This window comes from Narcine bancroftii, unplaced genomic scaffold, assembly GCF_036971445.1.
Source record: "Narcine bancroftii isolate sNarBan1 unplaced genomic scaffold, sNarBan1.hap1 Scaffold_152, whole genome shotgun sequence".
NCBI classification, from domain to species: Eukaryota; Metazoa; Chordata; class Chondrichthyes; order Torpediniformes; family Narcinidae; genus Narcine; species Narcine bancroftii.
This window is the reverse complement of record NW_027211887.1, coordinates 3,943,131-4,014,918: the sequence shown is the minus strand read 5'-3', so window position 1 is coordinate 4,014,918 and position 71,788 is coordinate 3,943,131.

Genomic DNA, 71,788 nt, shown 5'->3' with positions numbered 1-71,788 from the left:
CAACAGTGGGGAACCAAAGGGAGCAGGGGGTACAGGAAGGAAAAGAATGTGGAGAATCGTGGGGAACACTGCAGAATAGAGGGGAACCAAAGGGAGCAGGGGGAACGGATTGGGAAAAGTGGGGAAGCGTCGGGAACACTGCAGAACAGAGGCGAACCAAAGGGAACAGGGGGAACGGATTGGAAAAAGTGGGGAACCATGGGGGACACTGCAGGGCAGAGGGGAACCATAGGGAGCATGGGGTACAGGTTGGAAAAACGTGGAGAACCGTGAGGAAAACTGCAGAACAGTGAGGAACCAAAGGGAGCAGGGGGAACAGTTTTGAAAAAGTGGGGAAACGTGTGCAAAAATGCAGAACAGTGGGGAACCAAAGGGAGCAGGAGGAACAGATTGGAAAAAGTTGAGAACAGTGGGCAACACTGCAGAACAGAGGTGAGTCAAAGGGTGCAGGGGGAACAGATTGGAAAAAGTGGGGAACCGTTTGAAACCCTGCAGAACAGAGGTGAACCAAAGGAAGCAGGGGGAACGGATTGGAAAAAGTGGGGCCCATGGGGAACACTGCAGGACAGAGGGGAATCAAAGAGAGCAGGGGGAACTGATTGGAAAAAGTGGGGAACTGTGGGGAACACTGCAGAACAGAGGGGAAACAAAAGGAGCAGGGGGAATGGATTGCAAAATGTGGGGAACCATGGGGAAAACTGCAGAACAGAGTGGAGCTAAAGGAGCAGGGGTAACGGATTGCAAAAATTGGGGCCCATGGGAAACACTGGAGGACAGAGCGGAATCAAAGGGAGCAGGGGGAACTGATTGGAAAAAGTGGGGAATCGTGCAGAACACTGCAGGACAGAGGGGAAACAAAGGGAACAGTGGGAACGGATTGGAAAAAGTGGGGAACCATGGGGAATACTGTAGGACAGAGGGGAACCATAGGGAGCAGGGGCTACAGGTTGGAAAAAATGTGGAGAACCGTGAGGAACACTGCAGAACAGTGAGGAACCAAAGGGAGCAGGAGGAACAGATTGGAAAAAGTTGAGAACAGTGGGCAACACTGCAGAACAGAGGTGAATCAAAGGGTGCAGGGGGAACAGATTGGAAAAAGTGGGGAACCGTTTGGAACACTGCAGAACAGAGGTGAACCAAAGGGAGCAGGGTGTACTGTTCGGTAAAGTGGGGAACCGTGTGGAAGAATGCAGAAATGAGGGGAACCAAAGGGAGCAGGGGGAACAGATTGGAAAAAGTGGGGCACATGGGGAACACTGGAGGACAGAGCGGAATCAAAGGGAGCAGGGGGAACTGATTGGAAAAAGTGGGGAACCATGGGGAATACTGCAGGGCAGAGGGGAACCATAGGGAGCAGGGGCTACAGGTTGGAAAAAATGTGGAGAACCGTGAGGAACACTGCAGAACAGTGAGGAACCAAAGGGAGCAGGAGGAACTGATTGGAAAATGTTGAGAAAAGTGGGCAACACTGCAGAACAGAGGTGAATCAAAGGGTGCAGGGGGAACAGATTGGAAAAAGTGGGGAACCGTTTGGAACACTGCAGAAAAGAGGTGAACCAAAGGGAGCAGGGGGTACTGTTCGGAAAAGTGGGGAACCATGTGGAACAATGCAGAACAGAGGGGAACCAAAGGGAGCAGGGGGAACAGATTGGAAAAAGTGGGGAATCGTGGGGAGTTCTGCAGAACAGAGGTGAACCAAAGGAAGCAGGGGGATCGGATTGGAAAAAGTGGGGGACAGTGTAGAAAAATGCAGAACAGAGGGGAACCAGAGGTAGCAGGGGAAACAGATTGGAATAAGTGGGGAACCGTGGGGAACACTGCAGAACAGAGGGGCACCAAAGGGAGCAGAGGGAATGCATTGGAAAAAGTGGGGAACCGTGGGGAACACTGCACGACAGAGGGGAACCAAAGGAAGCAGGGGGAACGGATTGTAAAATGTTGCACCGATGGGGAACACTGTAGGACAGAGGGGAATCAAAGGGAGCAGGGGGAACTGATTGGAAAAAGTGGGGAACAGTGGGGGACACTGCAGAACAGAGGGCAAACAAACGGAACAGGGGGAATGGATTGCAAAAAGTTTGGAACCGTGGAGGACAATGCAGAACAGGGGAAACCAAAGAGAGCAGGGCAAACAGTTTGTAAAAAAGTGGGGAACCGTGGGGAACACTGCACGACAGAGGGGAACCAAAGGGATCAGGGGGAACAGATTGGAAAAAATTGGGGAACTTTGAAAACACTGCATGACAGAGGGGAACCAAAGGGAGCAGGAGGTACAGGTTGGAAAAAGTGGGGAACCGTGGAGGACACTGCAGGACAGAGGGGAACCAAAGGGAGCAGGGCGAACAGATTGTAAAAAAGTGGGGAACCGTGGGGAACACTGCAGAACAGTGAGGAACCAAAGGGAGCAGGGGGAACAGATTGGAAAAAGTGGGGTACCGTGTGTAAAAATGCACAACAGTGGGGAAACAAAGGGTGCAGGAGGAACAGATTAGAAGAAGTGGGGTACCGTGTGCAAAAATGCACAACAGTGGGGAACTAAAGGGAGCAGGGGGTACAGGAAGGAAAAGAATGTGGAGAATCGTGGGGAACACTGCAGAATAGAGGGGAACCAAAGGGAGCAGGGGGAACGGATTGGGAAAAGTGGGGAAGCGTCGGGAACACTGCAGAACAGAGGCGAACCAAAGGGAACAGGGGGAACGGATTGGAAAATGTGGGGAACCATGGGGGACACTGCAGGGCAGAGGGGAACCATAGGGAGCATGGGGTACAGGTTGGAAAAACGTGGAGAACCGTGAGGAACACTGCAGAACAGTGAGGAACCAAAGGGAGCAGGGGGAACGGATTGGAAAAAAATGGGGAACCTTGTGGAAAAATGTAGAACAGAGGCGAACCAGAGGGAGAAGGGGGAACAGATTAGAAAAAATTTGGAGAACCGTGGAGAACACTGCAGAACAGTGATGAACCAAAGGTAGCAGGGGGAACGGATTGGAAAAGATAGAGAACTCTGGGGAATACTGCAGAACAGAGGGGAAGCAAAGGGAGCAGGGGGTACAGGTTGGAAAAAATGTGGAGAACCGTGAGGAACACTGCAGAACAGTGAGGAACCAAAGGGAGCAGGGGTAACAGATTGGAAAAAGTGGGGAACCGTGTGGAAAAATGCAGAACAGAGGGACACCAAAGGGAGCAGGGGGTACAGTTTGGAAAAGTGGGGAATCGTGGGGAACAATGCAGAACAGAGGGGAACCAAAGGGAGCAGGGGGAACAAATTGGAAAAAGTGGGGATTCGTGGAGAGATCTGCAGAACAGAGGTGAACCAAAGGAAGCAGGGGGAATGGATTGGAAAAAGTGGGGCCCATGGGGAACACTGCAGGACAGAGGGGAATCAAAGGGAGCAGGGGGAACTGATTGGAAAAAGTGGGGAACTGTGGGGAACACTGCAGAACAGAGGGGAAACAAACGGAGCAGGGGGAATGGATTGCAAAATGTGGGGAACCATGGGGAAAACTGCAGAACAGAGTGGAGCCAAAGGAGCAGGGGGAACGGATTGCAAAAAGTGGGGAAACTTCTGGAAAAATGTAGAACAGAGGCGAACCAGAGGGAGAAGGGGGAACAGATTAGAAAAAATTTGGAGAACCGTGGGGAACACTGCAGAACAGTGAGGAACCAAAGGGAGCAGGGGAGTGGATTGGAAAAGAAAGAGAACTCTGGGGAACACTGCAGAACAGAGGGGAACCAAAGGGAGCAGGGGTAACAGATTGGAAAAAGTGGGGAAGCGTGTGTAAAAATGCAGAACAGTGGGGAACCAAAGGGGGCAGGATGAACAGATTGGAAAAAGTGGGCAACCGTGAGGAACACTGCAGAACAGAGGGACACCAAAGGGAGCAGGGGGTACAGTTTGGAAAAGTGGGGAACCGTGGGGAACAATGCAGAACAGAGGGGAACCAAAGGGAGGAGGGGGAACAGATTGGAAAAAGTGGGGATTCGTGGAGAGATCTGCAGAACAGAGGAGAACCAAAGCAAGCAGGGGGAACGGATTGGAAAAAGTGGGGCCCATGGGGAACACTGCAGGACAGAGGGGAATCAAAGGGAGCAGGGGGAACTGATTGGAAAAAGTGGGGAAGTGTGGGGAACACTACAAAACAGAGGGGAAACAAACGGAGCAGGGGGAATGGATTGCAAAATGTGGGGAACCATGGGGAAAACTGCAGAACAGAGTGGAGCCATAGGAGCAGGGGGAACGGATTGCAAAAAGTGGGGCCCGTGGGGAACACTGGAGGACAGAGCGGAATCAAAGGGAGCAGGGAGAACTGATTGGAAAAAGTGGGGAATCGTGCAGAACACTGCAGGACAGAGGGGAAACAAAGGGAACAGGGGCTACAGGTTGGAAAAAATGTGGAGAACCGTGAGGAACACTGCAGAACAGTGAGGAACCAAAGGGAGCAGGAGGAACAGATTGGAAAAAGTTGAGAACAGTGGGCAACACTGCAGAACAGAGGTGAATCAAAGGGTGCAGGGGGAACAGATTGGAAAAAGTGGGGAACCGTTTGGAACACTGCAGAACAGAGGTGAACCAAAGGGAGCAGGGTGTACTGTTCGGTAAAGTGGGGAACCGTGTGGAAGAATGCAGAAATGAGGGGAACCAAAGGAGCAGGGGGAACAGATTGGAAAAAGTGGGGCCCATGGGGAACACTGGAGGACAGAGCGGAATCAAAGGGAGCAGGGGGAACTGATTGGAAAAAGTGGGGAACCATGGGGAATACTGCAGGGCAGAGGGGAACCATAGGGAGCAGGGGCTACAGGTTGGAAAAAATGTGGAGAACCGTGAGGAACACTGCAGAACAGTGAGGAACCAAAGGGAGCAGGAGGAACTGATTGGAAAATGTTGAGAAAAGTGGGCAACACTGCAGAACAGAGGTGAATCAAAGGGTGCAGGGGGAACAGATTGGAAAAAGTGGGGAACCGTTTGGAACACTGCAGAAAAGAGGTGAACCAAAGGGAGCAGGGGGTACTGTTCGGAAAAGTGGGGAACCATGTGGAACAATGCAGAACAGAGGGGAACCAAAGGGAGCAGGGGGAACAGATTGGAAAAAGTGGGGAATCGTGGGGAGTTCTGCAGAACAGAGGTGAACCAAAGGAAGCAGGGGGATCGGATTGGAAAAAGTGGGGAACAGTGTAGAAAAATGCAGAACAGAGGGGAACCAGAGGTAGCAGGGGAAACAGATTGGAATAAGTGGGGAACCGTGGGGAACACTGCAGAACAGAGGGGCACCAAAGGGAGCAGAGGGAATGCATTGGAAAAAGTGGGGAACCGTGGGGAACACTGCACGACAGAGGGGAACCAAAGGAAGCAGGGGGAACGGATTGTAAAATGTTGCACCGATGGGGAACACTGTAGGACAGAGGGGAATCAAAGGGAGCAGGGGGAACTGATTGGAAAAAGTGGGGAACAGTGGGGGACACTGCAGAACAGAGGGCAAACAAACGGAACAGGGGGAATGGATTGCAAAAAGTTTGGAACCGTGGAGGACAATGCAGAACAGGGGAAACCAAAGAGAGCAGGGCAAACAGTTTGTAAAAAAGTGGGGAACCGTGGGGAACACTGCACGACAGAGGGGAACCAAAGGGATCAGGGGGAACAGATTGGAAAAAATTGGGGAACTTTGAAAACACTGCATGACAGAGGGGAACCAAAGGGAGCAGGAGGTACAGGTTGGAAAAAGTGGGGAACCGTGGAGGACACTGCAGGACAGAGGGGAACCAAAGGGAGCAGGGCGAACAGATTGTAAAAAAGTGGGGAACCGTGGGGAACACTGCAGAACAGTGAGGAACCAAAGTGAGCAGGGGGAACAGATTGGAAAAAGTGGGGTACCGTGTGTAAAAATGCACAACAGTGGGGAAACAAAGGGTGCAGGAGGAACAGATTAGAAGAAGTGGGGTACCGTGTGCAAAAATGCACAACAGTGGGGAACTAAAGGGAGCAGGGGGTACAGGAAGGAAAAGAATGTGGAGAATCGTGGGGAACACTGCAGAATAGAGGGGAACCAAAGGGAGCAGGGGGAACGGATTGGGAAAAGTGGGGAAGCGTCGGGAACACTGCAGAACAGAGGCGAACCAAAGGGAACAGGGGGAACGGATTGGAAAATGTGGGGAACCATGGGGGACACTGCAGGGCAGAGGGGAACCATAGGGAGCATGGGGTACAGGTTGGAAAAACGTGGAGAACCGTGAGGAAAACTGCAGAACAGTGAGGAACCAAAGGGAGCAGGGGGAACAGTTTTGAAAAAGTGGGGAAACGTGTGCAAAAATGCAGAACAGTGGGGAACCAAAGGGAGCAGGAGGAACAGATTGGAAAAAGTTGAGAACAGTGGGCAACACTGCAGAACAGAGGTGAGTCAAAGGGTGCAGGGGGAACAGATTGGAAAAAGTGGGGAACCGTTTGAAACACTGCAGAACAGAGGTGAACCAAAGGAAGCAGGGGGAACGGATTGGAAAAAGTGGGGCCCATGGGGAACACTGCAGGACAGAGGGGAATCAAAGGGAGCAGGGGGAACTGATTGGAAAAAGTGGGGAACTGTGGGGAACACTGCAGAACAGAGGGGAAACAAACGGAGCAGGGCAATGGATTGCAAAATGTGGGGAACCATGGGGAAAACTGCAGAACAGAGTGGAGCTAAAGGAGCAGGGGTAACGGATTGCAAAAAGTGGGGCCCATGGGGAACACTGGAGGACAGAGCGGAATCAAAGGGAGCAGGGGGAACTGATTGGAAAAAGTGGGGAATCGTGCAGAACACTGCAGGACAGAGGGGAAACAAAGGGAACAGTGGGAACGGATTGGAAAAAGTGGGGAACCATGGGGAATACTGTAGGACAGAGGGGAACCTTAGGGAGCAGGGGCTACAGGTTGGAAAAAATGTGGAGAACCGTGAAGAACACTGCAGAACAGTGAGGAACCAAAGCGAGCAGGAGGAACAGATTGGAAAAAGTTGAGAACAGTAGGCAACACTGCAGAACAGAGGTGAATCAAAGGGTGCAGGGGGAACAGATTGGAAAAAGTGGGGAACCGTTTGGAACACTGCAGAACAGAGGTGAACCAAAGGGAGCAGGGGGAACAGATTGGACAAAGTGGGGAATCGTGGGGAGTTCTGCAGAACAGATGTCAACCAAAGGAAGCAGGGGGATTGGATTGGAAAAAGTGGGGAACAGTGTAGAAAAATGCAGAACAGAGGGGAACCAGAGGTAGCAGGGGAAACAGATTGGAAAAATGTGGGGAATCGTGGGGAACATTGCAGAACAGAGGGGCACCAAAGGGAGCAGAGGGAATGCATTGGGAAAAGTGGGGAACCGTGGGGAACACTGCACAACAGAGGGGAACCAAAGGAAGCAAGGGGAACGGATTGTAAAAAGTTGCACCGATGGGAACACTGTAGGACAGAGGGGAATCAAAGGGAGCAGGGGGAACTGATTGGAAAAAGTGGGGAACTGTGGGGAACACTGCAGGACAGAGTGGAGACAAAGGAGCAGGGGGAACAGATTGGAAAAAGTGGGGAACCGTGGGGAACACTGCAGAACAGAGGGGAACCAAACGGAGCAGGGGTAACGGAATGCAAAAAGTTGGGAACCGTGGAGAACACGGAAGGACAGATGGGAACCAAAGGGAACAAGGGGAACGGATTGGTAAAAGTGGGGAACCATGGGGAATACTGCAGGGCAGAGGGGAACCATAGGGAGCAGGGGCTACAGGTTGGAAAAGTGGGTGACCGTGGGGAACAATGCAGAACAGAGAGGAACCAAAGGGAGAATGTGGAACAGATTGGAAAAAGTGGGGAATCGTGGGGAGTTCTGCAGAACAGCGGGGACCCAAAGGGATCAGGGGGAAAGGATTCGAAAAAGTGGACCGTGGGGAACTCTGCAGAAAACAGGTGGACCAAACGAAGCAGGGGGAACGGATTGGTAAAAAATGGGGAACCTTGGGGAAAAATGTAGAACAGATGCGAACCAGAGGGAGAAGTGGGAACAGTATAGAAAAAATTTGGAGAACCGTGGAGAACACTGCAGAACAGTGATGAACCAAAGGGAGCAGGGGGAACGGATTGGAAAAGATAGAGTACTCTGGGGAATACTGCAGAACAGAGGGGAAGCAAAGGGAGCAGTGGGTACAGGTTGGAAAAAATGTGGAGAACCGTGAGGAACACTGCAGAACAGTGAGGAACCAAAGGGAGCAGGGGTAACAGATTGGAAAAAGTGGGGAACTGTGTGGAAACATGCAGAACAGAGGGACACCAAAGGGAGCAGGGGGTACAGTTTGGAAAAGTGGGGAACCGTGGGGAACAATGCAGAACAGAGGGGAACCAAAGGAGCAGGGGAAACAGATTGGAAAAAGTGGGGAATCGTGGGGAGTTCTGCAGAAGAGAGGTGAACCAAAAGAAGCAGGGGGATAGGATTGGAAAAATTGGGGAACAGTGCAGAAAAATGCAGAACAGAGGGGAACCAGAGGTAGCAGGGGTAACAGATTGGAAAAAGTGGGGAACCGTGGACAACACTGCAGAACAGAGGGGCACTAAAGGGAGCAGGAGGTACAGGTTGGAAAAAGTGGGGAACCGTGGGGAACACTGCATGACAGAGGGGAACCAAAGGGAACAGGAGGTACAGGTTGGAAAAAGTGGGGAACCGTGGAGAACACTGCAGCACAGATGGGAACAAAAGTGAGCAGGGGAAACGGATTGCAAAAAGTGGGGCCCATGGCGAACACTGCATGACAGAGGGTAATCAAAGGGAGCAGGGGGAACCGAATTGAAAAAGTTGGGAACTGTGGGGAACACTGCAGAACAGATGGAAACCAAAGGTAGCAGGGGGAACGGATTGGAAAAAGTGGGGAACCATGGGGGACACTGCAGGGCGGACGGGAACCAAAGGGAGCATGGGAACAGATTATAAAAAGTTTGGAGAACCGTGGGGAAAACTGCAGAACAGAGCAGAAACAAAGGGAGCAGGGGGAACAGCTCGGAAAAGTGCGGACCCGAGGGGAACAATGCAGAACAGAGAGGAACCAAAGGGAGCAGAGGGAATGCATTGGAAAAAGTGGGGAATCGTGGGGAACACTGCACGACAGAGGGGAACCAAAGGAAGCAGGGGGAACGGATTGTAAAAAGTTGCACCGATGGGGAACACTGTAGGACAGAGGGGAATCAAAGGGAGCAGGGGGAACTGATTGGAAAAAGTGGGGAACAGTGGGGGACACTGCAGAACAGAGGGCAAACAAACGGAACAGGGGGAATGGATTGCAAAAAGTTTGGAACCGTGGAGGACAATGCAGAACAGGGGAAACCAAAGAGAGCAGGGCAAAAAGTTTGTAAAAAAGTGGGGAACCGTGGGGAACACTGCACGACAGAGGGGAACCAAAGGGATCAGGGGGAACAGATAGGAAAAAAATTGGGGAACTGTGAAAACACTGCATGACAGAGGGGAACCAAAGGGAGCAGGAGGTACAGGTTGGAAAAAGTGGGGAACCGTGGAGGACACTGCAGGACAGAGGGGAACCAAAGGGAGCAGAGGGAACGGATTGGAAAAAGTGGGGAACCGTGGGGAATACTGCACGACAGAGGGGAACCAAAGGGATCAGGGGGAACAGATAGGAAAAAATTGGGGAACTGTGAAAACACTGCATGACAGAGGGGAACCAAAGGGATCAGGAGGTACAGGTTGGAAAAAGTGGGGAACCGTGGAGGACACTGCAGGACAGAGGGGAACCAAAGGGAGCAGGGCGAACAGATTGTAAAAAAGTGGGGAACCGTGGGGAACACTGCAGAACAGTATGAAACCAAAGCAGGCAGGGGGAACAGTTTGGAAAATGTGGGGAACCGTGGGGATCACTGCAGAAAAGAGGGGAACCAAATGGAGCAGGGGAACACATTGGAAAAAGTGGGGAACCGTGGGGAACACTGCAGAACAGTGAGGAACCAAAGGGAGCAGGGGGAACAGATTGGAAAAAGTGGGGTACCGTGTGTAAAAATGCACAACAGTGGGGAAACAAAGGGTGCAGGAGGAACAGATTAGAAGAAGTGGGGTACCGTGTGCAAAAATGCACAACAGTGGGGAACCAAAGGGAGCAGGGGGTACAGGAAGGAAAAGAATGTGGAGAATCGTGGGGAACACTGCAGAATAGAGGGGAACCAAAGGGAGCAGGGGGAACGGATTGGGAAAAGTGGGGAAGCGTCGGGAACACTGCAGAACAGAGGCGAACCAAAGGGAACAGGGGGAACGGATTGGAAAAAGTGGGGAACCATGGGGGACACTGCAGGGCAGAGGGGAACCATAGGGAGCATGGGGTACAGGTTGGAAAAACGTGGAGAACCGTGAGGAAAACTGCAGAACAGTGAGGAACCAAAGGGAGCAGGGGGAACAGTTTTGAAAAAGTGGGGAAACGTGTGCAAAAATGCAGAACAGTGGGGAACCAAAGGGAGCAGGAGGAACAGATTGGAAAAAGTTGAGAACAGTGGGCAACACTGCAGAACAGAGGTGAGTCAAAGGGTGCAGGGGGAACAGATTGGAAAAAGTGGGGAACCGTTTGAAACCCTGCAGAACAGAGGTGAACCAAAGGAAGCAGGGGGAACGGATTGGAAAAAGTGGGGCCCATGGGGAACACTGCAGGACAGAGGGGAATCAAAGAGAGCAGGGGGAACTGATTGGAAAAAGTGGGGAACTGTGGGGAACACTGCAGAACAGAGGGGAAACAAAAGGAGCAGGGGGAATGGATTGCAAAATGTGGGGAACCATGGGGAAAACTGCAGAACAGAGTGGAGCTAAAGGAGCAGGGGTAACGGATTGCAAAAATTGGGGCCCATGGGAAACACTGGAGGACAGAGCGGAATCAAAGGGAGCAGGGGGAACTGATTGGAAAAAGTGGGGAATCGTGCAGAACACTGCAGGACAGAGGGGAAACAAAGGGAACAGTGGGAACGGATTGGAAAAAGTGGGGAACCATGGGGAATACTGTAGGACAGAGGGGAACCATAGGGAGCAGGGGCTACAGGTTGGAAAAAATGTGGAGAACCGTGAGGAACACTGCAGAACAGTGAGGAACCAAAGGGAGCAGGAGGAACAGATTGGAAAAAGTTGAGAACAGTGGGCAACACTGCAGAACAGAGGTGAATCAAAGGGTGCAGGGGGAACAGATTGGAAAAAGTGGGGAACCGTTTGGAACACTGCAGAACAGAGGTGAACCAAAGGGAGCAGGGTGTACTGTTCGGTAAAGTGGGGAACCGTGTGGAAGAATGCAGAAATGAGGGGAACCAAAGGGAGCAGGGGGAACAGATTGGAAAAAGTGGGGCACATGGGGAACACTGGAGGACAGAGCGGAATCAAAGGGAGCAGGGGGAACTGATTGGAAAAAGTGGGGAACCATGGGGAATACTGCAGGGCAGAGGGGAACCATAGGGAGCAGGGGCTACAGGTTGGAAAAAATGTGGAGAACCGTGAGGAACACTGCAGAACAGTGAGGAACCAAAGGGAGCAGGAGGAACTGATTGGAAAATGTTGAGAAAAGTGGGCAACACTGCAGAACAGAGGTGAATCAAAGGGTGCAGGGGGAACAGATTGGAAAAAGTGGGGAACCGTTTGGAACACTGCAGAAAAGAGGTGAACCAAAGGGAGCAGGGGGTACTGTTCGGAAAAGTGGGGAACCATGTGGAACAATGCAGAACAGAGGGGAACCAAAGGGAGCAGGGGGAACAGATTGGAAAAAGTGGGGAATCGTGGGGAGTTCTGCAGAACAGAGGTGAACCAAAGGAAGCAGGGGGATCGGATTGGAAAAAGTGGGGGACAGTGTAGAAAAATGCAGAACAGAGGGGAACCAGAGGTAGCAGGGGAAACAGATTGGAATAAGTGGGGAACCGTGGGGAACACTGCAGAACAGAGGGGCACCAAAGGGAGCAGAGGGAATGCATTGGAAAAAGTGGGGAACCGTGGGGAACACTGCACGACAGAGGGGAACCAAAGGAAGCAGGGGGAACGGATTGTAAAATGTTGCACCGATGGGGAACACTGTAGGACAGAGGGGAATCAAAGGGAGCAGGGGGAACTGATTGGAAAAAGTGGGGAACAGTGGGGGACACTGCAGAACAGAGGGCAAACAAACGGAACAGGGGGAATGGATTGCAAAAAGTTTGGAACCGTGGAGGACAATGCAGAACAGGGGAAACCAAAGAGAGCAGGGCAAACAGTTTGTAAAAAAGTGGGGAACCGTGGGGAACACTGCACGACAGAGGGGAACCAAAGGGATCAGGGGGAACAGATTGGAAAAAATTGGGGAACTTTGAAAACACTGCATGACAGAGGGGAACCAAAGGGAGCAGGAGGTACAGGTTGGAAAAAGTGGGGAACCGTGGAGGACACTGCAGGACAGAGGGGAACCAAAGGGAGCAGGGCGAACAGATTGTAAAAAAGTGGGGAACCGTGGGGAACACTGCAGAACAGTGAGGAACCAAAGGGAGCAGGGGGAACAGATTGGAAAAAGTGGGGTACCGTGTGTAAAAATGCACAACAGTGGGGAAACAAAGGGTGCAGGAGGAACAGATTAGAAGAAGTGGGGTACCGTGTGCAAAAATGCACAACAGTGGGGAACTAAAGGGAGCAGGGGGTACAGGAAGGAAAAGAATGTGGAGAATCGTGGGGAACACTGCAGAATAGAGGGGAACCAAAGGGAGCAGGGGGAACGGATTGGGAAAAGTGGGGAAGCGTCGGGAACACTGCAGAACAGAGGCGAACCAAAGGGAACAGGGGGAACGGATTGGAAAATGTGGGGAACCATGGGGGACACTGCAGGGCAGAGGGGAACCATAGGGAGCATGGGGTACAGGTTGGAAAAACGTGGAGAACCGTGAGGAAAACTGCAGAACAGTGAGGAACCAAAGGGAGCAGGGGGAACAGTTTTGAAAAAGTGGGGAAACGTGTGCAAAAATGCAGAACAGTGGGGAACCAAAGGGAGCAGGAGGAACAGATTGGAAAAAGTTGAGAACAGTGGGCAACACTGCAGAACAGAGGTGAGTCAAAGGGTGCAGGGGGAACAGATTGGAAAAAGTGGGGAACCGTTTGAAACACTGCAGAACAGAGGTGAACCAAAGGAAGCAGGGGGAACGGATTGGAAAAAGTGGGGCCCATGGGGAACACTGCAGGACAGAGGGGAATCAAAGGGAGCAGGGGGAATGGATTGCAAAATGTGGGGAACCATGGGGAAAACTGCAGAACAGAGTGGAGCTAAAGGAGCAGGGGTAACGGATTGCAAAAAGTGGGGCCCATGGGGAACACTGGAGGACAGAGCGGAATCAAAGGGAGCAGGGGGAACTGATTGGAAAAAGTGGGGAATCGTGCAGAACACTGCAGGACAGAGGGGAAACAAAGGGAACAGTGGGAACGGATTGGAAAAAGTGGGGAACCATGGGGAATACTGTAGGACAGAGGGGAACCTTAGGGAGCAGGGGCTACAGGTTGGAAAAAATGTGGAGAACCGTGAAGAACACTGCAGAACAGTGAGGAACCAAAGCGAGCAGGAGGAACAGATTGGAAAAAGTTGAGAACAGTAGGCAACACTGCAGAACAGAGGTGAATCAAAGGGTGCAGGGGGAACAGATTGGAAAAAGTGGGGAACCGTTTGGAACACTGCAGAACAGAGGTGAACCAAAGGGAGCAGGGGGAACAGATTGGACAAAGTGGGGAATCGTGGGGAGTTCTGCAGAACAGATGTCAACCAAAGGAAGCAGGGGGATTGGATTGGAAAAAGTGGGGAACAGTGTAGAAAAATGCAGAACAGAGGGGAACCAGAGGTAGCAGGGGAAACAGATTGGAAAAATGTGGGGAATCGTGGGGAACATTGCAGAACAGAGGGGCACCAAAGGGAGCAGAGGGAATGCATTGGGAAAAGTGGGGAACCGTGGGGAACACTGCACAACAGAGGGGAACCAAAGGAAGCAAGGGGAACGGATTGTAAAAAGTTGCACCGATGGGAACACTGTAGGACAGAGGGGAATCAAAGGGAGCAGGGGGAACTGATTGGAAAAAGTGGGGAACTGTGGGGAACACTGCAGGACAGAGTGGAGACAAAGGAGCAGGGGGAACAGATTGGAAAAAGTGGGGAACCGTGGGGAACACTGCAGAACAGAGGGGAACCAAACGGAGCAGGGGTAACGGAATGCAAAAAGTTGGGAACCGTGGAGAACACGGAAGGACAGATGGGAACCAAAGGGAACAAGGGGAACGGATTGGTAAAAGTGGGGAACCATGGGGAATACTGCAGGGCAGAGGGGAACCATAGGGAGCAGGGGCTACAGGTTGGAAAAGTGGGTGACCGTGGGGAACAATGCAGAACAGAGAGGAACCAAAGGGAGAATGTGGAACAGATTGGAAAAAGTGGGGAATCGTGGGGAGTTCTGCAGAACAGCGGGGACCCAAAGGGATCAGGGGGAAAGGATTCGAAAAAGTGGACCGTGGGGAACTCTGCAGAAAACAGGTGGACCAAACGAAGCAGGGGGAACGGATTGGTAAAAAATGGGGAACCTTGGGGAAAAATGTAGAACAGATGCGAACCAGAGGGAGAAGTGGGAACAGTATAGAAAAAATTTGGAGAACCGTGGAGAACACTGCAGAACAGTGATGAACCAAAGGGAGCAGGGGGAACGGATTGGAAAAGATAGAGTACTCTGGGGAATACTGCAGAACAGAGGGGAAGCAAAGGGAGCAGTGGGTACAGGTTGGAAAAAATGTGGAGAACCGTGAGGAACACTGCAGAACAGTGAGGAACCAAAGGGAGCAGGGGTAACAGATTGGAAAAAGTGGGGAACTGTGTGGAAACATGCAGAACAGAGGGACACCAAAGGGAGCAGGGGGTACAGTTTGGAAAAGTGGGGAACCGTGGGGAACAATGCAGAACAGAGGGGAACCAAAGGAGCAGGGGAAACAGATTGGAAAAAGTGGGGAATCGTGGGGAGTTCTGCAGAAGAGAGGTGAACCAAAAGAAGCAGGGGGATAGGATTGGAAAAATTGGGGAACAGTGCAGAAAAATGCAGAACAGAGGGGAACCAGAGGTAGCAGGGGTAACAGATTGGAAAAAGTGGGGAACCGTGGACAACACTGCAGAACAGAGGGGCACTAAAGGGAGCAGGAGGTACAGGTTGGAAAAAGTGGGGAACCGTGGGGAACACTGCATGACAGAGGGGAACCAAAGTGAGCAGGGGAAACGGATTGCAAAAAGTGGGGCCCATGGCGAACACTGCATGACAGAGGGTAATCAAAGGGAGCAGGGGGAACCGAATTGAAAAAGTTGGGAACTGTGGGGAACACTGCAGAACAGATGGAAACCAAAGGTAGCAGGGGGAACGGATTGGAAAAAGTGGGGAACCATGGGGGACACTGCAGGGCGGACGGGAACCAAAGGGAGCATGGGAAAAGATTATAAAAAGTTTGGAGAACCGTGGGGAAAACTGCAGAACAGAGCAGAAACAAAGGGAGCAGGGGGAACAGCTCGGAAAAGTGCGGACCCGAGGGGAACAATGCAGAACAGAGAGGAACCAAAGGGAGCAGAGGGAATGCATTGGAAAAAGTGGGGAATCGTGGGGAACACTGCACGACAGAGGGGAACCAAAGGAAGCAGGGGGAACGGATTGTAAAAAGTTGCACCGATGGGGAACACTGTAGGACAGAGGGGAATCAAAGGGAGCAGGGGGAACTGATTGGAAAAAGTGGGGAACAGTGGGGGACACTGCAGAACAGAGGGCAAACAAACGGAACAGGGGGAATGGATTGCAAAAAGTTTGGAACCGTGGAGGACAATGCAGAACAGGGGAAACCAAAGGGAGCAGGGCAAAAAGTTTGTAAAAAAGTGGGGAACCGTGGGGAACACTGCACGACAGAGGGGAACCAAAGGGATCAGGGGGAACAGATAGGAAAAAAATTGGGGAACTGTGAAAACACTGCATGACAGAGGGGAACCAAAGGGAGCAGGAGGTACAGGTTGGAAAAAGTGGGGAACCGTGGAGGACACTGCAGGACAGAGGGGAACCAAAGGGAGCAGAGGGAACGGATTGGAAAAAGTGGGGAACCGTGGGGAATACTGCACGACAGAGGGGAACCAAAGGGATCAGGGGGAACAGATAGGAAAAAATTGGGGAACTGTGAAAACACTGCATGACAGAGGGGAACCAAAGGGAGCAGGAGGTACAGGTTGGAAAAAGTGGGGAACCGTGGAGGACACTGCAGGACAGAGGGGAACCAAAGGGAGCAGGGCGAACAGATTGTAAAAAAGTGGGGAACCGTGGGGAACACTGCAGAACAGTATGAAACCAAAGCAGGCAGGGGGAACAGTTTGGAAAATGTGGGGAACCGTGGGGATCACTGCAGAAAAGAGGGGAACCAAATGGAGCAGGGGAACACATTGGAAAAAGTGGGGAACCGTGGGGAACACTGCAGAACAGTGAGGAACCAAAGGGAGCAGGGGGAACAGATTGGAAAAAGTGGGGTACCGTGTGTAAAAATGCACAACAGTGGGGAAACAAAGGGTGCAGGAGGAACAGATTAGAAGAAGTGGGGTACCGTGTGCAAAAATGCACAACAGTGGGGAACCAAAGGGAGCAGGGGGTACAGGAAGGAAAAGAATGTGGAGAATCGTGGGGAACACTGCAGAATAGAGGGGAACCAAAGGGAGCAGGGGGAACGGATTGGGAAAAGTGGGGAAGCGTCGGGATCACTGCAGAACAGAGGCGAACCAAAGGGAACAGGGGGAACGGATTGGAAAAAGTGGGGAACCATGGGGGACACTGCAGGGCAGAGGGGAACCATAGGGAGCATGGGGTACAGGTTGGAAAAACGTGGAGAACCGTGAGGAAAACTGCAGAACAGTGAGGAACCAAAGGGAGCAGGGGGAACAGTTTTGAAAAAGTGGGGAAACGTGTGCAAAAATGCAGAACAGTGGGGAACCAAAGGGAGCAGGAGGAACAGATTGGAAAAAGTTGAGAACAGTGGGCAACACTGCAGAACAGAGGTGAGTCAAAGGGTGCAGGGGGAACAGATTGGAAAAAGTGGGGAACCGTTTGAAACCCTGCAGAACAGAGGTGAACCAAAGGAAGCAGGGGGAACGGATTGGAAAAAGTGGGGCCCATGGGGAACACTGCAGGACAGAGGGGAATCAAAGGGAGCAGGGGGAACTGATTGGAAAAAGTGGGGAACTGTGGGGAACACTGCAGAACAGAGGGGAAACAAAAGGAGCAGGGGGAATGGATTGCAAAATGTGGGGAACCATGGGGAAAACTGCAGAACAGAGTGGAGCTAAAGGAGCAGGGGTAACGGATTGCAAAAATTGGGGCCCATGGGAAACACTGGAGGACAGAGCGGAATCAAAGGGAGCAGGGGGAACTGATTGGAAAAAGTGGGGAATCGTGCAGAACACTGCAGGACAGAGGGGAAACAAAGGGAACAGTGGGAACGGATTGGAAAAAGTGGGGAACCATGGGGAATACTGTAGGACAGAGGGGAACCATAGGGAGCAGGGGCTACAGGTTGGAAAAAATGTGGAGAACCGTGAGGAACACTGCAGAACAGTGAGGAACCAAAGGGAGCAGGAGGAACAGATTGGAAAAAGTTGAGAACAGTGGGCAACACTGCAGAACAGAGGTGAATCAAAGGGTGCAGGGGGAACAGATTGGAAAAAGTGGGGAACCGTTTGGAACACTGCAGAACAGAGGTGAACCAAAGGGAGCAGGGGGAACAGATTGGAAAAAGTGGGGAATCGTGGGGAGTTTTGCAGAACAGATGTCAACCAAAGGAAGCAGGGGGATTGGATTGGAAAAAGTGGGGAACAGTGTAGAAAAATGCAGAACAGAGGGGAACCAGAGGTAGCAGGGGAAACAGATTGGAAAAATGTGGGGAATCGTGGGGAACATTGCAGAACAGAGGGGCACCAAAGGGAGCAGAGGGAATGCATTGGGAAAAGTGGGGAACCGTGGGGAACACTGCACAACAGAGGGGAACCAAAGGAAGCAGGGGGAACGGATTGTAAAAAGTTGCACCGATGGGAACACTGTAGGACAGAGGGGAATCAAAGGGAGCAGGGGGAACTGATTGGAAAAAGTGGGGAACTGTGGGGAACACTGCAGGACAGAGTGGAGACAAAGGAGCAGGGGGAACAGATTGGAAAAAGTGGGGAACCGTGGGGAACACTGCAGAACAGAGGGGAACCAAACGGAGCAGGGGTAACGGAATGCAAAAAGTTGGGAACCGTGGAGAACACGGAAGGACAGAGGGGAACCAAAGGGAACAAGGGGAACGGATTGGTAAAAGTGGGGAACCATGGGGAATACTGCAGGGCAGAGGGGAACCATAGGGAGCAGGGGCAACAGGTTGGAAAAAATGTGGAGAACCTTGAGGAACACTGCAGAACAGTGAGGAACCAAAGGGAGCAGGGGGAACAGATTGGAAAAAGTGGGGAACCGTGTGGAAAAATGCAGAACAGTGGGGAAACAAACAGAGCAGAGGGAATGGATTGCAAAAAGTTGGGAAGCGTGGAGGACACTGCAGAACAGAGGGGAACCAGAGGGAACGGATTGGAAAAAGTGGGGAACCGTGGGGAACACTGCACGACAGAGGGGAACCAAAGGGATCAGGGGGAACAGACACGAAAAAATTGGGGAACTGTGAAAACACTGCATGACAGAGGGGAACCAAAGGGAGCAGGAGGTACAGGTTGGAAAAAGTGGGGAACCGTGGAGGACACTGCAGGACAGAGGGGAACCAAAGGGAGCAGGGCGAACAGATTGTAAAAAAGTGTGGAACCGTGGGGAACACTGCAGAACAGCATGAAACCAAAGCAGGCAGGGGGAACAGTTTGGAAAATGTGGGGAACCGTGGGGATCACTGCAGAACAGAGGGGAACCAAAGAGAGCAGGGGAACGCATTGGAAAAAGTGGGGAACCGTGGGGAACACTGCAGAACAGTGAGGAACCAAAGGGAGCAGGGGGAACAGATTGGAAAAAGTGGGGTACCGTGTGTAAAAATGCACAACAGTGGGGAAACAAAGGGTGCAGGAGGAATAGATTAGAAGAAGTGGGGTACCGTGTGCAAAAATGCACAACAGTGGGGAACCAAATGGAGCAGGGGGACAGGAAGGAAAAGAATGTGGAGAATCGTGGGGAACACTGCAGAATAGAGGGAAACCAAAGGGAGCAGAGGGAACGGATTGGAAAAAGTGGGGAAGCGTCGGGAACACTGCAGAACAGAGGCGAACCAAAGGGAACAGGGGGAACGGATTGGAAAAAGTGGGGAACCATGGGGAATACTGTAGGACAGAGGGGAACCATAGGGAGCAGGGGCTACAGGTTGGAAAAAATGTGGAGAACCGTGAGGAACACTGCAGAACAGTGAGGAACCAAAGGGAGCAGGAGGAACAGATTGGAAAAAGTTGAGAACAGTGGGCAACACTGCAGAACAGAGGTGAATCAAAGGGTGCAGGGGGAACAGATTGGAAAAAGTGGGGAACCGTTTGGAACACTGCAGAACAGAGGTGAACCAAAGGGAGCAGGGGGAACAGATTGGAAAAAGTGGGGAATCGTGGGGAGTTCTGCAGAACAGATGTCAACCAAAGGAAGCAGGGGGATTGGATTGGAAAAAGTGGGGAACAGTGTAGAAAAATGCAGAACAGAGGGGAACCAGAGGTAGCAGGGGAAACAGATTGGAAAAATGTGGGGAATCGTGGGGAACATTGCAGAACAGAGGGGCACCAAAGGGAGCAGAGGGAATGCATTGGGAAAAGTGGGGAACCGTGGCGAACACTGCACAACAGAGGGGAACCAAAGGAAGCAGGGGGAACGGATTGTAAAAAGTTGCACCGATGGGAACACTGTAGGACAGAGGGGAATCAAAGGGAGCAGGGGGAACTGATTGGAAAAAGTGGGGAACTGTGGGGAACACTGCAGGACAGAGTGGAGACAAAGGAGCAAGGGGAACAGATTGGACAAAGTGGGGAACCGTGGGGAACACTGCAGAACAGAGGGGAACCAAACGGAGCAGGGGTAACGGAATGCAAAAAGTTGGGAACCTTGGAGAACATGGAAGGATAGAGGGGAACCAAAGGGAACAAGGGGAACGGATTGGTAAAAGTGGGGAACCATGGGGAATACTGCAGGGCAGAGGGGAACCATAGGGAGCAGGGGCTACAGGTTGGAAAAAATGTGGAGAAACGTGAGGAACACTGCAGAACAGTGAGGAACCAAAGGGAGCAGGGGGAACAGATTGGAAAAGGTGGGGAACCGTGTGGAAAAATGCAGAACAGTGGGGAAACAAACAGAGCAGAGGGAATGGATTGCAAAAAGTTGGGAAGCGTGGAGGACACTGCAGAACAGAGGGGAACCAAAGGGAGCAGGGCGAATAGATTGTAAAATAGTTGGTAATCGTGGGGAACGCTGCAGAACAGTATGAGGGAACAGTAAGCCGAGGGAATGGTTTGGAAAATGTGGGGAACCGTGGGGAAAACTGCAGAACAGAGTGGAGCCAAAGGAGCAGGGGGAACAGATTGGAAAAAGTGGGGAACTGTGGGGAACACTGCAGAACAGAGCAGAACCAAACGGAGCAGGGGGAACAGATTGGAAAAAGTGGGGAAATGATTGGAAAAAGTAGGGAACCGTGTGGAAAAATGCAGAAAGGTGGGGAACCAAAGGGAGCAGGGGGAACGAGTTGGAAAAGGTGGAGAACTGTGGGGAACACTGCAGAACAGAGGGGAACCAAAGGGAGCAGAGGGAACGGATTGGAAAAAGTGGGGAACCGTGGGGAACACTGCACGACAGAGGGGAACCAAAGGGATCAGGGGGAACAGACACGAAAAAATTGGGGAACTGTGAAAACACTGCATGACAGAGGGGAACCAAAGGGAGCAGGAGGTACAGGTTGGAAAAAGTGGGGAACCGTGGAGGACACTGCAGGACAGAGGGGAACAAAAGGGAGCAGGGCGAACAGATTGTAAAAAAGTGTCGAACCGTGGGGAACACTGCAGAACAGTATGAAACCAAAGCAGGCAGGGGGAACAGTTTGGAAAATGTGGGGAACCGTGGGGATCACTGCAGAACAGAGGGGAACCAAAGGGAGCAGGGGAATGCATTGGAAAAAGTGGGGAACCGTGGGGAACACTGCAGAACAGTGAGGAACCAAAGGGAGCAGGGGGAACAGATTGGAAAAAGTGGGGTACCGTGTGTAAAAATGCACAACAGTGGGGAAACAAAGGGTGCAGGAGGAACAGATTAGAAGAAGTGGGGTACCATGTGCAAAAATGCACAACAGTGGGAAACCAAAGGGAGCAGGGGGACAGGAAGGAAAAGAATGTGGAGAATCGTGGGGAACACTGCAGAATAGAGGGGAACCAAAGGGAGCAGAGGGAACGGATTGGAAAAAGTGGGGAAGCGTCGGGAACACTGCACAAAAGAGGCGAACCAAAGGGAACAGGGGGAACGGATTGGAAAAAGTGGGGAACCATGGGGGACACTGCAGGGCAGAGGGGAACCATAGGGAGCAGGGGGTACAGGTTGGAAAAATGTGGAGAACCGTGATGAAAACTGCAGAACAGTGAGGAACCAAAGGGAGCAGGGGGAACAGTTTTGAAAAAGTGGGGAACCGTGTGCAAAAATGCACAACAGTGGGAAACCAAAGGGAGCAGGGGGACAGGAAGGAAAAGAATGTGGAGAATCGTGGGGAACACTGCAGAATAGAGGGGCACCAAAGGGAGCAGGAGGAACAGATTGGAAGAAGTTGAGAACAGTGGGCAACACTGCAGAACAGAGGTGAATCAAAGGGTGCAGGGGGAACAGATTGGAAAAAGTGGGGAAACGTTTGGAACACTGCAGAAGAGAGGTGAACCAAAAGAAGCAGGGGGATAGGATTGGAAAAATTGGGGAATAGTGCAGAAAAATGCAGAACAGAGGGGAACCAGAGGTAGCAGGGGTAACAGATTGGAAAAAGTGGGGAACCGTGGACAACACTGCAGAACAGAGGGGCACCAAAGGGAGCAGGAGGTACAGGTTGGAAAAAGTGGGGAACCGTGGGGAACACTGCATGACAGAGGGGAACCAAAGGGAACAGGAGGTACAGGTTGGAAAAAGTGGGGAACCGTGGAGAACACTGCAGCACAGATGGGAACAAAAGTGAGCAGGGGAAACGGATTGCAAAAAGTGGGGCCCATGGCGAACACTGCATGACAGAGGGTAATCAAAGGGAGCAGGGGGAACCGAATGGAAAAAGTTGGGAACTGTGGGGAACACTGCAGAACAGATGGAAACTAAAGGTAGCAGGGGGAACGGATTGGAAAAAGTGGGGAACCATGGGGGACACTGCAGGGCGGACGGGAACCAAAGGGAGCATGGGAACAGATTAGAAAAAGTTTGGGGAACCGTGGGGAAAACTGCACAACAGAGCAGAAACAAAGGGAGCAGGGGGAACAGCTTGGAAAAGTGCGGACCCGAGGGGAACAATGCAGAACAGAGAGGAACCAAAGGGAGCAGAGGGAATGCATTGGAAAAAGTGGGGAACCGTGGGGAACACTGCACGACAGAGGGGAACCAAAGGAAGCAGGGGGAACGGATTGTAAAAAGTTGCACCGATGGGGAACACTGTAGGACAGAGGGGAATCAAAGGGAGCAGGGGGAACTGATTGGAAAAAGTGGGGAACAGTGGGGGACACTGCAGAACAGAGGGCAAACAAACGGAACAGGGGGAATGGATTGCAAAAAGTTTGGAACCGTGGAGGACAATGCAGAACAGGGGAAACCAAAGGGAGCAGGGCAAAAAGTTTGTAAAAAAGTGGGGAACCGTGGGGAACACTGCACGACAGAGGGGAACCAAAGGGATCAGGGGGAACAGATAGGAAAAAAATTGGGGAACTGTGAAAACACTGCATGACAGAGGGGAACCAAAGGGAGCAGGAGGTACAGGTTGGAAAAAGTGGGGAACCGTGGAGGACACTGCAGGACAGAGGGGAACCAAAGGGAGCAGAGGGAACGGATTGGAAAAAGTGGGGAACCGTGGGGAATACTGCACGACAGAGGGGAACCAAAGGGATCAGGGGGAACAGATAGGAAAAAATTGGGGAACTGTGAAAACACTGCATGACAGAGGGGAACCAAAGGGAGCAGGAGGTACAGGTTGGAAAAAGTGGGGAACCGTGGAGGACACTGCAGGACAGAGGGGAACCAAAGGGAGCAGGGCGAACAGATTGTAAAAAAGTGGGGAACCGTGGGGAACACTGCAGAACAGTATGAAACCAAAGCAGGCAGGGGGAACAGTTTGGAAAATGTGGGGAACCATGGGGATCACTGCAGAAAAGAGGGGAACCAAAGGGAGCAGGGGAACACATTGGAAAAAGTGGGGAACCGTGGGGAACACTGCAGAACAGTGAGGAACCAAAGGGAGCAGGGGGAACAGATTGGAAAAAGTGGGGTACCGTGTGTAAAAATGCACAACAGTGGGGAAACAAAGGGTGCAGGAGGAACAGATTAGAAGAAGTGGGGTACCGTGTGCAAAAATGCACAACAGTGGGGAACCAAAGGGAGCAGGGGGTACAGGAAGGAAAAGAATGTGGAGAATCGTGGGGAACACTGCAGAATAGAGGGGAACCAAAGGGAGCAGGGGGAACGGATTGGGAAAAGTGGGGAGGCGTCGGGAACACTGCAGAACAGAGGCGAACCAAAGGGAACAGGGGGAACGGATTGGAAAAAGTGGGGAACCATGGGGGACACTGCAGGGCAGAGGGGAACCATAGGGAGCAGGGGGTACAGGTTGGAAAAACGTGGAGAACCGTGAGGAAAACTGCAGAACAGTGAGGAACCAAAGGGAGCAGGGGGAACAGTTTTGAAAAAGTGGGGAAACGTGTGCAAAAATGCAGAACAATGGGGAACCAAAGGGAGCAGGAGGAACAGATTGGGAAAAGTTGAGAACAGTGGGCAACACTGCAGAACAGAGGTGAGTCAAAGGGTGCAAGGGGAACAGATTGGAAAAAGTGGGGAACCGTTTGAAACACTGCAGAACAGAGGTGAACCAAAGGAAGCAGGGGAACGGATTGGAAAAAGTGGGGCCCATGGGGAACACTGCAGGACAGAGGGGAATCAAAGGGAGCAGGGGGAACTGATTGGAAAAAGTGGGGAACTGTCGGGAACACTGCAGAACAGAGGGGAAACAAACGGAGCAGGGGGAACGGATTGTAAAAAGTTGCACCGATGGGAACACTGTAGGACAGAGGGGAATCAAAGGGAGCAGGGGGAACTGATTGGAAAAAGTGGGGAACTGTGGGGAACACTGCAGGACAGAGTGGAGACAAAGGAGCAGGGGGAACAGATTGGAAAAAGTGGGGAACCGTGGGGAACACTGCAGAACAGAGGGGAACCAAACGGAGCAGGGGTAACGGAATGCAAAAAGTTGGGAACCGTGGAGAACACGGAAGGACAGAGGGGAACCAAAGGGAACAAGGGGAACGGATAGGTAAAAGTGGGGAACCATGGGGAATACTGCAGGGCAGAGGGGAACCATAGGGAGCAGGGGCTACAGGTTGGAAAAAATGTGGAGAACCGTGAGGAACACTGCAGAACAGTGAGGAACCAAAGGGAGCAGGGGGAACAGATTGGAAAAAGTGGGGAACCGTGTGGAAAAATGCAGAACAGTGGGGAAACAAACAGAGCAGAGGGAATGGATTGCAAAAAGTTGGGAAGCGTGGAGGACACTGCAGAAGAGAGGGGAACCAAAGGGAGCAGGGCGAATAGATTGTAAAATAGTTGGTAATCGTGGGGAACGCTGCAGAACAGTATGAGGGAACAGTAAGCCGAGGGAATGGTTTGGAAAATGTGGGGAACCGTGGGGAAAACTGCAGAACAGAGTGGAGCCAAAGGAGCAGGGGGAACAGATTGGAAAAAGTGGGGAACTGTGGGGAACACTGCAGAACAGAGCAGAACCAAACGGAGCAGGGGGAACAGATTGGAAAAAGTGGGGAACCGATTGGAAAAAGTAGGGAACCGTGTGGAAAAATGCAGAAAGGTGGGGAACCAAAGGGAGCAGGGGGAACGAGTTGGAAAAGGTGGAGAACTGTGGGGAACACTGCAGAACAGAGGGGAACCAAAGGGAGCAGAGGGAACGGATTGGAAAAAGTGGGGAACCGTGGGGAACACTGCACGACAGAGGGGAACCAAAGGGATCAGGGGGAACAGACACGAAAAAATTGGGGAACTGTGAAAACACTGCATGACAGAGGGGAACCAAAGGGAGCAGGAGGTACAGGTTGGAAAAAAGTGGGGAACCGTGGAGGACACTGCAGGACAGAGGGGAACCAAAGGGAGCAGGGCGAACAGATTGTAAAAAAGTGTGGAACCGTGGGGAACACTGCAGAACAGTATGAAACCAAAGCAGGCAGGGGTAACAGATTGGAAAAAGTGGGGTACCGTGTGTAAAAATGCACAACAGTGGGGAAACAAAGGGTGCAGGGGGTACAGGAAGGAAAAGAATGTGGAGAATCGTGGGGAACACTGCAGAATAGAGGGGAACCAAAGGGAGGAGGGGGAACGGATTGGGAAAAGTGGGGAAGCGTCGGGAACACTGCAGAACAGAGGCGAACCAAAGGGAGCAGGGGGAACAGTTTTGAAAAAGTGGGGAAACGTGTGCAAAAATGCAGAACAGTGGGGAACCAAAGGGAGCAGGAGGAACAGATTGGAAGAAGTTGAGAACAGTGGGCAACACTGCAGAACAGAGGTGAATCAAAGGGTGCAGGGGGAACAGATTGGAAAAAGTGGGGAAACGTTTGGAACACTGCAGAACAGAGGTGAACCAAAGGGAGCAGGGGGTACAGTTAGGAAAAGTGGGTGACCGTGGGGAACAATGCAGAACAGAGGCGAACCAAAGGGAGCAGGGGAAACAGATGGAAAAAGTGGGGAATCGTGGGGAGTTCTGCAGAACAGAGGTGAACCAAAGGAAGCAGGGGGATTGGATTGGAAAAAGTGGGGAACAGTGTAGAAAAGTGCAGAACAGAGGGGAACCAGAGGTAGCAGGGGTAACAGATTGGAAAAAGTGGGGAACCGTGGGCAACACTGCAGAACAGAGGGGCACCAAAGGGAGCAGGAGGTACAGGTTGGAAAAAGTGGGGAACCGTGGGGAACACTGCATGACAGAGGGAAACCAAAGGGAGCAGGAGGTACAGGTTGGAAAAAGTGGGGAACCGTGGAGAACACTGCAGCACAGATGGGAACAAAAGTGAGCAGGGGAAACGGATTGCAAAAAGTGGGGCCCATGGCAAACACTGCATGACAGAGGGTAATCAAAGGGAGCAGGGGGAACCGATTGGAAAAAGTTGGGAACTGTGGGGAACACTGCAGAACAGAGGGAAACCAAAGGTAGCAGGGGGAACGGATTGGAAAAAGTGGGGAACCATGGGGGACACTGCAGGGCAGACGGGAACCAAACAGAGCATGGGAACAGATTAGAAAAAGTTTGGAGAACCGTGGGGAAAACTGCAGAACAGAGCAGGACCAAAGGGATCAGGGGGAACAGCTCGGAAAAGTGCGGACCCGAGGGGAACAATGCAGAACAGAGAGGAACCAAAGGGAGAAGGTGGAACAGATTGGAAAAAGTGGGGAATCGTGGGGAGTTCTGCAGAACAGCGGGGACCCAAAGGGATCAGGGGGAAAGGATTCAAAAAAGTGGACCGTGGGGAACTCTGCAGAAAACAGGTGGACCAAACGAAGCAGGGGGAACGGATTGGTAAAAAATGGGGAACCTTGTGGAAAAATGTAGAACAGAGGCGAACCAGAGGGAGAAGTGGGAACAGATTAGAAAAAATTTGGAGAACCGTGGAGAACACTGCAGAACAGTGATGAACCAAAGGGAGAAGGGGGAACGGATTGGAAAAGATAGAGCACTCTGGGGAATACTGCAGAACAGAGGGGAAGCAAAGGGAGCAGTGGGTACAGGTTGGAAAAAATGTGGAGAACCGTGAGGAACACTGCAGAACAGTGAGGAACCAAAGGGAGCAGGGGTAACAGATTGGAAAAAGTGGGGAACCGTGTGGAAAAATGCAGAACAGAGGGACACCAAAGGGAGCAGGGGGTACAGTTTGGAAAAGTGGGGAACCGTGGGGAACAATGCAGAACAGAGGGGAACCAAAGGAACAGGGGAAACAGATTGGAAAAAGTGGGGAATCGTGGGGAGTTCTGCAGAAGAGAGGTGAACCAAAAGAAGCAGGGGATAGGATTGGAAAAATTGGGGAACAGTGCAGAAAAATGCAGAACAGAGGGGAACCAGAGGTAGCAGGGGTAACAGATTGGAAAAAGTGGGGAACCGTGGACAACACTGCAGAACAGAGGGGCACCAAAGGGAGCAGGAGGTACAGGTTGGAAAAAGTGGGGAACCGTGGGGAACACTGCATGACAGAGGGGAACCAAAGGGAACAGGGGGTACAGTTCGGAAAAGTGGGGAATCGTGGGGAACAATGCAGAACAGAGGGGAACAAAAGTGAGCCTGGGAAACGGATTGCAAAAAGTGGGGCCCATGGCGAACACTGCATGACAGAGGGTAATCAAAGGGAGCAGGGGGAACCGAATGGAAAAAGTTGGGAACTGTGGGAAACACTGCAGAACAGATGGAAACCAAAGGTAGCAGGGGGAACGGATTGGAAAAAGTGGGGAACCATGGGGGACACTGCAGGGCGGACGGGAACCAAAGGGAGCATGGGAACAGATTAGAAAAAGTTTGGAGAACCGTGGGGAAAACTGCAGAACAGAGCAGAAACAAAGGGAGCAGGGGGAACAGCTCGGAAAAGTGCGGACCCGAGGGGAACAATGCAGAACAGAGAGGAACCAAAGGGAGCAGAGGGAATGCATTGGAAAAAGTGGGGAACCGTGGGGAACACTGCACGACAGAGGGGAACCAAAGGAAGCAGGGGGAACGGATTGTAAAAAGTTGCACCGATGGGGAACACTGTAGGACAGAGGGGAATCAAAGGGAGCAGGGGAACACATTGGAAAAAGTGGGGAACCGTGGGGAACACTGCAGAACAGTGAGGAACCAAAGGGAGCAGGGGGAACAGATTGGAAAAAGTGGGGTACCGTGTGTAAAAATGCACAACAGTGGGGAAACAAAGGGTGCAGGAGGAACAGATTAGAAGAAGTGGGGTACCGTGTGCAAAAATGCACAACAGTGGGGAACCAAAGGGAGCAGGGGGTACAGGAAGGAAAAGAATGTGGAGAATCGTGGGGAACACTGCAGAATAGAGGGGAACCAAAGGGAGCAGGGGGAACGGATTGGGAAAAGTGGGGAAGCGTCGGGAACACTGCAGAACAGAGGCGAACCAAAGGGAACAGGGGGAACGGATTGGAAAAAGTGGGGAACCATGGGGGACACTGCAGGGCAGAGGGGAACCATAGGGAGCAGGGGGTACAGGTTGGAAAAACTTGGAGAACCGTGAGGAAAACTGCAGAACAGTGAGGAACCAAAGGGAGCAGGGGGAACAGTTTTGAAAAAGTGGGGAAACGTGTGCAAAAATGCAGAACAGTGGGGAACCAAAGGGAGCAGGAGGAACAGATTGGAAGAAGTTGAGAACAGTGGGCAACACTGCAGAACAGAGGTGAATCAAAGGGTGCAGGGGGAACAGATTGGAAAAAGTGGGGAAACGTTTGGAACACTGCAGAACTGAGGTGAACCAAAGGGAGCAGGGGAAACAGATGGAAAAAGTGGGGAATCGTGGGGAGTTCTGCAGAACAGAGGTGAACCAAAGGAAGCAGGGGGATTGGATTGGAAAAAGTGGGGAACAGTGTAGAAAAGTGCAGAACAGAGGGGAACCAGAGGTAGCAGGGGTAACAGATTGGAAAAAGTGGGGAACCGTGGGCAACACTGCAGAACAGAGGGGCACGAAAGGGAGCAGGAGGTACAGGTTGGAAAAAGTGGGGAACCGTGGGGAACACTGCATGACAGAGGGGAACCAAAGGGAGCAGGAGGTACAGGTTGGAAAAAGTGGGGAACCGTGGAGAACACTGCAGCACAGATGGGAACAAAAGTGAGCAGGGGAAACGGATTGCAAAAAGTGGGGCCCATGGCAGACACTGCATGACAGAGGGTAATCAAAGGGAGCAGGGGGAACCGATTGGAAAAAGTTGGGAACTGTGGGGGACACTGCAGGGCAGACGGGAACCAAAGGGAGCATGGGAACAGATTAGAAAAATTTTGGAGAACCGTGGGGAAAACTGCAGAACAGAGGAGGACCAAAGGGATCAGGGGGAACAGCTCGGAAAAGTGCGGACCCGAGGGGAACAATGCAGAACAGAGAGGAACCAAAGTGAGAAGGTGGAACAGATTGGAAAAAGTGGGGAATCGTGGGGAGTTCTGCAGAATAGCGGGGACCCAAAGGGATCAGGGGGAAAGGATTCGAAAAAGTGGACCGTGGGGAACTCTGCAGAAAACAGGTGGACCAAACGAAGCAGGGGGAACGGATTGGTAAAAAATGGGGAACCTTGTGGAAAAATGTAGAACAGAGGCGAACCAGAGGGAGAAGTGGGAACAGATTAGAAAAAATTTGGAGAACCGTGGATTACACTGCAGAACAGTGATGAACCAAAGGGAGCAGGAGGTACAGGTTGGAAAAAGTGGGGAACCGTGGAGGAAACTGCAGGACAGAGGGGAACCAAAGGGAGCAGGGCGAACAGATTGTAAAAAAGTGGGGAACCGTGGGGAACACTGCAGAACAGTATGAAACCAAAGCAGGCAGGGGGAACAGTTTGGAAAATGTGGGGAACCGTGGGGATCACTGCAGAACAGATGGGAACCAAAGGGAGCAGGGGAACGCATTGGAAAAAGTGGGGAACCGTGGGGAACACTGCAGAACAGTGAGAAACCAAAGGGAGCAGGGGGAACAGATTGGAAAAAGTGGGGTACCGTGTGTAAAAATGCACAACAGTGGGGAAACAAAGGGTGCAGGAGGAACAGATTAGAAGAAGTGGGGTACCATGTGCAAAAATGCACAACAGTGGGGAACCAAAGGGAGCAGGGGGTACAGGAAGGAAAAGAATGTGGAGAATCGTGGGGAACACTGCAGAATAGAGGGGAACCAAAGGGAGCAGGGGGAACGGATTGGAAAAAGTGGGGAGGCGTCGGGAACACTGCAGAACAGAGGCGAACCAAAGGGAACACGGGGAACGGATTGGAAAAAGTGGGGAACCATTGGGGACACTGCAGGGAAGAGGGGAACCATAGGGAGCTGGGGGTACAGGTTGGAAAAATGTGGAGAACCGTGAGGAAAACTGCAGAACAGTGAGGAACCAAAGTGAGCAGGGGGAACAGTTTTTAAAAAGTGGGGAACCGTGTGCAAAAATGGAGAACAGTGGGGAACCAAAGGGAGCAGGAGGAACAGATTGGAAAAAGTTGAGAACAGTGGGCAACACTGCAGAACAGAGGTGAATCAAAGGGTGCAGGGGGAACAGATTGGAAAAAGTGGAGAACCGTTTGGAACACTGCAGAACAGAGGTGAACCAAAGGGAGAAGGGGGTACAGTTCGGAAAAGTGGGGAACCGTGGGGAACAATGCAGAACAGAGGGGAACCAAAGGGAGCAGGGGAAACAGATTGGAAAAAGTGGGGAATCGTGGGGAGTTCTGCAGAACAGCGGGGACCCAAAGGGATCAGGGGGAAAGGATTCGAAAAAGTGGACCGTGGGGAACTCTGCAGAAAACAAGTGGACCAAACGAAGCAGGGGGAACGGATTGGTAAAAAATGGGGAACCTTGTGGAAAAATGTAGAACAGAGGCGAACCAGAGGGAGAAGTGGGAACAGATTAGAAAAAAATTGGAGAACCGTGGAGAACACTGCAGAACAGTGATGAACCAAAGGGAGCAGGGGGAACGGATTGGAAAAGATAGAGAACTCTGGGGAATACTGCAGAACAGAGGGGAAGCAAAGGGAGCAGTGGGTACAGGTTGGAAAAAATGTGGAGAACCGTGAGGAACACTGCAGAACAGTGAGGAACCAAAGGGAGCAGGGGTAACAGATTGGAAAAAGTGGGGAACCGTGTGGAAAAATGCAGAACAGAGGGACACCAAAGGGAGCAGGGGGTAGAGTTTGGAAAAGTGGGGAACCGTGGGGAACAATGCAGAACAGAGGGGAACCAAAGGAACAGGGGAAACAGATTGGAAAAAGTGGGGAATCGTGGGGAGTTCTGCAGAAGAGAGGTGAACCAAAAGAAGCAGGGGGATAGGATTGGAAAAATTGGGGAACAGTGCAGAAAAATGCAGAACAGAGGGGAACCAGAGGTAGCAGGGGTAACAGATTGGAAAAAGTGGGGAACCGTGGACAACACTGCAGAACAGAGGGGCACCAAAGGGAGCAGGAGGTACAGGTTGGAAAAAGTGGGGAACCGTGGGGAACACTGCATGACAGAGAGGAACCAAAGGGAACAGGGGGAACAGTTTTGAAAAAGTGGGGAAACGTGTGCAAAAATGCAGAACAGTGGGGAACCAAAGGGAGCAGGAGGAACAGATTGGAAGAAGTTGAGAACAGTGGGCAACACTGCAGAACAGAGGTGAATCAAAGGGTGCAGGGGGAACAGATGGAAAAAGTGTGGAATCGTGGGGAGTTCTGCAGAACAGTGAGGAACCAAAGGGAGCAGGGGGAACAGGTTGGAAAAAGTGGGGTACCGTGTGTAAAAATGCACAACAGTGGGGAAACAAAGGGTGCAGGAGGAACAGATTAGAAGAAGTGGGGTACCGTGTGCAAAAATGCACAACAGTGGGGAACCAAAGGGAGCAGGGGGTACAGGAAGGAAAAGAATGTGGAGAATCGTGGGGAACACTGCAGAAAAGAGGGGAACCAAAGGGAGCAGGGGGAACGGATTGGGAAAAGTGGGGAAGCGTCGGGAACACTGCAGAACAGAGGCGAACCAAAGGGAACAGGGGGAACGGATTGGAAAAAGTGGGGAACCATGGGGGACACTGCAGGGCAGAGGGGAACCATAGGGAGCAGGGGGTACAGGTTGGAAAAACTTGGAGAACCGTGAGGAAAACTGCAGAACAGTGAGGAACCAAAGGGAGCAGGGGGAACAGTTTTGAAAAAGTGGGGAAACGTGTGCAAAAATGCAGAACAGTGGGGAACCAAAGGGAGCAGGAGGAACAGATTGGAAGAAGTTGAGAACAGTGGGCAACACTGCAGAACAGAGGTGAATCAAAGGGTGCAGGGGGAACAGATTGGAAAAAGTGGGGAAACGTTTGGAACACTGCAGAACAGAGGTGAACCAAAGGGAGCAGGGGGTACAGTTCGGAAAAGTGGGTGACCGTGGGGAACAATGCAGAACAGAGGGGAACCAAAGGGAGCAGGGGAAACAGATGGAAAAAGTGGGGAATCGTGGGGAGTTCTGCAGAACAGAGGTGAACCAAAGGAAGCAGGGGGATTGGATTGGAAAAAGTGGGGAACAGTGTAGAAAAGTGCAGAACAGAGGGGAACCAGAGGTAGCAGGGGTAACAGATTGGAAAAAGTGGGGAACCGTGGGCAACACTGCAGAACAGAGGGGCACCAAAGGGAGCAGGAGGTACAGGTTGGAAAAAGTGGGGAACCGTGGGGAACACTGCATGACAGAGGGGAACCAAAGGGAGCAGGAGGTACAGGTTGGAAAAAGTGGGGAACCGTGGAGAACACTGCAGCACAGATGGGAACAAAAGTGAGCAGGGGAAACGGATTGCAAAAAGTGGGGCCCATGGCAAACACTGCATGACAGAGGGTAATCAAAGGGAGCAGGGGGAACCGATTGGAAAAAGTTGGGAACTGTGGGGGACACTGCAGGGCAGACGGGAACCAAAGGGAGCATGGGAACAGATTAGAAAAATTTTGGAGAACCGTGGGGAAAACTGCAGAACAGAGCAGGACCAAAGGGATCAGGGGGAACAGCTCGGAAAAGTGCGGACCCGAGGGGAACAATGCAGAACAGAGAGGAACCAAAGTGAGAAGGTGGAACAGATTGGAAAAAGTGGGGAATCGTGGGGAGTTCTGCAGAACAGCGGGGACCCAAAGGGATCAGGGGGAAAGGATTCGAAAAAGTGGACCGTGGGGAACTCTGCAGAAAACAGGTGGACCAAACGAAGCAGGGGGAACGGATTGGTAAAAAATGGGGAACCTTGTGGAAAAATGTAGAACAGAGGCGAACCAGAGGGAGAAGTGGGAACAGATTAGAAAAAATTTGGAGAACCGTGGACAACACTGCAGAACAGTGATGAACCAAAGGGAGCAGGGGGAACGGATTGGAAAAGATAGAGAACTCTGGGGAATACTGCAGAACAGAGGGGAAGCAAAGGGAGCAGTGGGTACAGGTTGGAAAAAATGTGGAGAACCGTGAGGAACACTGCAGAACAGTGAGGAACCAAAGGGAGCAGGGGTAACAGATTGGAAAAAGTGGGGAACCGTGTGGAAAAATGCAGAACAGAGGGACACCAAAGGGAGCAGGGGGTACAGTTTGGAAAAGTGGGGAACCGTGGGGAACAATGCAGAACAGAGGGGAACCAAAGGAGCAGGGGAAACAGATTGGAAAAAGTGGGGAATCGTGGGGAGTTCTGCAGAAGAGAGGTGAACCAAAAGAAGCAGGGGGATAGGATTGGAAAAATTGGGGAACAGTGCAGAAAAATGCAGAACAGAGGGGAACCAGAGGTAGCAGGGGTAACAGATTGGAAAAAGTGGGGAACCGTGGACAACACTGCAGAACAGAGGGGCACCAAAGGGAGCAGGAGGTAGAGGTTGGAAAAAGTGGGGAACCGTGGGGAACACTGCATGACAGAGGGGAACCAAAGGGAGCAGGGGTAACAGATTGGAAAAAGTGGGGAATCGTGGGGAGTTCTGCAGAAGAGAGGTGAACCAAAAGAAGCAGGGGGATAGGATTGGAAAAATTGGGGAACAGTGCAGAAAAATGCAGAACAGAGAGGAACCAGAGGTAGCAGGGGTAACAGATTGGAAAAAGTGGGGAACCGTGGACAACACTGCAGAACAGAGGGGCACCAAAGGGAGCAGGAGGTACAGGTTGGAAAAAGTGGGGAACCATGGAGAACACTGCAGCACAGATGGGAACAAAAGTGAGCAGGGGAAACGGATTGCAAAAAGTGGGGCCCATGGCGAACACTGCATGACAGAGGGTAATCAAAGGGAGCAGGGGGAACCGAATGGAAAAAGTTGGGAACTGTGGGGAACACTGCAGAACAGATGGAAACCAAAGGTAGCAGGGGGAACGGATTGGAAAAAGTGGGGAACCATGGGGGACACTGCAGGGCGGACGGGAACCAAAGGGAGCATGGGAACAGATTAGAAAAAGTTTGGAGAACCGTGGGGAAAACTGCAGAACAGAGCAGAAACAAAGAGAGCAGGGGGAACAGCTCGGAAAAGTGCGGACCCGAGGGGAACAATGCAGAACAGAGAGGAACCAAAGGGAGCAGAGAGAATGCATTGGAAAAAGTGGGGAACCGTGGGGAACACTGCACGACAGAGGGGAACCAAAGGAAGCAGGGGGAACGGATTGTAAAAAGTTGCACTGATGGGGAACACTGTAGGACAGAGGGGAATCAAAGGGAGCAGGGGGAACTGATTGGAAAAAGTGGGGAACAGTGGGGGACACTGCAGAACAGAGGGCAAACAAACGGAACAGGGGGAATGGATTGCAAAAAGTTTGGAACCGTGGAGGACAATGCAGAACAGGGGAAACCAAAGAGAGCAGGGCAAAAAGTTTGTAAAAAAGTGGGGAACCGTGGGGAACACTGCACGACAGAGGGGAACCAAAGGGATCAGGGGGAACAGACACGAAAAAATTGGGGAACTGTGAAAACACTGCATGACAGAGGGGAACCAAAGGGAGCAGGAGATACAGGTTGGAAAAAGTGGGGAACCGTGGAGGACACTGCAGGACAGAGGGGAACCAAAGGGAGCAGGGCGAACAGATTGTAAAAAAGTGGGGAACCGTGGGGAACACTGCAGAACAGTATGAAACCAAAGCAGGCAGGGGGAACAGTTTGGAAAATGTGGGGAACCGTGGGGATCACTGCAGAACAGAGGGGAACCAAAGGGAGCAGGGGAACACATTGGAAAAAGTGGGGAACCGTGGGGAACACTGCAGAACAGTGAGGAACCAAAGGGAGCAGGGGGAACAGATTGGAAAAAGTGGGGTACCGTGTGTAAAAATGCACAACAGTGGGGAAACAAAGGGTGCAGGAGGAACAGATTAGAAGAAGTGGGGTACCGTGTGCAAAAATGCACAACAGTGGGGAACCAAAGGGAGCAGGGGGTACAGGAAGGAAAAGAATGTGGAGAATCGTGGGGAACACTGCAGAATAGAGGGGAACCAAAGGGAGCAGGGGGAAAGGATTGGGAAAAGTGGGGAAGCGTCGGGAACACTGCAGAACAGAGGTGAACCAAAGGAAGCAGGGGGAACGGATTGGAAAAAGTGGGGCCCATGGGGAACACTGCAGGACAGAGGGGAATCAAAGGGAGCAGGGGGAACTGATTGGAAAAAGTGGGGAACTGTGGGGAACACTGCAGAACAGAGGGGAAACAAACGGAGCAGGGGGAATGGATTGCAAAATGTGGGGAACCATGGGGAAAACTGCAGAACAGATGTCAACCAAAGGAAGCGGGGGATTGGATTGGAAAAAGTGGGGAACAGTGTAGAAAAATGCAGAACAGAGGGGAACCAGAGGTAGCAGGGCAAACAGATTGGAAAAATGTGGGGAATCGTGGGGAACATTGCAGAACAGAGGGGCACCAAAGGGAGCAGAGGGAATGCATTGGGAAAAGTGGGGAACCGTGGGGAACACTGCACAACAGAGGGGAACCAAAGGAAGCAGGGGGAACGGATTGTAAAAAGTTGCACCGATGGGAACACTGTAGGACAGAGGGGAATCAAAGGGAGCAGGGGGAACTGATTGGAAAAAGTGGGGAACTGTGGGGAACACTGCAGGACAGAGTGGAGACAAAGGAGCAGGGGGAACAAATTGGAAAAAGTGGGGAACCGTGGGGAACACTGCAGAACAGAGGGGAACCAAACGGAGCAGGGGTCACGGAATGCAAAAAGTTGGGAACCGTGGAGAACACGGAAGGACAGAGGGGAACCAAAGGGAACAAGGGGAACGGATTGGTAAAAGTGGGCAACCATGGGGAAAACTGCAGTGCAGAGGGGAACCATAGGGAGCAGGGGCTACAGGTTGGAAAAAATGTGGAGAACCGTGAGGAACACTGCAGAACAGTGAGGAACCAAAGGGAGCAGGGGGAACAGATTGGAAAAAGTGGGGAACCGTGTGGAAAAATCCAGAACAGTGGGGAAACAAACAGAACAGAGGGAATGGATTGCAAAAAGTTGGGAAGCGTGGAGGACACTGCAGAACAGAGGGGAACCAAAGGGAGCAGGGCGAATAGATTGTAAAATAGTTGGTAATCGTGGGGAACGCTGCAGAACAGTATGAGGGAACAGTAAGCCGAGGGAATGGTTTGGAAAATGTGGGGAACTGTGGGGAAAACTGCAGAACAGAGTGGAGCCAAAGGAGCAGGGGGAACAGATTGGAAAAAGTGGGGAACTGTGGGGAACACTGCAGAACAGAGCAGAACCAAACGGAGCAGGGGGAACAGATTGGAAAAAGTGGGGAACCATGGGGGACACTGCAGGGCAGAGGGGAACCATAGGGAGCAGGGGGTACAGGTTGGAAAAACTTGGAGAACCGTGAGGAAAACTGCAGAACAGTGAGGAACCAAAGGGAGCAGGGGGAACAGTTTTGAAAAAGTGGGGAAACGTGTGCAAAAATGCAGAACAGTGGGGAACCAAAGGGAGCAGGAGGAACAGATTGGAAGAAGTTGAGAACAGTGGGCAACACTGCAGAACAGAGGTGAATCAAAGGGTGCAGGGGGAACAGATTGGAAAAAGTGGGGAAACGTTTGGAACACTGCAGAACAGAGGTGAACCAAAGGGAGCAGGGGGTACAGTTCGGAAAAGTGGGTGACCGTGGGGAACAATGCAGAACAGAGGGGAACCAAAGGGAGCAGGGGAAACAGATGGAAAAAGTGGGGAATCGTGGGGAGTTCTGCAGAACAGAGGTGAACCAAAGGAAGCAGGGGGATTGGATTGGAAAAAGTGGGGAACAGTGTAGAAAAGTGCAGAACAGCGGGGAACCAGAGGTAGCAGGGGTAACAGATTGGAAAAAGTGGGGAACCGTGGGCAACACTGCAGAACAGAGGGGCACCAAAGGGAGCAGGAGGTACAGGTTGGAAAAAGTGGGGAACCGTGGGGAACACTGCATGACAGAGGGTAACCAAAGGGAGCAGGAGGTACAGGTTGGAAAAAGTGGGGAACCGTGGAGAACACTGCAGCACAGATGGGAACAAAAGTGAGCAGGGGAAACGGATTGCAAAAAGTGGGGCCCATGGCAGACACTGCATGACAGAGGGTAATCAAAGGGAGCAGGGGGAACCGATTGGAAAAAGTTGGGAACTGTGGGGGACACTGCAGGGCAGACGGGAACCAAAGGGAGCATGGGAACAGATTAGAAAAATTTTGGAGAACCGTGGGGAAAACTGCAGAACAGAGCAGGACCAAAGGGATCAGGGGGAACAGCTCGGAAAAGTGCGGACCCGAGGGGAACAATGCAGAACAGAGAGGAACCAAAGTGAGAAGGTGGAACAGATTGGAAAAAGTGGGGAATCGTGGGGAGTTCTGCAGAATAGCGGGGACCCAAAGGGATCAGGGGGAAAGGATTCGAAAAAGTGGACCGTGGGGAACTCTGCAGAAAACAGGTGGACCAAACGAAGCAGGGGGAACGGATTGGTAAAAAATGGGGAACCTTGTGGAAAAATGTAGAACAGAGGCGAACCAGAGGGAGAAGTGGGAACAGATTAGAAAAAATTTGGAGAACCGTGGATTACACTGCAGAACAGTGATGAACCAAAGGGAGCAGGAGGTACAGGTTGGAAAAAGTGGGGAACCGTGGAGGAAACTGCAGGACAGAGGGGAACCAAAGGGAGCAGGGCGAACAGATTGTAAAAAAGTGGGGAACCGTGGGGAACACTGCAGAACAGTATGAAACCAAAGCAGGCAGGGGGAACAGTTTGGAAAATGTGGGGAACCGTGGGGATCACTGCAGAACAGTGAGGAACCAAAGTGAGCAGGGGGAACAGTTTTTAAAAAGTGCGGAACCGTGTGCAAAAATGGAGAACAGTGGGGAACCAAAGGGAGCAGGAGGAACAGATTGGAAAAAGTTGAGAACAGTGGGCAACACTGCAGAACAGAGGTGAATCAAAGGGTGCAGGGGGAACAGATTGGAAAAAGTGGAGAACCGTTTGGAACACTGCAGAACAGAGGTGAACCAAAGGAAGCAGGGGGAACGGATTGGAAAAAGTGGGGCCCATGGGGAACACTGCAGGACAGAGGGGAATCAAAGGGAGCAGGGGGAACTGATTGGAAAAAGTGGGGAACTGTGGGGAACACTGCAGAACAGAGGGGAAACAAACGGAGCAGGGGGAATGGATTGCAAAATGTGGGGAACCATGGGGAAAACTGCAGAACAGAGTGGAGCTAAAGGAGCAGGGGTAACGGATTGCAAAAAGTGGGGCCCATGGGGAACACTGGAGGACAGAGCGGAATCAAAGGGAGCAGGGGGAACTGATTGGAAAAAGTGGGGAATCGTGCAGAACACTGCAGGACAGAGGGGAAACAAAGGGAACAGTGGGAACGGATTGGAAAAAGTGGGGAACCATGGGGAATACTGTAGGACAGAGGGGAACCATAGGGAGCAGGGGCTACAGGTTGGAAAAAATGTGGAGAACCGTGAGGAACACTGCAGAACAGTGAGGAACCAAAGGGAGCAGGAGGAATAGATTGGAAAAAGTTGAGAACAGTGGGCAACACTGCAGAACAGAGGTGAATCAAAGGGTGCAGGGGGAACAGATTGGAAAAAGTGGGGAACCGTTTGGAACACTGCAGAACAGAGGTGAACCAAAGGGAGCAGGGGGAACAGATTGGAAAAAGTGGGGAATCGTGGGGAGTTCTGCAGAACAGATGTCAACCAAAGGAAGCGGGGGATTGGATTGGAAAAAGTGGGGAACAGTGTAGAAAAATGCAGAACAGAGGGGAACCAGAGGTAGCAGGGCAAACAGATTGGAAAAATGTGGGGAATCGTGGGGAACATTGCAGAACAGAGGGGCACCAAAGGGAGCAGAGGGAATGCATTGGGAAAAGTGGGGAACCGTGGGGAACACTGCACAACAGAGGGGAACCAAAGGAAGCAGGGGGAACGGATTGTAAAAAGTTGCACCGATGGGAACACTGTAGGACAGAGGGGAATCAAAGGGAGCAGGGGGAACTGATTGAAAAAAGTGGGGAACTGTGGGGAACACTGCAGGACAGAGTGGAGACAAAGGAGCAGGGGGAACAAATTGGAAAAAGTGGGGAACCGTGGGGAACACTGCAGAACAGAGGGGAACCAAACGGAGCAGGGGTCACGGAATGCAAAAAGTTGGGAACCGTGGAGAACACGGAAGGACAGAGGGGAACCAAAGGGAACAAGGGGAACGGATTGGTAAAAGTGGGGAACCATGGGGAATACTGCAGTGCAGAGGGGAACCATAGGGAGCAGGGGCTACAGGTTGGAAAAAATGTGGAGAACCGTGAGGAACACTGCAGAACAGTGAGGAACCAAAGGGAGCAGGGGGAACAGATTGGAAAAAGTGGGGAACCGTGTGGAAAAATCCAGAACAGTGGGGAAACAAACAGAACAGAGGGAATGGATTGCAAAAAGTTGGGAAGCGTGGAGGACACTGCAGAACAGAGGGGAACCAAAGGGAGCAGGGCGAATAGATTGTAAAATAGTTGGTAATCGTGGGGAACGCTGCAGAACAGTATGAGGGAACAGTAAGCCGAGGGAATGGTTTGGAAAATGTGGGGAACTGTGGGGAAAACTGCAGAACAGAGTGGAGCCAAAGGAGCAGGGGGAACAGATTGGAAAAAGTGGGGAACTGTGGGGAACACTGCAGAACAGAGCAGAACCAAACGGAGCAGGGGGAACAGATTGGAAAAAGTGGGGAACCGATTGGAAAATGTAGGGAACCGTGTGGAAAAATGCAGAAAGGTGGGGAACCAAAGGGAGCAGGGGGAACGAGTTGGAAAAGGTGGAGAACTGTGGGGAACACTACAGAAGAGAGGGGAACCAAAGGGAGCAGAGGGAACGGATTGGAAAAAGTTGGGAACCGTGGGGAACACTGCACGACAGAGGTGAACCAAAGGGATCAGGGGGAACAGACAGGAAAAAATTGGGGAACTGTGAAAACACTGCATGACAGAGAGGAACCAAAGGGAGCAGGAGGTACAGGGTGGAAAAAGTGGGGAACCGTGGAGGACATTGCAGGACAGAGGGGAACCAAAGGGAGCAGGGCGAACAGATTGTAAAAATGTGTGGAACTGTGGGGAACACTGCAGAACAGTATGAAACCAAAGCAGGCAGGGGGAACAGTTTGGAAAATGTGGGGAACCGTGGGGATCACTGCAGAACAGAGGGGAAACAAAGGGAGCAGGGGAACGCATTGGAAAAAGTGGGGAACTGTGGGGAACACTGCAGAACAGAGGGGAAACAAACGGAGCAGGGGGAATGGATTGCAAAATGTGGGGAACCATGGGGAAAACTGCAGAACAGAGTGGAGCTAAAGGAGCAGGGGTAACGGATTGCAAAAAGTGGGGCCCATGGGGAACACTGGAGGACAGAGCGGAATCAAAGGGAGCAGGGGGAACTGATTGGAAAAAGTGGGGAATCGTGCAGAACACTGCAGGACAGAGGGGAAACAAAGGGAACAGTGGGAACGGATTGGAAAAAGTGGGGAACCATGGGGAATACTGTAGGACAGAGGGGAACCATCGGGAGCAGGGGCTACAGGTTGGAAAAAATGTGGAGAACCGTGAGGAACACTGCAGAACAGTGAGGAACCAAAGGGAGCAGGAGGAATAGATTGGAAAAAGTTGAGAACAGTGGGCAACACTGCAGAACAGAGGTGAATCAAAGGGTGCAGGGGGAACAGATTGGAAAAAGTGGGGAACCGTTTGGAACACTGCAGAACAGAGGTGAACCAAAGGGAGCAGGGGGAACAGATTGGAAAAAGTGGGGAATCGTGGGGAGTTCTGCAGAACAGATGTCAACCAAAGGAAGCGGGGGATTGGATTGGAAAAAGTGGGGAACAGTGTAGAAAAATGCAGAACAGAGGGGAACCAGAGGTAGCAGGGCAAACAGATTGGAAAAATGTGGGGAATCGTGGGGAACATTGCAGAACAGAGGGGCACCAAAGGGAGCAGAGGGAATGCATTGGGAAAAGTGGGGAACCGTGGGGAACACTGCACAACAGAGGGGAACCAAAGGAAGCAGGGGGAACGGATTGTAAAAAGTTGCACCGATGGGAACACTGTAGGACAGAGGGGAATCAAAGGGAGCAGGGGGAACTGATTGGAAAAAGTGGGGAACTGTGGGGAACACTGCAGGACAGAGTGGAGACAAAGGAGCAGGGGGAACAAATTGGAAAAAGTGGGGAACCGTGGGGAACACTGCAGAACAGAGGGGAACCAAACGGAGCAGGGGTCACGGAATGCAAAAAGTTGGGAACCGTGGAGAACACGGAAGGACAGAGGGGAACCAAAGGGAACAAGGGGAACGGATTGGTAAAAGTGGGGAACCATGGGGAATACTGCAGTGCAGAGGGGAACCATAGGGAGCAGGGGCTACAGGTTGGAAAAAATGTGGAGAACCGTGAGGAACACTGCAGAACAGTGAGGAACCAAAGGGAGCAGGGGGAACAGATTGGAAAAAGTGGGGAACCGTGTGGAAAAATCCAGAACAGTGGGGAAACAAACAGAACAGAGGGAATGGATTGCAAAAAGTTGGGAAGCGTGGAGGACACTGCAGAACAGAGGGGAACCAAAGGGAGCAGGGCGAATAGATTGTAAAATAGTTGGTAATCGTGGGGAACGCTGCAGAACAGTATGAGGGAACAGTAAGCCGAGGGAATGGTTTGGAAAATGTGGGGAACTGTGGGGAAAACTGCAGAACAGAGTGGAGCCAAAGGAGCAGGGGGAACAGATTGGAAAAAGTGGGGAACTGTGGGGAACACTGCAGAACAGAGCAGAACCAAACGGAGCAGGGGGAACAGATTGGAAAAAGTGGGGAACCGATTGGAAAAAGTAGGGAACCGTGTGGAAAAATGCAGAAAGGTGGGGAACCAAAGGGAGCAGGGGGAACGAGTTGGAAAAGGTGGAGAACTGTGGGGAACACTGCAGAAGAGAGGGGAACCAAAGGGAGCAGAGGGAACGGATTGGAAAAAGTTGGGAACCGTGGGGAACACTGCACGACAGAGGTGAACCAAAGGGATCAGGGGGAACAGACAGGAAAAAATTGGGGAACTGTGAAAACACTGCATGACAGAGAGGAACCAAAGGGAGCAGGAGGTACAGGGTGGAAAAAGTGGGGAACCGTGGAGGACACTGCAGGACAGAGGGGAACCAAAGGGAGCAGGGCGAACAGATTGTAAAAATGTGTGGAACTGTGGGGAACACTGCAGAACAGTATGAAACCAAAGCAGGCAGGGGGAACAGTTTGGAAAATGTGGGGAACCGTGGGGATCACTGCAGAACAGAGGGGAAACAAAGGGAGCAGGGGAACGCATTGGAAAAAGTGGGGAACCGTGGGGAACACTGCAGAACAGTGAGGAACCAAAGGGAGCAGGGGGAACAGATTGGAAAAAGTGGGGTACAGTGTGTAAAAATGCACAACAGTGGGGAAACAAAGGGTGCAGGAGGAACAGATTAGAAGAAGTGGGGTACCGTGTGCAAAAATGCACAACAGTGGGGAACCAAAGGGAGCAGGGGGACAGGAAGGAAAAGAATGTGGAGAATCGTGGGGAACACTGCAGAATAGAGGGGAACCAAAGGGAGCAGGGGTAACGGATTGGAAAAAGTGGGGAAGCGTCGGGAACACTGCAGAACAGAGGCGAACCAAAGGGAACAGGGGGAACGGATTGGAAAAAGTGGCGAACCATGGGGGACACTGCAGGGCAGAGGGGAACCATAGGGAGCAGGGGGTACAGGTTGGAAAAATGTGGAGAACCGTGAGGAAAACTGCAGAACAGTGAGGAACCAAAGGGAGCAGGGGGAACAGTTTTGAAAAAGTGGGGAACCGTGTGCAAAAATGCAGAACAGTGGGGAACCAAAGGGAGCAGGAGGAACAGATTGGAAGAAGTTGAGAACAGTGGTCAACACTGCAGAACAGAGGTGAATCAAAGAATGCAGGGGGAACAGATTGGAAAAAGTGGGGAAACGTTTGGAACACTGCAGAACAGAGGTGAACCAAAGGGAGCAGGGGGTACAGTTCGGAAAAGTGGGTGACCGTGGGGAACAATGCAGAACAGAGGGGAACCAAAGGGAGCAGGGGAAACAGATGGAAAAAGTGGGGAACCGTGGGGAACACTGCACGACAGAGGGGAACCAAAGGAAGCAGGGGGAACGGATTGTAAAATGTTGCACCGATGGGGAACACTGTAGGACAGAGGGGAATCAAAGGGAGCAGGGGGAACTGATTGGAAAAAGTGGGGAACAGCGGGGGACACTGCAGAACAGAGGGCAAACAAACGGAACAGGGGGAATTCGATTGCAAAAAGTTTGGAACCGTGGAGGACAATGCAGAACAGGGGAAACCAAAGGGAGCAGGGCAAACAGTTTTAAAAAAGTGGGGAACCGTGGGGAACACTGCACGACAGAGGGGAACCAAAGGGAGCAGGAGGTACAGGTTGGAAAAAGTGGGGAACCGTGGAGGACACTGCAGGACAGAGGGGAACCAAAGGGAGCAGGGCGAACAGATTGTAAAAAAGTGGGGAACCGTGGGGAACACTGCAGAACAGTATGAAACCAAAGCAGGCAGGGGGAACAGTTTGGAAAATGTGGGGAACCGTGGGGATCACTGCAGAACAGATGGGAACCAAAGGGAGCAGGGGAACGCATTGGAAAAAGTGGGGAACCGTGGGGAACACTGCAGAACAGTGAGAAACCAAAGGGAGCAGGGGGAACAGATTGGAAAAAGTGGGGTACCGTGTGTAAAAATGCACAACAGTGGGGAAACAAAGGGTGCAGGAGGAACACATTAGAAGAAGTGGGGTACCATGTGCAAAAATGCACAACAGTGGGGAACCAAAGGGAGCAGGGGGTACAGGAAGGAAAAGAATGTGGAGAATCGTGGGGAACACTGCAGAATAGAGGGGAACCAAAGGGAGCAGGGGGAACGGATTGGAAAAAGTGGGGAGGCGTCGGGAACACTGCAGAACAGAGGCGAACCAAAGGGAACACGGGGAACGGATTGGAAAAAGTGGGGAACAATTGGGGACACTGCAGGGAAGAGGGGAACCATAGGGAGCTGGGGGTACGGGTTGGAAAAATGTGGAGAACCGTGAGGAAAACTGCAGAACAGTGAGGAACCAAAGTGAGCAGGGGGAACAGTTTTTAAAAAGTGGGGAACCGTGTGCAAAAATGGAGAACAGTGGGGAACCAAAGGGAGCAGGAGGAACAGATTGGAAAAAGTTGAGAACAGTGGGCAACACTGCAGAACAGAGGTGAATCAAAGGGTGCAGGGGGAACAGATTGGAAAAAGTGGAGAACCGTTTGGAACACTGCAGAACAGAGGTGAACCAAAGGGAGAAGGGGGTACAGTTCGGAAAAGTGGGGAACCGTGGGGAACAATTCAGAACAGAGGGGAACCAAAGGGAGCAGGGGAAACAGATTGGAAAAAGTGGGGAATCGTGGGGAGTTCTGCAGAACAGCGGGGACCCAAAGGGATCAGGGGGAAAGGATTCGAAAAAGTGGACCGTGGGGAACTCTGCAGAAAAAAAGTGGACCAAACGAAGCAGGGGGAACGGATTGGTAAAAAATGGGGAACCTTGTGGAAAAATGTAGAACAGAGGCGAACCAGAGGGAGAAGTGGGAACAGATTAGAAAAAATTTGGAGAACCGTGGAGAACACTGCAGAACAGTGATGAACCAAAGGGAGCAGGGGGAACGGATTGGAAAAGATAGAGAACTCTGGGGAATACTGCAGAACAGAGGGGAAGCAAAGGGAGCAGTGGGTACAGGTTGGAAAAAATGTGGAGAACCGTGAGGAACACTGCAGAACAGTGAGGAACCAAATGGAGCAGGGGTAACTGATTGGAAAAAGTGGGGAACCGTGTGGAAAAATGCAGAACAGAGGGACACCAAAGGGAGCAGGGGGTACAGTTTGGAAAAGTGGGGAACCGTGGGGAACAATGCAGAACAGAGGGGAACCAAAGGAACAGGGGAAACAGATTGGAAAAAGTGGGGAATCGTGGGGAGTTCTGCAGAAGAGAGGTGAACCAAAAGAAGCAGGGGGATAGGATTGGAAAAATTGGGGAACAGTGCAGAAAAATGCAGAACAGAGGGGAACCAGAGGTAGCAGGGGTAACAGATTGGAAAAAGTGGGGAACCGTGGACAACACTGCAGAACAGAGGGGCACCAAAGGGAGCAGGAGGTACAGGTTGGAAAAAGTGGGGAACCGTGGGGAACACTGCATGACAGAGGGGAACCAAAGGGAACAGGGGGTACAGTTCGGAAAAGTGGGGAATCGTGGGGAACAATGCAGAACAGAGGGGAACAAAAGTGAGCAGGGGAAACGGATTGCAAAAAGTGGGGCCCATGGCGAAAACTGCATGACAGAGGGTAATCAAAGGGAGCAGGGGGAACCGAATGGAAAAAGTTGGGAACTGTGGGGAACACTGCAGAACAGATGGAAACCAAAGGTAGCAGGGGGAACGGATTGGAAAAAGTGGGGAACCATGGGGGACACTGCAGGGCGGACGGGAACCAAAGGGAGCATGGGAACAGATTAGAAAAAGTTTGGAGAACCGTGGGGAAAACTGCAGAACAGAGCAGAAACAAAGGGAGCAGGGGGAACAGCTCGGAAAAGTGCGGACCCGAGGGGAACAATGCAGAACAGAGAGGAACCAAAGGGAGCAGAGGGAATGCATTGGAAAAAGTGGGGAACCGTGGGGAACACTGCACGACAGAGGGGAACCAAACGAAGCAGGGGGAACGGATTGTAAAAAGTTGCACCGATGGGGAACACTGTAGGACAGAGGGGAATCAAAGGGAGCAGGGGAACACATTGGAAAAAGTGGGGAACCGTGGGGAACACTGCAGAACAGTGAGGAACCAAAGGGAGCAGGGGGAACAGATTGGAAAAAGTGGGGTACCGTGTGTAAAAATGCACAACAGTGGGGAAACAAAGGGTGCAGGAGGAACAGATTAGAAGAAGTGGGGTACCGTGTGCAAAAATGCACAACAGTGGGGAACCAAAGGGAGCAGGGGGTACAGGAAGGAAAAGAATGTGGAGAATCGTGGGGAACACTGCAGGATAGAGGGGAACCAAAGGGAGCAGGGGGAACGGATTGGGAAAAGTGGGGAAGCGTCGGGAACACTGCAGAACAGAGGCGAACCAAAGGGAACAGGGGGAACGGATTAGAAAAAGTGGGGAACCATGGGGGACACTGCAGGGCAGAGGGGAACCATAGGGAGCAGTGGGTACAGGTTGGAAAAACTTGGAGAACCGTGAGGAAAACTGCAGAACAGTGAGGAACCAAAGGGAGCAGGGGGAACAGTTTTGAAAAAGTGGGGAAACGTGTGCAAAAATGCAGAACAGTGGGGAACCAAAGGGAGCAGGAGGAACAGATTGGAAGAAGTTGAGAACAGTGGGAAACACTGCAGAACAGAGGTGAATCAAAGGGTGCAGGGGGAACAGATTGGAAAAAGTGGGGAAACGTTTGGAACACTGCAGAACAGAGGTGAACCAAAGGGAGCAGGGGGTACAGTTCGGAAAAGTGGGTGACCATGGGGAATAATGCAGAACAGAGGGGAACCAAAGGGAGCAGGGGAAACAGATGGAAAAAGTGGGGAATCGTGGGGAGTTCTGCAGAACAGTGAGGAACCAAAGGGAGCAGGGGGAACAGATTGGAAAAAGTGGGGTACCGTGTGTAAAAATGCACAACAGTGGGGAAACAAAGGGTGCAGGAGGAACAGATTAGAAGAAGTGGGGTACCGTGTGCAAAAATGCACAACAGTGGGGAACCAAAGGGAGCAGGGGGTACAGGAAGGAAAAGAATGTGGAGAATCATGGGGAACACTGCAGAATAGAGGGGAACCAAAGGGAGCAGGGGGAACGGATTGGGAAAAGTGGGGAAGCGTCGGGAACACTGCAGAACAGAGGCGAACCAAAGGGAACAGGGGGAACGGATTGGAAAAAGTGGGGAACCATGGGGGACACTGCAGGGCAGAGGGGAACCATAGGGAGCAGGGGGTACAGGTTGGAAAAACTTGGAGAACCGTGAGGAAAACTGCAGAACAGTGAGGAACCAAAGGGAGCAGGGGGAACAGTTTTGAAAAAGTGGGGAAACGTGTGCAAAAATGCAGAACAGTGGGGAACCAAAGGGAGCAGGAGGAACAGATTGGAAGAAGTTGAGAACAGTGGGCAACACTGCAGAACAGAGGTGAATCAAAGGGTGCAGGGGGAACAGATTGGAAAAAGTGGGGAAACGTTTGGAACACTGCAGAACAGAGGTGAACCAAAGGGAGCAGGGGGTACAGTTCGGAAAAGTGGGTGACCGTGGGGAACAATGCAGAACAGAGGGGAACCAAAGGGAGCAGGGGAAACAGATGGAAAAAGTGGGGAATCGTGGGGAGTTCTGCAGAACAGAGGTGAACCAAAGGAAGCAGGGGGATTGGATTGGAAAAAGTGGGGAACAGTGTAGAAAAGTGCAGAACAGAGGGGAACCAGAGGTAGCAGGGGTAACAGATTGGAAAAAGTGGGGAACCGTGGGCAACACTGCAGAACAGAGGGGCACCAAAGGGAGCAGGAGGTACAGGTTGGAAAAAGTGGGGAACCGTGGGGAACACTGCATGACAGAGGGGAACCAAAGGGAGCAGGAGGTACAGGTTGGAAAAAGTGGGGAACCGTGGAGAACACTGCAGCACAGATGGGAACAAAAGTGAGCAGGGGAAACGGATTGCAAAAAGTGGGGCCCATGGCAAACACTGCATGACAGAGGGTAATCAAAGGGAGCAGGGGGAACCGATTGGAAAAAGTTGGGAACTGTGGGGGACACTGCAGGGCAGACGGGAACCAAAGGGAGCATGGGAACAGATTAGAAAAATTTTGGAGAACCGTGGGGAAAACTGCAGAACAGAGCAGGACCAAAGGGATCAGGGGGAACAGCTCGGAAAAGTGCGGACCCGAGGGGAACAATGCAGAACAGAGAGGAACCAAAGTGAGAAGGTGGAACAGATTGGAAAAAGTGGGGAATCGTGGGGAGTTCTGCAGAACAGCGGGGACCCAAAGGGATCAGGGGGAAAGGATTCGAAAAAGTGGACCGTGGGGAACTCTGCAGAAAACAGGTGGACCAAACGAAGCAGGGGGAACGGATTGGTAAAAAATGGGGAACCTTGTGGAAAAATGTAGAACAGAGGCGAACCAGAGGGAGAAGTGGAAACAGATTAGAAAAAATTTGGAGAACCGTGGAGAACACTGCAGAACAGTGATGAACCAAAGGGAGCAGGGGGAACGGATTGGAAAAGATAGAGAACTCTGGGGAATACTGCAGAACAGAGGGGAAGCAAAGGGAGCAGTGGGTACAGGTTGGAAAAAATGTGGAGAACCGTGAGGAACACTGCAGAACAGTGAGGAACCAAAGGGAGCAGGGGTAACAGATTGGAAAAAGTGGGGAACCGTGTGGAAAAATGCAGAACAGAGGGACACCAAAGGGAGCAGGGGGTTCAGGTTGGAAAAGTGGGGAACCGTGGGGAACAATGCAGAACAGAGGGGAACCAAAGGAGCAGGGGAAACAGATTGGAAAAAGTGGGGAATCGTGGGGAGTTCTGCAGAAGAGAGGTGAACCAAAAGAAGCAGGGGAATAGGATTGGAAAAATTGGGGAACAGTGCAGAAAAATGCAGAACAGAGGGGAACCAGAGGTAGCAGGGGTAACAGATTGGAAAAAGTGGGGAACCGTGAACAACACTGCAGAACAGAGGGGCACCAAAGGGAGCAGGAGGTACAGGTTGGAAAAAGTGGGGAACCGTGGGGAACACTGCATGACAGAGGGGAACCAAAGGGAGCAGGGGTAACAGATTGGAAAAAGTGGGGAATCGTGGGGAGTTCTGCAGAAGAGAGGTGAACCAAAAGAAGCAGGGGGATAGGATTGGAAAAATTGGGGAACAGTGCAGAAAAATGCAGAACAGAGAGGAACCAGAGGTAGCAGGGGTAACAGATAGGAAAAAGTGGGGAACCGTGGACAACACTGCAGAACAGAGGGGCACCAAAGGGAGCAGGAGGTACAGGTTGGAAAAAGTGGGGAACCATGGAGAACACTGCAGCACAGATGGGAACAAAAGTGAGCAGGGGAAACGGATTGCAAAAAGTGGGGCCCATGGCAAACACTGCATGACAGAGGGTAATCAAAGGGAGCAGGGGGAACCGATTGGAAAAAGTTGGGAACTGTGGGGGACACTGCAGGGCAGACGGGAACCAAAGGGAGCATGGGAACAGATTAGAAAAATTTTGGAGAACCGTGGGGAAAACTGCAGAACAGAGCAGGACCAAAGGGATCAGGGGGAACAGCTCGGAAAAGTGCGGACCCGAGGGGAACAATGCAGAACAGAGAGGAACCAAAGTGAGAAGGTGGAACAGATTGGAAAAAGTGGGGAATCGTGGGGAGTTCTGCAGAACAGCGGGGACCCAAAGGGATCAGGGGGAAAGGATTCGAAAAAGTGGACCGTGGGGAACTCTGCAGAAAACAGGTGGACCAAACGAAGCAGGGGGAACGGATTGGTAAAAAATGGGGAACCTTGTGGAAAAATGTAGAACAGAGGCGAACCAGAGGGAGAAGTGGAAACAGATTAGAAAAAATTTGGAGAACCGTGGAGAACACTGCAGAACAGTGATGAACCAAAGGGAGCAGGGGGAACGGATTGGAAAAGATAGAGAACTCTGGGGAATACTGCAGAACAGAGGGGAAGCAAAGGGAGCAGTGGGTACAGGTTGGAAAAAATGTGGAGAACCGTGAGGAACACTGCAGAACAGTGAGGAACCAAAGGGAGCAGGGGTAACAGATTGGAAAAAGTGGGGAACCGTGTGGAAAAATGCAGAACAGAGGGACACCAAAGGGAGAAGGGGGTACAGTTTGGAAAAGTGGGGAACCGTGGGGAACAATGCAGAACAGAGGGGAACCAAAGGAGCAGGGGAAACAGATTGGAAAAAGTGGGGAATCGTGGGGAGTTCTGCAGAAGAGAGGTGAACCAAAAGAAGCAGGGGGATAGGATTGGAAAAATTGGGGAACAGTGCAGAAAAATGCAGAACAGAGGGGAACCAGAGGTAGCAGGGGTAACAGATTGGAAAAAGTGGGGAACCGTGGACAACACTGCAGAACAGAGGGGCACCAAAGGGAGCAGGAGGTACAGGTTGGAAAAAGTGGGGAACCGTGGGGAACACTGCATGACAGAGGGGAACCAAAGGGAGCAGGGGTAACAGATTGGAAAAAGTGGGGAATCGTGGGGAGTTCTGCAGAAGAGAGGTGAACCAAAAGAAGCAGGGGGATAGGATTGGAAAAATTGGGGAACAGTGCAGAAAAATGCAGAACAGAGAGGAACCAGAGGTAGCAGGGGTAACAGATTGGAAAAAGTGGGGAACCGTGGACAACACTGCAGAACAGAGGGGCACCAAAGGGAGCAGGAGGTACAGGTTGGAAAAAGTGGGGAACCATGGAGAACACTGCAGCACAGATGGGAACAAAAGTGAGCAGGGGAAACGGATTGCAAAAAGTGGGGCCCATGGCGAACACTGCATGACAGAGGGCAATCAAAGGGAGCAGGGGGAACCGAATGGAAAAAGTTGGGAACTGTGGGGAACACTGCAGAACAGATGGAAACCAAAGGTAGCCGGGGGAACGGATTGGAAAAAGTGGGGAACCATGGGGGACACTGCAGGGCGGACGGGAACCAAAGGGAGCATGGGAACAGATTAGAAAAAGTTTGGAGAACCGTGGGGAAAACTGCAGAACAGAGCAGAAACAAAGAGAGCAGGGGGAACAGCTCGGAAAAGTGCGGACCCGAGGGGAACAATGCAGAACAGAGAGGAACCAAAGGGAGCAGAGAGAATGCATTGGAAAAAGTGGGGAACCGTGGGGAAAACTGCACGACAGAGGGGAACCAAAGGAAGCAGGGGGAACGGATTGTAAAAAGTTGCACTGATGGGGAACACTGTAGGACAGAGGGGAATCAAAGGGAGCAGGGGGAACTGATTGGAAAAAGTGGGGAACAGTGGGGGACACTGCAGAACAGAGGGCAAACAAACGGAACAGGGGGAATGGATTGCAAAAAGTTTGGAACCGTGGAGGACAATGCAGAACAGGGGAAACCAAAGGGAGCAGGGCAAAAAGTTTGTAAAAAAGTGGGGAACCGTGGGGAACACTGCACGACAGAGGGGAACCAAGGGGATCAGGGGGAACAGACACGAAAAAATTGGGGAACTGTGAAAACACTGCATGACAGAGGGGAACCAAAGGGAGCAGGAGATACAGGTTGGAAAAAGTGGGGAACCTTGGAGGACACTGCAGGACAGAGGGGAACCAAAGGGAGCAGGGCGAACAGATTGTAAAAAAGTGGGGAACCGTGGGGAACACTGCAGAACAGTATGAAACCAAAGCAGGCAGGGGGAACAGTTTGGAAAATGTGGGGAACCGTGGGGATCACTGCAGAACAGAGGGGAACCAAAGGGAGAAGGGGAACACATTGGAAAAAGTGGGGAACCGTGGGGAACACTGCAGAACAGTGAGGAACCAAAGGGAGCAGGGGGAACAGATTGGAAAAAGTAGGGTACCGTGTGTAAAAATGCACAACAGTGGGGAAACAAAGGGTGCAGGAGGAACAGATTAGAAGAAGTGGGGTACCGTGTGCAAAAATGCACAACAGTGGGGAACCAAAGGGAGCAGGGGGTACAGGAAGGAAAAGAATGTGGAGAATCGTGGGGAACACTGCAGAATAGAGGGGAACCAAAGGGAGCAGGGGGAACGGATTGGGAAAAGTGGGGAAGCGTCGGGAACACTGCAGAACAGAGGTGAACCAAAGGAAGCAGGGGGAACGGATTGGAAAAAGTGTGGCCCATGGGGAACACTGCAGGACAGAGGGGAATCAAAGGGAGCAGGGGGAACTGATTGGAAAAAGTGGGGAATTGTGGGGAACACTGCAGAACAGAGGGGAAACAAACGGAGCAGGGGGAATGGATTGCAAAATGTGGGGAACCATGGGGAAAACTGCAGAACAGAGTGGAGCTAAAGGAGCAGGGGTAACGGATTGCAAAAAGTGGGGCCCATGGGGAACACTGGAGGACAGAGCGGAATCAAAGGGAGCAGGGGGAACTGATTGGAAAAAGTGGGGAATCGTGCAGAACACTGCAGGACAGAGGGGAAACAAAGGGAACAGTGGGAACGGATTGGAAAAAGTGGGGAACCATGGGGAATACTGTAGGACAGAGGGGAACCATAGGGAGCAGGGGTTACAGGTTGGAAAAAATGTGGAGAACCGTGAGGAACACTGCAGAACAGTGAAGAACCAAAGGGAGCAGGAGGAATAGATTGGAAAAAGTTGAGAACAGTGGGCAACACTGCAGAACAGAGGTGAATCAAAGGGTGCAGGGGGAACAGATTGGAAAAAGTGGGGAACCGTTTGGAACACTGCAGAACAGAGGTGAACCAAAGGGAGCAGGGGGAACAGATTGGAAAAAGTGGGGAATCGTGGGGAGTTCTGCAGAACAGATGTCAACCAAAGGAAGCGGGGGATTGGATTGGAAAAAGTGGGGAACAGTGTAGAAAAATGCAGAACAGAGGGGAACCAGAGGTAGCAGGGCAAACAGATTGGAAAAATGTGGGGAATCGTGGGGAACATTGCAGAACAGAGGGGCACCAAAGGGAGCAGAGGGAATGCATTGGGAAAAGTGGGGAACCGTGGGGAACACTGCACAACAGAGGGGAACCAAAGGAAGCAGGGGGAACGGATTGTAAAAAGTTGCACCGATGGGAACACTGTAGGACAGAGGGGAATCAAAGGGAGCAGGGGGAACTGATTGGAAAAAGTGGGGAACTGTGGGGAACACTGCAGGACAGAGTGGAGACAAAGGAGCAGGGGGAACAAATTGGAAAAAGTGGGGAACCGTGGGGAACACTGCAGAACAGAGGGGAACCAAACGGAGCAGGGGTCACGGAATGCAAAAAGTTGGGAACCGTGGAGAACACGGAAGGACAGAGGGGAACCAAAGGGAACAAGGGGAACGGATTGGTAAAAGTGGGGAACCATGGGGAATACTGCAGTGCAGAGGGGAACCATAGGGAGCAGGGGCTACAGGTTGGAAAAAATGTGGAGAACCGTGAGGAACACTGCAGAACAGTGAGGAACCAAAGGGAGCAGGGGGAACAGATTGGAAAAAGTGGGGAACCGTGTGGAAAAATCCAGAACAGTGGGGAAACAAACAGAACAGAGGGAATGGATTGCAAAAAGTTGGGAAGCGTGGAGGACACTGCAGAACAGAGGGGAACCAAAGGGAGCAGGGCGAATAGATTGTAAAATAGTTGGTAATCGTGGGGAACGCTGCAGAACAGTATGAGGGAACAGTAAGCCGAGGGAATGGTTTGGAAAATGTGGGGAACTGTGGGGAAAACTGCAGAACAGAGTGGAGCCAAAGGAGCAGGGGGAACAGATTGGAAAAAGTGGGGAACTGTGGGGAACACTGCAGAACAGAGCAGAACCAAACGGAGCAGGGGGAACAGATTGGAAAAAGTGGGGAACCGATTGGAAAAAGTAGGGAACCGTGTGGAAAAATGCAGAAAGGTGGGGAACCAAAGGGAGCAGGGGGAACGAGTTGGAAAAGGTGGAGAACTGTGGGGAACACTGCAGAAGAGAGGGGAACCAAAGGGAGCAGAGCGAACGGATTGGAAAAAGTTGGGAACCGTGGGGAACACTGCACGACAGAGGTGAACCAAAGGGATCAGGGGGAACAGACAGGAAAAAATTGGGGAACTGTGAAAACACTGCATGACAGAGAGGAACCAAAGGGAGCAGGAGGTACAGGGTGGAAAAAGTGGGGAACCGTGGAGGACACTGCAGGACAGAGGGGAACCAAAGGGAGCAGGGCGAACAGATTGTAAAAATGTGTGGAACTGTGGGGAACACTGCAGAACAGTATGAAACCAAAGCAGGCAGGGGGAACAGTTTGGAAAATGTGGGGAACCGTGGGGATCACTGCAGAACAGAGGGGAAACAAAGGGAGCAGGGGAACGCATTGGAAAAAGTGGGGAACCGTGGGGAACACTGCAGAACAGTGAGGAACCAAAGGGAGCAGGGGGAACAGATTGGAAAAAGTGGGGTACAGTGTGTAAAAATGCACAACAGTGGGGAAACAAAGGGTGCAGGAGGAACAGATTAGAAGAAGTGGGGTACCGTGTGCAAAAATGCACAACAGTGGGGAACCAAAGGGAGCAGGGGGACAGGAAGGAAAAGAATGTGGAGAATCGTGGGGAACACTGCAGAATAGAGGGGAACCAAAGGGAGCAGGGGTAACGGATTGGAAAAAGTGGGGAAGCGTCGGGAACACTGCAGAACAGAGGCGAACCAAAGGGAACAGGGGGAACGGATTGGAAAAAGTGGCGAACCATGGGGGACACTGCAGGGCAGAGGGGAACCATAGGGAGCAGGGGGTACAGGTTGGAAAAATGTGGAGAACCGTGAGGAAAACTGCAGAACAGTGAGGAACCAAAGGGAGCAGGGGGAACAGTTTTGAAAAAGTGGGGAACCGTGTGCAAAAATGCAGAACAGTGGGGAACCAAAGGGAGCAGGAGGAACAGATTGGAAGAAGTTGAGAACAGTGGTCAACACTGCAGAACAGAGGTGAATCAAAGGGTGCAGGGGGAACAGATTGGAAAAAGTGGGGAAACGTTTGGAACACTGCAGAACAGAGGTGAACCAAAGGGAGCAGGGGGTACAGTTCGGAAAAGTGGGTGACCGTGGGGAACAATGCAGAACAGAGGGGAACCAAAGGGAGCAGGGGAAACAGATGGAAAAAGTGGGGAACCGTGGGGAACACTGCACGACAGAGGGGAACCAAAGGAAGCAGGGGGAACGGATTGTAAAATGTTGCACCGATGGGGAACACTGTAGGACAGAGGGGAATCAAAGGGAGCAGGGGGAACTGATTGGAAAAAGTGGGGAACAGCGGGGGACACTGCAGAACAGAGGGCAAACAAACGGAACAGGGGGAATTCGATTGCAAAAAGTTTGGAACCGTGGAGGACAATGCAGAACAGGGGAAACCAAAGGGAGCAGGGCAAACAGTTTTAAAAAAGTGGGGAACCGTGGGGAACACTGCACGACAGAGGGGAACCAAAGGGAGCAGGAGGTACAGGTTGGAAAAAGTGGGGAACCGTGGAGGACACTGCAGGACAGAGGGGAACCAAAGGGAGCAGGGCGAACAGATTGTAAAAAAGTGGGGAACCGTGGGGAACACTGCAGAACAGTATGAAACCAAAGCAGGCAGGGGGAACAGTTTGGAAAATGTGGGGAACCGTGGGGATCACTGCAGAAGAGATGGGAACCAAAGGGAGCAGGGGAACGCATTGGAAAAAGTGGGGAACCGTGGGGAACACTGCAGAACAGTGAGAAACCAAAGGGAGCAGGGGGAACAGATTGGAAAAAGTGGGGTACCGTGTGTAAAAATGCACAACAGTGGGGAAACAAAGGGTGCAGGAGGAACAGATTAGAAGAAGTGGGGTACCATGTGCAAAAATGCACAACAGTGGGGAACCAAAGGGAGCAGGGGGTACAGGAAGGAAAAGAATGTGGAGAATCGTGGGGAACACTGCAGAATAGAGGGGAACCAAAGGGAGCAGGGGGAACGGATTGGAAAAAGTGGGGAGGCGTCGGGAACACTGCAGAACAGAGGCGAACCAAAGGGAACACGGGGAACGGATTGGAAAAAGTGGGGAACAATTGGGGACACTGCAGGGAAGAGGGGAACCATAGGGAGCTGGGGGTACAGGTTGGAAAAATGTGGAGAACCGTGAGGAAAACTGCAGAACAGTGAGGAACCAAAGTGAGCAGGGGGAACAGTTTTTAAAAAGTGGGGAACCGTGTGCAAAAATGGAGAACAGTGGGGAACCAAAGGGAGCAGGAGGAACAGATTGGAAAAAGTTGAGAACAGTGGGCAACACTGCAGAACAGAGGTGAATCAAAGGGTGCAGGGGGAACAGATTGGAAAAAGTGGAGAACCGTTTGGAACACTGCAGAACAGAGGTGAACCAAAGGGAGAAGGGGGTACAGTTCGGAAAAGTGGGTGACCGTGGGGAACAATGCAGAACAGAGGGGAACCAAAGGGAGCAGGGGGAACGGATTGGGAAAAGTGGGGAAGCGTCGGGAACACTGCAGAACAGAGGGGAACCAAAGGGAGCAGGGCGAACAGATTGTAAAAAAGTGGGGAACCGTGGGGAACACTGCAGAACAGTATGAAACCAAAGCAGGCAGGGGGAACAGTTTGGAAAATGTGGGGAACCGTGGGGATCACTGCAGAACAGAGGGGAACCAAAGGGAGAAGGGGAACACATTGGAAAAAGTGGGGAACCGTGGGGAACACTGCAGAACAGTGAGGAACCAAAGGGAGCAGGGGGAACAGATTGGAAAAAGTGGGGTACCGTGTGTAAAAATGCACAACAGTGGGGAAACAAAGGGTGCAGGAGGAACAGATTAGAAGAAGTGGGGTACCGTGTGCAAAAATGCACAACAGTGGGGAACCAAAGGGAGCAGGGGGTACAGGAAGGAAAAGAATGTGGAGAATCGTGGGGAACACTGCAGAATAGAGGGGAACCAAAGGGAGCAGGGGGAACGGATTGGGAAAAGTGGGGAAGCGTCGGGAACACTGCAGAACAGAGGTGAACCAAAGGAAGCAGGGGGAACGGATTGGAAAAAGTGTGGCCCATGGGGAACACTGCAGGACAGAGGGGAATCAAAGGGAGCAGGGGGAACTGATTGGAAAAAGTGGGGAATTGTGGGGAACACTGCAGAACAGAGGGGAAACAAACGGAGCAGGGGGAATGGATTGCAAAATGTGGGGAACCATGGGGAAAACTGCAGAACAGAGTGGAGCTAAAGGAGCAGGGGTAACGGATTGCAAAAAGTGGGGCCCATGGGGAACACTGGAGGACAGAGCGGAATCAAAGGGAGCAGGGGGAACTGATTGGAAAAAGTGGGGAATCGTGCAGAACACTGCAGGACAGAGGGGAAACAAAGGGAACAGTGGGAACGGATTGGAAAAAGTGGGGAACCATGGGGAATACTGTAGGACAGAGGGGAACCATAGGGAGCAGGGGCTACAGGTTGGAAAAAATGTGGAGAACCGTGAGGAACACTGCAGAACAGTGAAGAACCAAAGGGAGCAGGAGGAATAGATTGGAAAAAGTTGAGAACAGTGGGCAACACTGCAGAACAGAGGTGAATCAAAGGGTGCAGGGGGAACAGATTGGAAAAAGTGGGGAACCGTTTGGAACACTGCAGAACAGAGGTGAACCAAAGGGAGCAGGGGGAACAGATTGGAAAAAGTGGGGAATCGTGGGGAGTTCTGCAGAACAGATGTCAACCAAAGGAAGCGGGGGATTGGATTGGAAAAAGTGGGGAACAGTGTAGAAAAATGCAGAACAGAGGGGAACCAGAGGTAGCAGGGCAAACAGATTGGAAAAATGTGGGGAATCGTGGGGAACATTGCAGAACAGAGGGGCACCAAAGGGAGCAGAGGGAATGCATTGGGAAAAGTGGGGAACCGTGGGGAACACTGCACAACAGAGGGGAACCAAAGGAAGCAGGGGGAACGGATTGTAAAAAGTTGCACCGATGGGAACACTGTAGGACAGAGGGGAATCAAAGGGAGCAGGGGGAACTGATTGGAAAAAGTGGGGAACTGTGGGGAACACTGCAGGACAGAGTGGAGACAAAGGAGCAGGGGGAACAAATTGGAAAAAGTGGGGAACCGTGGGGAACACTGCAGAACAGAGGGGAACCAAACGGAGCAGGGGTCACGGAATGCAAAAAGTTGGGAACCGTGGAGAACACGGAAGGACAGAGGGGAACCAAAGGGAACAAGGGGAACGGATTGGTAAAAGTGGGGAACCATGGGGAATACTGCAGTGCAGAGGGGAACCATAGGGAGCAGGGGCTACAGGTTGGAAAAAATGTGGAGAACCGTGAGGAACACTGCAGAACAGTGAGGAACCAAAGGGAGCAGGGGGAACAGATTGGAAAAAGTGGGGAACCGTGTGGAAAAATCCAGAACAGTGGGGAAACAAACAGAACAGAGGGAATGGATTGCAAAAAGTTGGGAAGCGTGGAGGACACTGCAGAACAGAGGGGAACCAAAGGGAGCAGGGCGAATAGATTGTAAAATAGTTGGTAATCGTGGGGAACGCTGCAGAACAGTATGAGGGAACAGTAAGCCGAGGGAATGGTTTGGAAAATGTGGGGAACTGTGGGGAAAACTGCAGAACAGAGTGGAGCCAAAGGAGCAGGGGGAACAGATTGGAAAAAGTGGGGAACTGTGGGGAACACTGCAGAACAGAGCAGAACCAAACGGAGCAGGGGGAACAGATTGGAAAAAGTGGGGAACCGATTGGAAAAAGTAGGGAACCGTGTGGAAAAATGCAGAAAGGTGGGGAACCAAAGGGAGCAGGGGGAACGAGTTGGAAAAGGTGGAGAACTGTGGGGAACACTGCAGAAGAGAGGGGAACCAAAGGGAGCAGAGCGAACGGATTGGAAAAAGTTGGGAACCGTGGGGAACACTGCACGACAGAGGTGAACCAAAGGGATCAGGGGGAACAGACAGGAAAAAATTGGGGAACTGTGAAAACACTGCATGACAGAGAGGAACCAAAGGGAGCAGGAGGTACAGGGTGGAAAAAGTGGGGAACCGTGGAGGACACTGCAGGACAGAGGGGAACCAAAGGGAGCAGGGCGAACAGATTGTAAAAATGTGTGGAACTGTGGGGAACAATGCAGAACAGTATGAAACCAAAGCAGGCAGGGGGAACAGTTTGGAAAATGTGGGGAACCGTGGGGATCACTGCAGAACAGAGGGGAAACAAAGGGAGCAGGGGAACGCATTGGAAAAAGTGGGGAACCGTGGGGAACACTGCAGAACAGTGAGGAACCAAAGGGAGCAGGGGGAACAGATTGGAAAAAGTGGGGTACAGTGTGTAAAAATGCACAACAGTGGGGAAACAAAGGGTGCAGGAGGAACAGATTAGAAGAAGTGGGGTACCGTGTGCAAAAATGCACAACAGTGGGGAACCAAAGGGAGCAGGGGGACAGGAAGGAAAAGAATGTGGAGAATCGTGGGGAACACTGCAGAATAGAGGGGAACCAAAGGGAGCAGGGGTAACGGATTGGAAAAAGTGGGGAAGCGTCGGGAACACTGCAGAACAGAGGCGAACCAAAGGGAACAGGGGGAACGGATTGGAAAAAGTGGCGAACCATGGGGGACACTGCAGGGCAGAGGGGAACCATAGGGAGCAGGGGGTACAGGTTGGAAAAATGTGGAGAACCGTGAGGAAAACTGCAGAACAGTGAGGAACCAAAGGGAGCAGGGGGAACAGTTTTGAAAAAGTGGGGAACCGTGTGCAAAAATGCAGAACAGTGGGGAACCAAAGGGAGCAGGAGGAACAGATTGGAAGAAGTTGAGAACAGTGGTCAACACTGCAGAACAGAGGTGAATCAAAGGGTGCAGGGGGAACAGATTGGAAAAAGTGGGGAAACGTTTGGAACACTGCAGAACAGAGGTGAACCAAAGGGAGCAGGGGGTACAGTTCGGAAAAGTGGGTGACCGTGGGGAACAATGCAGAACAGAGGGGAACCAAAGGGAGCAGGGGAAACAGATGGAAAAAGTGGGGAACCGTGGGGAACACTGCACGACAGAGGGGAACCAAAGGAAGCAGGGGGAACGGATTGTAAAATGTTGCACCGATGGGGAACACTGTAGGACAGAGGGGAATCAAAGGGAGCAGGGGGAACTGATTGGAAAAAGTGGGGAACAGCGGGGGACACTGCAGAACAGAGGGCAAACAAACGGAACAGGGGGAATTCGATTGCAAAAAGTTTGGAACCGTGGAGGACAATGCAGAACAGGGGAAACCAAAGGGAGCAGGGCAAACAGTTTTAAAAAAGTGGGGAACCGTGGGGAACACTGCACGACAGAGGGGAACCAAAGGGAGCAGGAGGTACAGGTTGGAAAAAGTGGGGAACCGTGGAGGACACTGCAGGACAGAGGGGAACCAAAGGGAGCAGGGCGAACAGATTGTAAAAAAGTGGGGAACCGTGGGGAACACTGCAGAACAGTATGAAACCAAAGCAGGCAGGGGGAACAGTTTGGAAAATGTGGGGAACCGTGGGGATCACTGCAGAAGAGATGGGAACCAAAGGGAGCAGGGGAACGCATTGGAAAAAGTGGGGAACCGTGGGGAACACTGCAGAACAGTGAGAAACCAAAGGGAGCAGGGGGAACAGATTGGAAAAAGTGGGGTACCGTGTGTAAAAATGCACAACAGTGGGGAAACAAAGGGTGCAGGAGGAACAGATTAGAAGAAGTGGGGTACCATGTGCAAAAATGCACAACAGTGGGGAACCAAAGGGAGCAGGGGGTACAGGAAGGAAAAGAATGTGGAGAATCGTGGGGAACACTGCAGAATAGAGGGGAACCAAAGGGAGCAGGGGGAACGGATTGGAAAAAGTGGGGAGGCGTCGGGAACACTGCAGAACAGAGGCGAACCAAAGGGAACACGGGGAACGGATTGGAAAAAGTGGGGAACAATTGGGGACACTGCAGGGAAGAGGGGAACCATAGGGAGCTGGGGGTACAGGTTGGAAAAATGTGGAGAACCGTGAGGAAAACTGCAGAACAGTGAGGAACCAAAGTGAGCAGGGGGAACAGTTTTTAAAAAGTGGGGAACCGTGTGCAAAAATGGAGAACAGTGGGGAACCAAAGGGAGCAGGAGGAACAGATTGGAAAAAGTTGAGAACAGTGGGCAACACTGCAGAACAGAGGTGAATCAAAGGGTGCAGGGGGAACAGATTGGAAAAAGTGGAGAACCGTTTGGAACACTGCAGAACAGAGGTGAACCAAAGGGAGAAGGGGGTACAGTTCGGAAAAGTGGGTGACCGTGGGGAACAATGCAGAACAGAGGGGAACCAAAGGGAGCAGGGGGAACGGATTGGGAAAAGTGGGGAAGCGTCGGGAACACTGCAGAACAGAGGTGAACCAAAGGAAGCAGGGGGAACGGATTGGAAAAAGTGGGGCCCATGGGGAACACTGCAGGACAGAGGGGAACCAAAGGGAGCAGGAGATACAGGTTGGAAAAAGTGGGGAACCGTGGAGGACACTGCAGGACAGAGGGGAACCAAAGGGAGCAGGGAGAACAGATTGTAAAAAAGTGGGGAACCGTGGGGAACACTGCAGAACAGTATGAAACCAAAGCAGGCAGGGGGAACAGTTTGGAAAATGTGGGGAACCGTGGGGATCACTGCAGAACAGAGGGGAACCAAAGGGAGCAGGGGAACACATTGGAAAAAGTGGGGAACCGTGGGGAACACTGCAGAACAGTGAGGAACCAAAGGGAGCAGGGGGAACAGATTGGAAAAAGTGGGGTACCGTGTGTAAAAATGCACAACAGTGGGGAAACAAAGGGTGCAGGAGGAACAGATTAGAAGAAGTGGGGTTCCGTGTGCAAAAATGCACAACAGTGGGGAACCAAAGGGAGCAGGGGGTACAGGAAGGAAAAGAATGTGGAGAATCGTGGGGAACACTGCAGAATAGAGGGGAACCAAAGGGAGCAGGGGGAACGGATTGGGAAAAGTGGGGAAGCGTCGGGAACACTGCAGAACAGAGGTGAACCAAAGGAAGCAGGGGGAACGGATTGGAAAAAGTGGGGCCCATGGGGAACACTGCAGGACAGAGGGGAATCAAAGGGAGCAGGGGGAACTGATTGGAAAAAGTGGGGAATTGTGGGGGACACTGCAGAACAGAGGGGAAACAAACGGAGCAGGGGGAATGGATTGCAAAATGTGGGGAACCATGGGGAAAACTGCAGAACAGAGTGGAGCTAAAGGAGCAGGGGTAACGGATTGCAAAAAGTGGGGCCCATGGGGAACACTGGAGGACAGAGCGGAATCAAAGGGAGCAGGGGGAACTGATTGGAAAAAGTGGGGAATCGTGCAGAACACTGCAGGACAGAGGGGAAACAAAGGGAACAGTGGGAACGGATTGGAAAAAGTGGGGAACCATGGGGAATACTGTAGGACAGATGGGAACCATAGGGAGCAGGGGCTACAGGTTGGAAAAAATGTGGAGAACCGTGAGGAACACTGCAGAACAGTGAGGAACCAAAGGGAGCAGGAGGAATAGATTGGAAAAAGTTGAGAACAGTGGGCAACACTGCAGAACAGAGGTGAATCAAAGGGTGCAGGGGGAACAGATTGGAAAAAGTGGGGAACCGTTTGGAACACTGCAGAACAGAGGTGAACCAAAGGGAGCAGGGGGAACAGATTGGAAAAAGTGGGGAATCGTGGGGAGTTCTGCAGAACAGATGTCAACCAAAGGAAGCGGGGGATTGGATTGGAAAAAGTGGGGAACAGTGTAGAAAAATGCAGAACAGAGGGGAACCAGAGGTAGCAGGGCAAACAGATTGGAAAAATGTGGGGAATCGTGGGGAACATTGCAGAACAGAGGGGCACCAAAGGGAGCAGAGGGAATGCATTGGGAAAAGTGGGGAACCGTGGGGAACACTGCACAACAGAGGGGAACCAAAGGAAGCAGGGGGAACGGATTGTAAAAAGTTGCACCGATGGGAACACTGTAGGACAGAGGGGAATCAAAGGGAGCAGGGGGAACTGATTGGAAAAAGTGGGGAACTGTGGGGAACACTGCAGGACAGAGTGGAGACAAAGGAGCAGGGGGAACAAATTGGAAAAAGTGGGGAACCGTGGGGAACACTGCAGAACAGAGGGGAACCAAACGGAGCAGGGGTCACGGAATGCAAAAAGTTGGGAACCGTGGAGAACACGGAAGGACAGAGGGGAACCAAAGGGAACAAGGGGAACGGATTGGTAAAAGTGGGGAACCATGGGGAATACTGCAGTGCAGAGGGGAACCATAGGGAGCAGGGGCTACAGGTTGGAAAAAATGTGGAGAACCGTGAGGAACACTGCAGAACAGTGAGGAACCAAAGGGAGCAGGGGGAACAGATTGGAAAAAGTGGGGAACCGTGTGGAAAAATGCAGAACATTGGGGAAACAAACAGAACAGAGGGAATGGATTGCAAAAAGTTGGGAAGCGTGGAGGACACTGCACAACAGAGGGGAACCAAAGGGAGCAGGGCGAATAGATTGTAAAATAGTTGGTAATCGTGGGGAACGCTGCAGAACAGTATGAGGGAACAGTAAGCCGAGGGAATGGTTTGGAAAATGTGGGGAACTGTGGGGAAAACTGCAGAACAGAGTGGAGCCAAAGGAGCAGGGGGAACAGATTGGAAAAAGTGGGGAACTGTGGGGAACACTGCAGAACAGAGCAGAACCAAACGGAGCAGGGGGAACAGATTGGAAAAAGTGGGGAACCGATTGGAAAAAGTAGGGAACCGTGTGGAAAAATGCAGAAAGGTGGGGAACCAAAGGGAGCAGGGGGAACGAGTTGGAAAAGGTGGAGAACTGTGGGGAACACTGCAGAAGAGAGGGGAACCAAAGGGAGCAGAGGGAACGGATTGGAAAAAGTTGGGAACCGTGGGGAACACTGCACGACAGAGGTGAACCAAAGGGATCAGGGGGAACAGACAGGAAAAAATTGGGGAACTGTGAAAACACTGCATGACAGAGAGGAACCAAAGGGAGCAGGAGGTACAGGGTGGAAAAAGTGGGGAACCGTGGAGGACACTGCAGGACAGAGGGGAACCAAAGGGAGCAGGGCGAACAGATTGTAAAAATGTGTGGAACTGTGGGGAACACTGCAGAACAGTATGAAACCAAAGCAGGCAGGGGGAACAGTTTGGAAAATGTGGGGAACCGTGGGGATCACTGCAGAACAGAGGGGAAACAAAGGGAGCAGGGGAACGCATTGGAAAAAGTGGGGAACCGTGGGGAACACTGCAGAACAGTGAGGAACCAAAGGGAGCAGGGGGAACAGATTGGAAAAAGTGGGGTACAGTGTGTAAAAATGCACAACAGTGGGGAAACAAAGGGTGCAGGAGGAACAGATTAGAAGAAGTGGGGTACCGTGTGCAAAAATGCACAACAGTGGGGAAACAAAGGGTGCAGGAGGAACAGATTAGAAGAAGTGGGGTACCGTGTGCAAAAATGCACAACAGTGGGGAACCAAAGGGAGCAGGGGGACAGGAAGGAAAAGAATGTGGAGAATCGTGGGGAACACTGCAGAATAGAGAGGAACCAAAGGGAGCAGGGGTAACGGATTGGAAAAAGTGGGGAAGCGTCGGGAACACTGCAGAACAGAGGCGAACCAAAGGGAACAGGGGGAACGGATTGGAAAAAGTGGCGAACCATGGGGGACACTGCAGGGCAGAGGGGAACCATAGGGAGCAGGGGGTACAGGTTGGAAAAATGTGGAGAACCGTGAGGAAAACTGCAGAACAGTGAGGAACCAAAGGGAGCAGGGGGAACAGTTTTGAAAAAGTGGGGAACCGTGTGCAAAAATGCAGAACAGTGGGGAACCAAAGGGAGCAGGAGGAACAGATTGGAAGAAGTTGAGAACAGTGGTCAACACTGCAGAACAGAGGTGAATCAAAGGGTGCAGGGGGAACAGATTGGAAAAAGTGGGGAAACGTTTGGAACACTGCAGAACAGAGGTGAACCAAAGGGAGCAGGGGGTACAGTTCGGAAAAGTGGGTGACCGTGGGGAACAATGCAGAACAGAGGGGAACCAAAGGGAGCAGGGGAAACAGATGGAAAAAGTGGGGAACCGTGGGGAACACTGCACGACAGAGGGGAACCAAAGGAAGCAGGGGGAACGGATTGTAAAATGTTGCACCGATGGGGAACACTGTAGGACAGAGGGGAATCAAAGGGAGCAGGGGGAACTGATTGGAAAAAGTGGGGAACAGCGGGGGACACTGCAGAACAGAGGGCAAACAAACGGAACAGGGGGAATTCGATTGCAAAAAGTTTGGAACCGTGGAGGACAATGCAGAACAGGGGAAACCAAAGGGAGCAGGGCAAACAGTTTTAAAAAAGTGGGGAACCGTGGGGAACACTGCACGACAGAGGGGAACCAAAGGGAGCAGGAGGTACAGGTTGGAAAAAGTGGGGAACCGTGGAGGACACTGCAGGACAGAGGGGAACCAAAGGGAGCAGGGCGAACAGATTGTAAAAAAGTGGGGAACCGTGGGGAACACTGCAGAACAGTATGAAACCAAAGCAGGCAGGGGGAACAGTTTGGAAAATGTGTGGAACCGTGGGGATCACTGCAGAACAGATGGGAACCAAAGGGAGCAGGGGAAACAGATGGAAAAAGTGGGGAACCGTGGGGAACACTGCACGACAGAGGGGAACCAAAGGAAGCAGGGGGAACGGATTGTAAAATGTTGCACCGATGGGGAACACTGTAGGACAGAGGGGAATCAAAGGGAGCAGGGGGAACTGATTGGAAAAAGTGGGGAACAGCGGGGGACACTGCAGAACAGAGGGCAAACAAACGGAACAGGGGGAATTCGATTGCAAAAAGTTTGGAACCGTGGAGGACAATGCAGAACAGGGGAAACCAAAGGGAGCAGGGCAAACAGTTTTAAAAAAGTGGGGAACCGTGGGGAACACTGCACGACAGAGGGGAACCAAAGGGAGCAGGAGGTACAGGTTGGAAAAAGTGGGGAACCGTGGAGGACACTGCAGGACAGAGGGGAACCAAAGGGAGCAGGGCGAACAGATTGTAAAAAAGTGGGGAACCGTGGGGAACACTGCAGAACAGTATGAAACCAAAGCAGGCAGGGGGAACAGTTTGGAAAATGTGGGGAACCGTGGGGATCACTGCAGAACAGATGGGAACCAAAGGGAGCAGGGGAACGCATTGGAAAAAGTGGGGAACCGTGGGGAACACTGCAGAACAGTGAGAAACCAAAGGGAGCAGGGGGAACAGATTGGAAAAAGTGGGGTACCGTGTGTAAAAATGCACAACAGTGGGGAAACAAAGGGTGCAGGAGGAACAGATTAGAAGAAGTGGGGTACCATGTGCAAAAATGCACAACAGTGGGGAACCAAAGGGAGCAGGGGGTACAGGAAGGAAAAGAATGTGGAGAATCGTGGGGAACACTGCAGAATAGAGGGGAACAAAAGGGAGCAGGGGGAACGGATTGGAAAAAGTGGGGAGGCGTCGGGAACACTGCAGAACAGAGGCGAACCAAAGGGAACACGGGGAACGGATTGGAAAAAGTGGGGAACAATTGGGGACACTGCAGGGAAGAGGGGAACCATAGGGAGCTGGGGGTACAGGTTGGAAAAATGTGGAGAACCGTGAGGAAAACTGCAGAACAGTGAGGAACCAAAGTGAGCAGGGGGAACAGTTTTTAAAAAGTGGGGAACCGTGTGCAAAAATGGAGAACAGTGGGGAACCAAAGGGAGCAGGAGGAACAGATTGGAAAAAGTTGAGAACAGTGGGCAACACTGCAGAACAGAGGTGAATCAAAGGGTGCAGGGGGAACAGATTGGAAAAAGTGGAGAACCGTTTGGAACACTGCAGAACAGAGGTGAACCAAAGGGAGAAGGGGGTACAGTTCGGAAAAGTGGGGAACAGTGGGGAACAATTCAGAACAGAGGGGAACCAAAGGGAGCAGGGGAAACAGATTGGAAAAAGTGGGGAATCGTGGGGAGTTCTGCAGAACAGCGGGGACCCAAAGGGATCAGGGGGAAAGGATTCGAAAAAGTGGACCGTGGGGAACTCTGCAGAAAACAAGTGGACCAAACGAAGCAGGGGGAACGGATTGGTAAAAAATGGGGAACCTTGTGGAAAAATGTAGAACAGAGGCGAACCAGAGGGAGAAGTGGGAACAGATTAGAAAAAATTTGGAGAACCGTGGAGAACACTGCAGAACAGTGATGAACCAAAGGGAGCAGGGGGAACGGATTGGAAAAGATAGAGAACTCTGGGGAATACTGCAGAACAGAGGGGAAGCAAAGGGAGCAGTGGGTACAGGTTGGAAAAAATGTGGAGAACCGTGAGGAACACTGCAGAACAGTGAGGAACCAAATGGAGCAGGGGTAACTGATTGGAAAAAGTGGGGAACCGTGTGGAAAAATGCAGAACAGAGGGACACCAAAGGGAGCAGGGGGTACAGTTTGGAAAAGTGGGGAACCGTGGGGAACAATGCAGAACAGAGGGGAACCAAAGGAACAGGGGAAACAGATTGGAAAAAGTGGGGAATCGTGGGGAGTTCTGCAGAAGAGAGGTGAACCAAAAGAAGCAGGGGGATAGGATTGGAAAAATTGGGGAACAGTGCAGAAAAATGCAGAACAGAGGGGAACCAGAGGTAGCAGGGGTAACAGATTGGAATAAGTGGGGAACCGTGGACAACACTGCAGAACAGAGGGGCACCAAAGGGAGCAGGAGGTACAGGTTGGAAAAAGTGGGGAACCGTGGGGAACACTGCATGACAGAGGGGAACCAAAGGGAACAGGGGGTACAGTTCGGAAAAGTGGGGAATCGTGGGGAACAATGCAGAACAGAGGGGAACAAAAGTGAGCAGGGGAAACGGATTGCAAAAAGTGGGGCCCATGGCGAAAACTGCATGACAGAGGGTAATCAAAGGGAGCAGGGGGAACCGAATGGAAAAAGTTGGGAACTGTGGGGAACACTGCAGAACAGATGGAAACCAAAGGTAGCAGGGGGAACGGATTGGAAAAAGTGGGGAACCATGGGGGACACTGCAGGGCGGACGGGAACCAAAGGGAGCATGGGAACAGATTAGAAAAAGTTTGGAGAACCGTGGGGAAAACTGCAGAACAGAGCAGAAACAAAGGGAGCAGGGGGAACAGCTCGGAAAAGTGCGGACCCGAGGGGAACAATGCAGAACAGAGAGGAACCAAAGGGAGCAGAGGGAATGCATTGGAAAAAGTGGGGAACCGTGGGGAACACTGCACGACAGAGGGGAACCAAACGAAGCAGGGGGAACGGATTGTAAAAAGTTGCACCGATGGGGAACACTGTAGGACAGAGGGGAATCAAAGGGAGCAGGGGAACACATTGGAAAAAGTGGGGAACCGTGGGGAACACTGCAGAACAGTGAGGAACCAAAGGGAGCAGGGGGAACAGATTGGAAAAAGTGGGGTACCGTGTGTAAAAATGCACAACAGTGGGGAAACAAAGGGTGCAGGAGGAACAGATTAGAAGAAGTGGGGTACCGTGTGCAAAAATGCACAACAGTGGGGAACCAAAGGGAGCAGGGGGTACAGGAAGGAAAAGAATGTGGAGAATCGTGGGGAACACTGCAGGATAGAGGGGAACCAAAGGGAGCAGGGGGAACGGATTGGGAAAAGTGGGGAAGCGTCGGGAACACTGCAGAACAGAGGCGAACCAAAGGGAACAGGGGGAACGGATTAGAAAAAGTGGGGAACCATGGGGGACACTGCAGGGCAGAGGGGAACCATAGGGAGCAGTGGGTACAGGTTGGAAAAACTTGGAGAACCGTGAGGAAAACTGCAGAACAGTGAGGAACCAAAGGGAGCAGGGGGAACAGTTTTGAAAAAGTGGGGAAACGTGTGCAAAAATGCAGAACAGTGGGGAACCAAAGGGAGCAGGAGGAACAGATTGGAAGAAGTTGAGAACAGTGGGCAACACTGCAGAACAGAGGTGAATCAAAGGGTGCAGGGGGAACAGATTGGAAAAATTGGGGAAACGTTTGGAACACTGCAGAACAGAGGTGAACCAAAGGGAGCAGGGGGTACAGTTCGGAAAAGTGGGTGACCATGGGGAATAATGCAGAACAGAGGGGAACCAAAGGGAGCAGGGGAAACAGATGGAAAAAGTGGGGAATCGTGGGGAGTTCTGCAGAACAGTGAGGAACCAAAGGGAGCAGGGGGAACAGATTGGAAAAAGTGGGGTACCGTGTGTAAAAATGCACAACAGTGGGGAAACAAAGGGTGCAGGAGGAACAGATTAGAAGAAGTGGGGTACCGTGTGCAAAAATGCACAACAGTGGGGAACCAAAGGGAGCAGGGGGTACAGGAAGGAAAAGAATGTGGAGAATCATGGGGAACACTGCAGAATAGAGGGGAACCAAAGGGAGCAGGGGGAACGGATTGGGAAAAGTGGGGAAGCGTCGGGAACACTGCAGAACAGAGGCGAACCAAAGGGAACAGGGGGAACGGATTGGAAAAAGTGGGGAACCATGGGGGACACTGCAGGGCAGAGGGGAACCATAGGGAGCAGGGGGTACAGGTTGGAAAAACTTGGAGAACCGTGAGGAAAACTGCAGAACAGTGAGGAACCAAAGGGAGCAGGGGGAACAGTTTTGAAAAAGTGGGGAAACGTGTGCAAAAATGCAGAACAGTGGGGAACCAAAGGGAGCAGGAGGAACAGATTGGAAGAAGTTGAGAACAGTGGGCAACACTGCAGAACAGAGGTGAATCAAAGGGTGCAGGGGGAACAGATTGGAAAAAGTGGGGAAACGTTTGGAACACTGCAGAACAGAGGTGAACCAAAGGGAGCAGGGGGTACAGTTCGGAAAAGTGGGTGACCGTGGGGAACAATGCAGAACAGAGGGGAACCAAAGGGAGCAGGGGAAACAGATGGAAAAAGTGGGGAATCGTGGGTAGTTCTGCAGAACAGAGGTGAACCAAAGGAAGCAGGGGGATTGGATTGGAAAAAGTGGGGAACAGTGTAGAAAAGTGCAGAACAGAGGGGAACCAGAGGTAGCAGGGGTAACAGATTGGAAAAAGTGGGGAACCGTGGGCAACACTGCAGAACAGAGGGGCACCAAAGGGAGCAGGAGGTACAGGTTGGAAAAAGTGGGGAACCGTGGGGAACACTGCATGACAGAGGGGAACCAAAGGGAGCAGGAGGTACAGGTTGGAAAAAGTGGGGAACCGTGGAGAACACTGCAGCACAGATGGGAACAAAAGTGAGCAGGGGAAACGGATTGCAAAAAGTGGGGCCCATGGCAAACACTGCATGACAGAGGGTAATCAAAGGGAGCAGGGGGAACCGATTGGAAAAAGTTGGGAACTGTGGGGGACACTGCAGGGCAGACGGGAACCAAAGGGAGCATGGGAACAGATTAGAAAAATTTTGGAGAACCGTGGGGAAAACTGCAGAACAGAGCAGGACCAAAGGGATCAGGGGGAACAGCTCGGAAAAGTGCGGACCCGAGGGGAACAATGCAGAACAGAGAGGAACCAAAGTGAGAAGGTGGAACAGATTGGAAAAAGTGGGGAATCGTGGGGAGTTCTGCAGAACAGCGGGGACCCAAAGGGATCAGGGGGAAAGGATTCGAAAAAGTGGACCGTGGGGAACTCTGCAGAAAACAGGTGGACCAATCGAAGCAGGGGGAACGGATTGGTAAAAAATGGGGAACCTTGTGGAAAAATGTAGAACAGAGGCGAACCAGAGGGAGAAGTGGAAACAGATTAGAAAAAATTTGGAGAACCGTGGAGAACACTGCAGAACAGTGATGAACCAAAGGGAGCAGGGGGAACGGATTGGAAAAGATAGAGAACTCTGGGGAATACTGCAGAACAGAGGGGAAGCAAAGGGAGCAGTGGGTACAGGTTGGAAAAAATGTGGAGAACCGTGAGGAACACTGCAGAACAGTGAGGAACCAAAGGGAGCAGGGGTAACAGATTGGAAAAAGTGGGGAACCGTGTGGAAAAATGCAGAACAGAGGGACACCAAAGGGAGCAGGGGGTTCAGGTTGGAATAGTGGGGAACCGTGGGGAACAATTCAGAACAGAGGGGAACCAAAGGAGCAGGGGAAACAGATTGGAAAAAGTGGGGAATCGTGGGGAGTTCTGCAGAAGAGAGGTGAACCAAAAGAAGCAGGGGAATAGGATTGGAAAAATTGGGGAACAGTGCAGAAAAATGCAGAACAGAGGGGAACCAGAGGTAGCAGGGGTAACAGATTGGAAAAAGTGGGGAACCGTGAACAACACTGCAGAACAGAGGGGCACCAAAGGGAGCAGGAGGTACAGGTTGGAAAAAGTGGGGAACCGTGTGGAAAAATGCAGAACAGTGGGGAAACAAACAGAGCAGAGGGAATGGATTGCAAAAAGTTGGGAAGCGTGGAGGACACTGCAGAACAGAGGGGAACCAAAGGTAGCAAGGCGAATAGATTGTAAAATAGTTGGTAATCGTGGGGAACGCTGCAGAACAGTATGAAACCAAAGCGAGCCGAGGGAATGGTTTGGAAAAGGTGCAGAACTGTGGGGAACACTGCAGAACAGAGGGGAACCAAAGGGAGCAGAGGGAACGGATTGGAAAAAGTGGGGAACCGTGGGGAATACTGCACGACAGAGGGGAACCAAAGGGATCAGGGGGAACAGATAGGAAAAAATTGGGGAACTGTGAAAACACTGCATGACAGAGGGGAACCAAAGGGAGCAGGAGGTACAGGTTGGAAAAAGTGGGGAACCGTGGAGGACACTGCAGGACAGAGGGGAACCAAA